The sequence below is a fragment of the Coregonus lavaretus genome (assembly GCF_964263955.1).
Source record: "Coregonus lavaretus genome assembly, chromosome: 17".
In the NCBI taxonomy this organism is placed as follows: domain Eukaryota; kingdom Metazoa; phylum Chordata; class Actinopteri; order Salmoniformes; family Salmonidae; genus Coregonus; species Coregonus lavaretus.
Window position 1 is genome coordinate 12315526 of NC_140004.1, and position 72089 is coordinate 12387614.

The 72089-nt window shown below is 42.9% G+C and overlaps 3 protein-coding genes across 5 annotated transcripts; 1 reads left to right on the plus strand and 2 right to left on the minus strand.

Moving 5' to 3' along the window:
* Positions 1-24367: 24367 nt before the first annotated feature.
* LOC311144795 (AN1-type zinc finger protein 5-like) lies at positions 24368-32192 on the plus strand. Of its 2 annotated transcripts, none has more exons than XM_084180929.1 (6): positions 24368-24611; positions 28849-29007; positions 29441-29543; positions 29649-29734; positions 30005-30124; positions 30523-32192. In XM_084180929.1, the coding sequence occupies exons 1-6, from the start codon at positions 24602-24604 to the stop codon at positions 30669-30671; spliced, it is 627 nt and encodes a 208-aa protein (XP_084037055.1). In that variant the 5' UTR covers positions 24368-24601; the 3' UTR covers positions 30672-32192. The 2 variants fall into 2 exon arrangements, with proteins under 2 accessions (XP_084037055.1, XP_084037056.1); XM_084180930.1 differs by having other exon boundaries at positions 24368-24513.
* A 3301-nt stretch (positions 32193-35493) lies between these two features.
* LOC311144921 (uncharacterized protein) lies at positions 35494-41801 on the minus strand. 2 transcript variants are annotated; one of them, XM_084181100.1, is made up of 5 exons: positions 41411-41801; positions 40920-41233; positions 40598-40764; positions 37060-38204; positions 35494-36766 (listed from the first exon to the last, which is right to left on the minus strand). In XM_084181100.1, exons 2-5 carry the CDS (start codon positions 41152-41154, stop codon positions 36388-36390), a joined length of 1926 nt encoding a protein of 641 aa, XP_084037226.1. In that variant the 5' UTR covers positions 41155-41233; positions 41411-41801; the 3' UTR covers positions 35494-36387. The 2 variants fall into 2 exon arrangements, with proteins under 2 accessions (XP_084037226.1, XP_084037227.1); XM_084181101.1 differs by having other exon boundaries at positions 40920-41267; positions 41411-41794.
* Positions 41802-44882: 3081 nt separating this feature from the next.
* On the minus strand, positions 44883-57355 carry gda (guanine deaminase). Its single transcript, XM_084181102.1, has 14 exons — positions 57081-57355; positions 54815-54903; positions 54511-54682; positions 53794-53881; positions 51425-51530; positions 48960-48987; positions 48653-48760; positions 48350-48457; positions 48035-48132; positions 47722-47789; positions 47024-47170; positions 46481-46602; positions 45867-45894; positions 44883-45627 (listed from the first exon to the last, which is right to left on the minus strand). Exons 1-14 carry the CDS (start codon positions 57207-57209, stop codon positions 45557-45559), a joined length of 1362 nt encoding a protein of 453 aa, XP_084037228.1. The 5' UTR covers positions 57210-57355; the 3' UTR covers positions 44883-45556.
* Positions 57356-72089: the final 14734 nt, after the last annotated feature.

Consider the following 72089-nt stretch of genomic DNA (forward strand, 5'->3'; position numbering starts at 1 on the left):
AAAGATGAACGGAGCAAAGTACAGAGGGATCCTTGATGAAAACCTGCTCCAGAGCGCTCAGGACCTCAGACTGGGGCAAAGGTTCACCATCCAACAGGACAATGACCCTAAACACACAGCCAAGACAACACAGGAGTGGCTTTGGGACAAGTCTCTGAATGTCCTTGAGTGGCCCAGCCAGAGCCCGGACTTGAATCCGATCGAACATCTCTGGAGAGACATGAAAATACCAATGCAGCGACGCTCCCCATCCAACCAGACAGAGCTTGAGAGGATCTGCAGAGAAGAATGGGAGAAACTCCCCAAATACAGGTGTGCCAAGCTTGTAGGGTCATACCCAAGAAGACTCGAGGCTGTAATCGCTGTCAAAGGTGCTTCAACAAAGTAATGATTAAAGGGTCTGAATACTTATGTAAATGTGATATTTCCTGTTTTTATACATACAGTACCAGTCAAATGTTTGGACACACCTACTTATTCAAGGGTTTTTCTTTAATTTTACATTGTAGAATACATTTTTACATTTTAATCATTTAGCAAACGCTCTTATCCAGAGCGACTTACAGTTAGTGAGTGCATACATTTTTTCATACTGGCCCCCCGTGGGAAATGAACCCACAATCCTGGCGTTGCAAACATTGATTTTTGTTTTTGTTGTTTTTAGGGGGGAATAATATGAGGTCTTTAGACCCTTTCCCTATTTCCTCGTGTTTTTCTGCATTAAAGTTCCCCAGTTTTCACCCCACACAGTAGGTGGCTGCATGCACCTTTAACGTATGTTTGCAGAACCGGCAACAGTTTACATTTTTTGTAAAGACATCATAAGGTGCTCTACCTGAGAGTTCTCAAGAGGCTGCTGGGCCAGCCAGCCTTTGATCAGTATCAGCCAGTATTCTAGTTGCACAAGCATATAAGCTACTGTATTATAAAAATAACGTGTGTTTGTATATCTTCCCTCTATTTCTTCCTCTCTCATCTTACCATCTGTCCTCTTTTTTACCTTACCTCCTCCTTCTTATTTGCTCTGGCAATATGTTGTTGATCATGAAATCCCTCTAGGAGTACTCTTGCCTTTGGTTGTTCTGTAGGGTTCCTCTGTTAGATTATTGTACACGAGTGGTGGGGATGGAGAGGAGAGAGGTATTGTGAAGGAGAGACCTCTTCTTCTTCTTCTTCTTCTTCTTCTTCTTCTTCTTCTTCTTCTTCTTCTGTATTATGGCCATAGAAGAAGAAGAGCACAGACACGATAAGAAATACAACTCTTACGACTTTTAGATCGCGAAAACGTCTATCATACACTTCAGATTTCAATACTGGCCAGTGTCATAACGCGGGAGGTTGTCTTCTCTCGAATGAGCAACTGATAATATTTTAGCGATATTCCTACCTCGAGAAATGTGTAATTTAACAGAGGGTCCACCACATTTCTCCTATTTGTCTGCCTCTTCAGTCCAGGTTGCTTTGCATGGTGCCATTGCAAATGTCATACTCCACTCTGCAAGGCACATCGATCTGGTGAGATTGTAGAGTCCTAAATTGATAGTGCAATTTCTTTAGGCGATTTTACAGCAAACAGGCTACTTCACATGCTGATATTGACTTTGGTATTATTGCGTGTAGTTACGTTTGCTAGCTAGTTAGCCAGCCAGCCCATAGGGAGAGCATTGCATTGTGGGTTTGTAGTCGACTTGAGCTGCAACAGATTTGCACAAAGATTTTCACATATTGCTACCCACTTTATTATAATGACAAAATGAAACATTTGTTCACAAAAAATATTGTTCTCACATATTAGTGTTATTTAACACTGAAAAATATAGGAATTAGTGGTTTTGGGTGGATTTTTCCTTTAAGGCTAAATTCATTGTTAGATCCATTGAGCTCATTGGTTCTAACGATGAACTTAGCCTTAAAATGCTTGTGGAAAACCGGGTACAGATCTGTTATAGGCATTTTCCCAAACAGACACTTACAGAGGAAGCTCTTGGTTGAATTACAACCAGTCTAGTTTTTCTGAAAAAGTAATATCAATTCCATGGTGTGGGGGAGAAAATGTTCCCATGTGCACAACTTAGAACTATCTTACTGACTTTCTCTTTGATTTGGGTTGAATAAACGTCAACAGAAAAAGGAGGTGTGTGTGGTGTCACCAGATTACAAGAAAACTATGCCGCGTTCATTAGGGCACACAATGGAAAACTTTGGAAACATTTTGCCAATGAAAACGAAAATGAGCATCTTCTTGGATACGTTCAGATAGTACCTCCCTGTTTCAGTCCATTTTCTTCTGTTTGGTGCCTTTACAGCAAAGTAGTGGGGCTGCTGTTGGGCTGAAACGCAAATTAAGGATTGTGGCTTTAAGTGGAAATATAGAAGTTAAAGCCCAGGGATAAAACCATGTGCATTTATGTCTGTTTCTCTGTATGTGCGTGTTGGTCTGTGTGTGTGCCTGTGTTTCTTTGTGTGTAGGGAGTTCATAACCAGTGACCTTTTACTGTGGAATAGTGCTGAAGAGTTGTTGACACTAAACATGAAGAAGCAGGGAGGGTTTCAGCCCGGGGAAAAACAAACTCTGCTGTTTGTTTCTGGAGAGACAAGTTCAGTGAACGGTAGAGGTATCTCAGGTGGGGGAAGGGGGTTGGGTGGGGTTTGAGTTTCAGGCATGGCGCACATTCTTCCCTGGAGCTCCACACATTTTTACATTTGAGTCATTTAGCAGACCCTCTTATCCAGAGCGACTTACAGAGTGAGTGCATAAATCTTTTCATACTTGTAAGAAGTCCGAACAATTGATGTGTAGTTTCAGCATGACATCATTTATTTTCAGTTTCAAATAGTCATTGTGGCTATTATGGGCTTGGCAATACATACAGTGAATACATACAGACATTAACGGTGGCTTTCAGTAAGTTCTGTTGTCTATTGTTAATAATTAATTAGTAGCGCAGTTGTTTTGGAATTTCAGTCTCTCCAGGATTTCACAGGATTTTTTTGTGATATTTGTGGGGGGAAATGCTTGATTGTGCTGCAGCAATTCTGGCATTTTGCATGGCAATAAGCAATGATTTTGTCCAATTTGTCGCAGAAATGCACTAACAAGGGAAAAAGTTGGTAAATGTGGTAAATGTGGTAAATGTGGTAAATGTGCGGCGATTGTTTGAAAGTGCGAGCCCTCTTTTTGTACTGCAGTGATGCTCAATTACAAAATGACATTGGTTTCCTTACCCTGTAAGAAGTCTATGGACAAGGTATGACAGCAACCCATGCTTTGGTTTTGTTTACCTGGCCACTGTTTCAAATGCTAACTTTTTAGTATTTGTGGCACAAATCCAATGCAAGTCAATGGTACCTATATTAGCATTTTCGTTATTTTATATGCAAATCATCTATTTGTAACATCATTACACAATACATGTTTTAATACTTTAGGATGATTTGAACACGAAGCATGAAAATGCTAGGTACTATTAACTTGCATTGGATTTGTGCCACAAATGCAAAAAAAGTTTGCATTTCAAACAGTGGTCAATAACCAAAGCATGGTTGCTTTCATACATGGTCAATAGCAAGGAATCCAATGTCATTTTGTAATTTGGGTGAACTATCGTTTTAACCTGGTAATATCAGGATGTAGGATGGGACATAAACCTAACAACTTCACTAAGTAATTTCTCTGAATGGGGGGAATCATCAAATTCACTGGGAATACGTTACACAGGATGAAGAAACAATACTCAGCCGCAGCTCCATACTACTAGATACTGATACTACACACTCGTTGTTGGGGTGGGATTGGCATGGGGTGTGGGGTCCGTGGGTGGCTTTCATAATTCCTTTGGATTCCTCATGTCTAACTCATTGTTAGAAAAAAGTTTGGTCCAAATTGGATGTTAGTTACCATATTTATTGAATATTATATGAATCCCATAAATTAAATTGGCCGATTTTAATGCAATCAATTATCTTAATTTCTCAGATCAAATTATATTTCAACAAAATAATGTTCCATGAATGTTAGTCTTATGTTTCTAACAACAGAAACAATTTCAGAACAATCTGAGATTGTGGGTTTCAAAATCCTCTTTCTTGTGCTTTTTGAGGTGGAACGACCCTGAAGTTATGATTGACTAGAGAGAGCGAGAGAGAGAATTTGGCAGGTACAGAAAGAGGTGGGTGCAAATTATTCTAAGCTTCCTCTTCTTGGTAGACATATGCATAATAGAAGTTCCCAGTCTGGAAGAGCAGGGGGGAACTTAGTGGGAGCAGAGACTATTATGTTTCACTGGAGAACTAAGAAACATAAAAACATAATGACAGGTCCCCTAAGACAGAGGGATTTGTTTACAGAGAGCTAGAGAAGGGGGAAGGGCAGGCCTGCAGAAGAGAGAGAGGGTTTGTGTGAGCATGTGATTGTAAGTCCACCTGGTCTGTGTGTGTGTGTGTGTGTGTGTGTGTGTGTGTGTGTGTGTGTGTGTGTGTGTGTGTGTGTGTGTGTGTGTGTGTGTGTGTGTGTGTGTGTGTGTGTGTGTGTGTGTGTGTGTGTGTGTGTGTGTGTGTGTGTGTGTGCGAGAGAGGTAACAAGACATGTATATAGGGAAAGGAACAGATAGTAAGAGGGCGGGATTAGGGGTGGAGATTGACAGCTCACACACCGATGGAGGCGGAGCAGTACTCAGCAGACACAGATGCACGTGGCCAGCCCCGTCTGCATGAGGGAGCAGCAACAAAGACCAGCCAGTCTGGAGAACAGAGGACATCTGCTGCCCTCACAGATGCACATATGTACACACACACACACATACATACACTCATATTGTGCACAATACCACGCACAAAAAAGAAACAGTATAAAACTGACACTTCATTTCATTACTTATATTATATTTCACTGAAATATACCTCATGATACCAACTTTAAGTACACATAAATAGTAAACACATTCTGGTGAACAAGTACACTCATACCCAGTGCTGCTCTGTCACTGGTTTTCCCCAAACTTGCCCCAGTCCTGGTGGTGAGTGTATGGGAGGGATGTGAGGAGGGACAGCAGGCAAAAGGCATAAAGAGGCTTTGGACTCCTCCCTTTATGAAAATATCAGATAAACAAATGCATGAGACACACAACACCAGACCAGCCAAGAGATAAGCTTTCAAGGCTGATCGGGTGGTGCTGAGTCAGCAATTCACATTCAGATCTTTTTTATTTCTCTCTGCTCCTCTCTCACAAGCACACTGGCTCCATCTCACTCTTACAGTAAAGAGCTTATCATGCACAACACAGTTTATGTAAATGGCTAAGCTGCCATTTCACCAACACTATCAACAGTGTTACTAAACTGACTGTAGACAGACAAGCTGTGTGTGTCTTCCTCTATATGTGTCTGTCAGTGGCTGATGTGGATGTGGTGTAGGAGTCAAGCGCAGGACACAGAAGCTACTTCCAACAGACTTTACTAGAAGACACGACAATACAAAGAAAAGGGCCTCAACAAAACAAGGAGGCGAGCGATTACGCAACAGTGCGCAAAAATACTCCAAATGCACAAGAATACGCAAAAGTGCGTCTGTACTCTAAAACCCAATAGAGCAAAATACCAGCACCTACGGACAGGCGGAACAATTACACACAACTCACTACAAACAAAACGAGACACTTATAGGGAACATAATTAACACTAAAAGGAAACAGGTGTACAAGGAAGACAAAACCAAACAAACATCGATAACATACAATGGTGGCAGCTAGTACTCCGGGGACGACGAACGCCGAAGCCAGCCCGAGCAAGGAGGAGGAGCAGCCTCGGCCGAAACCGTGACAGTGTCTCTCTTTCTCTCCCTCTGTTTGTTTCTCTCTCTCCCCCTTTGTGTGTGTGTGAATAGAATAGAGCTTGAATGTGTATTTTTAACATACACATTAAAAACAGCAGGTCTAGTACACTGTATACATAAACAGAGGACATTGACAAGCTCACTCATAACTGACCACTGCCCTGTGTCTCTCCCTTTCTCTCCATCTGTGTGTAGGCTGGACACATTACATTTTTAACAACGCTTTTTTCTGATAAAAAACTAGTTCATTGCATCCGCTGTGGAGTCCAGTTTCATAATAATACCATATTTCCCAGCTGCTTGCCGTAGTTTTGAAGTAATCACGAAGAAACAGGCCTTATTATAGGGCATTTTTCACCCTGCCAGCTCCTATTATTTCTATTGAGCACCATGGAACCAACTCGCCTTCCGAACATTCTATTCCCAGCCTATTGTTCTACGTCACAATGCCTGCTTTGCTATTGTTGGCAATGAGACCTGCCCACGTTGAACCAATTGCTGGTAATTAAAATGTCAACAACAACAAAAAATTACTCATGGAAATCTGAGGTCATCCCATTGTTTTCTATAGGGGAAATATAGGTATGTCTGTCTATTTCGCCAAATATCTCGCAATGTGTATATTCAGATTTTTTCAAGTCGGACACCATTTTAATCACGAGAATCTCCTCTTTCTAATTATGTAAATCTGGGCAGCGAGCTTGGTTGTCATCAAATGCTAGCCCCAAAATACTTTTTGCCCTTGGAACGCTGAGCTCCCCCCATTGTTTTCCAATGGAGAGGCATGCCGGTTTAATTTGCCAAATATCTCACAATGTGTATATTTAGATTTTTTTCAAGTCGGACACCATTTTAATCAGGAGAATCTCCTCTTTGTAATTATGTAAGTCTGGGCAGCGAGCTCGGTTGTCATCGATCACTAGACCAGAAATAATCCGAAGTTTTCGTTTCTTCCCAAATTTCTCATTATGCAGACATAAGCACAGTTGACACCATCGAGGTGCGGATGTTTACATTCTACACAAGTCGTTTTTTTCCAGTTTCGTACTAAGAACAGATTGTAGTGGTAAAATAAAAAGGGATACATTTGTTTGTGCCATTTAGGCGAAATGGAATTCTAAGCATCACTCCAGTACATTATTAGCTCAGAAAATGTTTTACATCATTACATACAGCCGGGAAAAACTATTGGATATCAGAGCGGCGGTAACTCACCAGCATTACGACCAGGAATACGACTTTCCCGAAGCAGATCCTTTGTTTGCTCTCCCCAGGGCAACTGAACTGATTCCAGCGGCTGACCCAAAACATCACCGGTGGAGGAGAGGCACTCGGAGCGGCCTGCTGGTCCGACTTAGGAGGCGCGCACACCACCCACCGCTTCCAAGTATTCTACTCGCTAATCTTCAATCTTTGGTTAACAAGGTCGACGAACTACGGGCAAGGATTTCTTTCCAGAGAGACATCAAGGCCTGTAACATACTCTGTTTCACGGAAACATGGCTCTCTTGGGATATTCTGTTGAAATCGGTCCAGCCAGATGGGTTCTCAGTTCATCGCGCAGACAGGAATAAATATCTCTCCGGGAAGCAGAAGGGCGGAGGTGTGTTTCATGATTAATGACTCATGGTGAAATTGTAGGAACAGAGCAACTTGAGTCCTTCTTTTCACCCGACCTAGAATTTCTCACAATCAAATGCCGACCGTATTTTCTCCCAAGAGAATTCTCTTCGGTTATAGTCACGGCCGTGTATCTCCCCCCTCAAGCCGATACCACGACGGCCCTCAAAGAACTTAACTGGACCTTATGCAAACTGGAAACCACATATCCTGAGGCTGCATTTATTGTAGCCGGGGATTTTAACACAGCAAATTTGAGGACTAGGCTGCCGAAGTTCTATCAACATATCGACTGTTGTACTCGCGCTGCTAAAATCCTCGACCATTGCTATTCAAACTTCTGGGATGGTTATAAGGCCCTCCCCCGCCCTCCTTTCGGCAAATCTGACCACGACTCCATTTTGCTTCTCCCTTCCTATAGGCAGAAACTCAAAAAGGAAGTATCCGTGCTAAGGACTATTCAACGCTGGTCTGACCAATCGGAATCCACGCTTCAAGATTGTTTTGATCACACGGACTCGGATATGTTCCGGGTAGCTTCCGAAAATAATTTAGACATATACACTGAAGCGGTGACAGAGTTTATCAGGAAGGGTATAGGTGATGTTGTGCCCACTGTGACTATTAAAACCTACCCTAACCAGAAACCATGGATAGACGGCAGCATTCGCGCAAATCTGAAAGCGCGAACCACCGCATTCAACCATGGCAAGGTGACTGGGAAAATGGCAAACAGTGTAGCTACTCACTCCGCAAGGCAATTAAACGGGCAAAACATCAGTATAGAGACAAAGTGGAGTCGCAATTCAATGGCTCAGACACGAGACGTACAGTGGGGAAAAAAAGTATTTAGTCAGCCACCAATTGTGCAAGTTCTCCCACTTAAAAAGATGAGAGAGGCCTGTAATTTTCTTCATAGGTACACGTCAACTATGACAGACAAAATGAGAAAAAAAATCCAGAAAATCACATTGTAGGATTTTTAATGAATTTATTTGCAAATTATGGTGGAAAATAAGTATTTGGTCACCTACAAACAAGCAAGATTTCTGGCTCTCACAGACCTGTAACTTCTTCTTTAAGAGGCTCCTCTGTCCTCCACTCGTTACCTGTATTAATGGCACCTGTTTGAACTTGTTATCAGTATAAAAGACACCTGTCCACAACCTCAAACAGTCACACTCCAAACTCCACTATGGCCAAGACCAAAGAGCTGTCAAAGGACACCAGAAACAAAATTGTAGTCCTGCACCAGGCTGGGAAGACTGAATCTGCAATAGGTGTTGAGCTGAATCTCAGGAGTGAGTCAAAGAACTACACTTCCCAGAGTGCACCAGCAGCAGCAAACCGGCTGCTTGTCACCTGATCAGTCATTTTCACTGATTTGGAGCACCTGTGAAGGCATGGAGGGGCTCAGTCATTCAGAAGAACAAACTTCAGAGAGAAGACTCCAAGTTCACTCACAGGTTCAGTCCAAAGACGCCAATGGTAAATGGTTAATTCATTTAAGTTATTTAGAATGTTTATTTAAAGGTTTAAACTAATTTAAGTTCATTAAAATGTTTAATTAAAATGGTAACTTTTTATTCTGTCTTTAAAGGTTAACAACCTAATTTACTGGCTAATTTACTGGCTAATTTACTGGACAGACCAATCAACTGAAAGCAAACTAAAAATAAAAAAGATTGAGTCAGAAATTTGAGTTGTCCCCGTGTCCTTTGGATGGTGAACAAGAGGAGGACTTGACAGTTGTAAACCACGCGGAGCGGCCTGGCCCTGAGGATAAACGGCTTCAGATCCAGAAATAAGCTGTTGACGCAGAGGAAGTCAAGATGGCGGAAGATGTCCTGGGGAAGTCGGTCCAGCAGCTCAAAAAGGAGAGGACCACTGCAAAAAGCAGCTTCACCAGACAAGCCAACTTCATTTCAAGAGGAGCAAGCAGCATGCTTCAAGTGGAGTTAAAGGAGGAATTCGCTAAGCTTTCAGATTGTTTCAGAAAGATGCTCGATGCCAACGATGACTACAGGATTGGACTGGAGGCTGACATGACTGAGGATAAGGAACCAGGTCTTAATAAACAGCAAGAGGCTGACATTGATAGATCTGTAAATGAAGGTGAAACTAAGTTGGCGGAGATAAGAGACATTGTTCAAACAAACCTGTGGTCGAGGTATGGAAGGAGCGAACTTCTGGTGGCAATCCTGGAAGCAGAAAAAGCCAATGATAAAGCGGCTGATGTACCTGTGGAAAGTGCCAATTTAGAGGGCTATGAAGTGCACCTCGCTCTCTTGGACAAGAGAATAAAAGAGGCCATCTCAGCAATGTCAACATGGGAGCGATGTTTCCCTGTAGGATTAAAGGATGAATTAGATGGAAGAGTCAAGGACGTAAGAGCATTCTACTACAGGCTTGAGTTAAGGAGACCTGAATTTGCCACTGCACGGACGATCAATGAGCAAGGCACAGGAGTGAAACTACTACCCCAACCGGCAACATCCACACCAATAGTGAGAATCAAGCCAATCTCTCTACCTATCTTCAATGGAAGCAAGAGAGAATATCACAGATGGAGGAAAGACTGGGAAAGGCTGCAAAAGCAGGGAGAGCCATCCGGATCAACTGAAGTTAAGAAAATTCAACTCCTGGAGAGTGTGTGTGACAAAATCTCAAAAGACCTCAGACTTTCAACCTACACCACTGCCGATGACATGTTCAGAGTCCTGGAGAACAGGTATGGCAACAAGTCAACCATCATAGTGGAAATCCTGGAAGAGCTGGAGAAGATGCCACATGTGAAAGGGAACCAACCAAGAAAGGTCATTGATCTCATACAGTCAGTGGAGAAGGCTCTAGCAGATCTCACAGAGTTAGGAAACTCTGGAGCCATAAATAACCCACTGGTAATTAGATCCATTGAAAGCAAGTTGCCTGACTTAATTAAAAGAGACTGGGTGATGTTCATGGTTGAACCCAGAAACAATGTCACATCAGACAACCACTTTGTCATGCTCTTGAAGTTCCTGAAAAGTCAAGAAGAAATACTAGAGAGACTCGAACAGCTCAGAACTGTGGAGAAAGTGGAAAAATCAGATTGTTTGGACAAGAAGTATGACAGAAAGATTGCCTCAACAAAAACCACAAAGAAAGAAGAGCTTGATGAGGTATGTGGTGTATGTGGTGATAGTGGGCACAACAACAAAATCTTCTTCTGTAGAAAGTTCAAAAGACTTAAGCTACCTGAAAAGAAAACTGTATTGAGAAAGCTGGGAGCATGCAGAAAATGTCTCGGATGCCATGATGAAGATGGATACTGCAGAGACACTTTCCTATGCAGAAACAAAGACTGTAAAAGGGAAGGTGGTGCCCCAGACCACCATTTTTTCCTCTACCCAAAAGGAGAAGTCAAAAGAGGGGAAGAGAGAAAGAGTGGAAAAGACGGCAAAGGTGAAAGCAAGCTAACGGAGGAACAAGAGGAGATCTTGTCTGAACTTTCCCAGGAAATGGCAGATCGATGCAGAAAGGCTTTCACCAACACCAACAAAACCGCAGTGACACTCGATGCTTCAGGCCAGTCTGAGCTACCGCAGAGAAATGGGCTCTCTGAACTTCCTGTCATCATGATGTTGATGCAAGTCACGGCAAACGCAGGGCAGAAGATTGGGACTTTAATTGACCTTGCTTCAGACACAAACTACATTACCCATAAGGCTGCTGAAAGACTGAGGTTAAGACATGAGAAGATAACTTTAGTTGTGCATGGGGTTGGTGGTATGACCATGGAGGTGAACACACAAAGGTATCTCCTCAAAGTCAGAGTCAAGACACCTAAAGGGACAGAGAGAGCTCATGAAATGGTCTACTACGGCTTGGATGAAATCGCCAGAGTGCATCAAGTAATTGAACCTGAGAAGTTGAAAAAATTCTTCCCAGAAGTCAAACTTACAGAATTGGAAAGGCCAGAAGAGGTTGAACTTCTCATTAGCCACCGAGAGGGAAGACTCGCTCCCCAGAGGGTAAACATCATCGGAGACCTTGTCTTGTGGGAGGGTCCATTGGGGAAAACAGCGGGTGGAGCACATCCCGACTTATTTGAAGAAGTGGAGGTTGCAGCATATGAGTCCAAAACACACTTCGCTCGCTCTATGAGGACAGCAGCTGTCAAATATCAAGAAATCACAAGTCCAACAACTGACACAGCCCAGCTACAGCAGGAGGATGTGACTCAGACCAAATTTACAGCTGCCAGTAACCGTGAGTTCCTTGAGTGGTGGCACTGCGACAGCATCGGAGCTGCATGTGAGCCAAGATGTGGAGGATGCCGATGTGGAAACTGTCCACCAGGAGGAAAGGAAATTACCCTGGCAGAGGAAAGGGAACTGGATATCATTAAAGAAGGCCTCACCTACAAGAAGGGGGATGCTCACACACCGGCTCCACATTGGGATGCAAAGTATCCTTGGACGGTAGATCCAGCCTCTCTCCCGAACAACAAAGGTGCAGTCCAGGCTTGTTTCTTAAGGATGGAAAAGCAACTAAGCAGAGAGCCAGACTGGAAAGTCGCATATGCTACCCAGATCCATGAAATGGTCGAGCGAGGCGCAGCCATAAAACTCACCAACAAAATCATGGACGAGTGGAACGGACCAGTGTGGTACGTAAGCCACCTGGTGGCACCAAACCCTCATTCGGTGACTACACCGGTTCGTATTGTATGGAATAGTAGCCAGAAATACAAAGGCGTGGGTATGAATGATCTTATTCTGAAGGGACCAGATGTTCTCAACCCTATAAGAGCTGTCTTGCTGAGGTTCAGAGAAGGGACGTATGCATCTCTAGGAGACATCAAAAAGATGTACAACTCTGTATGGCTGGAGGAGCGTGAGATGCATCTTCACAGGTTCCTCTGGAGGGACAGCCCAGATGAAGAGATAAGTGAATATGCAATAACCAGAGTCAACATTGGGGACAGACCTGCTGGTTGCATTGCTCAATTGGCTATGAGGGAAACAGCACGCCTGCCCAACTTTCTTCACTTGGAGGATGAGCGCAGAGTCATTGAAGAGGACAGTTATGTGGATGACCTCTTAACCTCCCAAAATGACCTGAATAAACTTGACAAGATCACAGCAAATGTCGAAGAGATCTTGAAAGCTGGAGGGTTCTTCCTCAAACCATGGGTCCGGTCAGGGCAAAGTGGGAGGCAAGGAATGGAGATGGAGGTTCTAACAAAGACACAAAGTAAAACCTTAATTCTTCCAAATCAAATGAGGGATGAAGACAACAAAGCCTTGGGTATCGGCTACCAAATGGATGAAGACAAGCTCTACATGTTAACCTCAGTTAACTTTTCCAAAAGGAAAAAGAAGATGAGAGTTGGAAAAAATCTTCTCAAGGAGGAGGTGAGAACTGAGACACCTAACCCACTGACTAGGAGGGCTCTCTTAAGCCAAGTGGCTGGACTTTACGACCCAATTGGCTTAGTTACACCTGCCAAACAGAAGGGAGCAATTCTTGTTCGAAAAGCATTCCAAGAGGGAGGGGGTGGGAAACTAACCCAAGAAACCTGGGACCAACCTCTCTCAGAAAGCCTCAGAGAAGAAGCCATCCAGCTTTTTGAAGAATATGTGCAGCTTGGAGAGGTGAAATTCCACAGGAGCCTCACACCAGCTGGCTGGGAAGGGAAACCTTGGGGCATCACATTCTCTGATGGAAGTGACAAAACCTATGGAGCTGTGATGTACTTAAGATGGGAGACAAGTCAAGGCACTAAAGTTCGATTCGTTGAATCAAAAGCCAAGCTGACACCCCTGGATCAGAAGGGAGAAGCTGTAAGAGCTGAGATCTGTGGTGCTGTCTTCGCAGCCAGGATCAGGAAGTATGTGGAAAAGCATGCTCGAATGAAGATCGAGAGATGGTTCCACCTACTTGACAGTCAAACGGTCTTGGGAGCCATTCAAAGAGTCAGTTATGGGTACAAAACCTTCTTTGCAAATAGAGTGGGTGAAATCCAGAAGGCTGGACAAGTGCAAGACTGGTGGTGGATCCGTGGGGATCTAAACATAGCTGACATCATAACAAGAGGGGGTGCTCCTGAAGATTTGAAGGAGAATTCCACATGGCAAAATGGACCAGAGTTCCTAAAGTGGCCAGTGGAGGAGTGGCCTATAAAATCAGCTGGAGAGGTTGCAGCTCATGCCAGGGAGAGTGTAAACAAGCTCCAGAGGAAGGCATTCTCTGGTGCATTAACAAGAGCTCAAGCAAGAAGTAGTCAGCAGAAAGAAGACCTACAAGGCACTCGGGAAAGTCCAAAGAGTGAAACTCAAGAGGGAATACCTGTGGTAAACCCAACTCTTCTTAGAAGGAAGCCCACTGGCTGGGTTAAAGATCTTGTGGAAGTAAGAAGATTCAGTAGCCTGTCCAAACTGGTGAGAGTCGTTGCCTGGGTTTGTCTAGCAGCCAAGCAGTGGCTGAAGAGGAAGGGCCAGGCCCCTAAACAGGCAAAGAGGGAGGTAAGATCACCCAAGCAAGCTGTGCTGACTGTCAAAGAACATGAAGATGCACTCAAATACCTTTTCCTTGCAGCTCAAGAAGGTACAGATTTTTCAGACACAACTCTAAGCAGACTGACAGTGTACAAAGATGTGAACTCTGGGCTGCTAGTTTGTGGAGGCAGAATTCAGACATTCAACGAAGATAAGACAGCAGTGCCAGTTTTACCCTTTGAAGCATGGGTGTCTACACTGCTGGCACAAGAATCCCACAAAGCAAACCACGAGGGAGTGGCGGGAACCCTTCTCCGGATGAGGAAGAAAGCCTGGGTAATAAAAGGCCGTAGACTTGCCAAGAAAATGGTTGACAGCTGTGTGGTCTGCAGGAAAAACAAGGCAAAACAGTGTCAACAAATCATGGCTGACCTGCCTCTAGAGCGAACAGGCCCAGCTGTACCTTTTGAATTCACCACCATGGACCTGTTCGGCCCTTATGAAGTGAAAGATGAGGTCAAGAAGAGAACTAGACTCAAAATATGGGGAATAGTCTTCTGCTGCATGGCTTCCCGAGCCATACACACTGAAGTGGTGAGTGACATGTCATCTGAAGGATTCCTGCTAGCCTATCAAAGGTTCACTTCACTGAGAGGACACCCCAGGAAACTCTGGTCAGACCCTGGCACTAACTTTGTGGGAGCCAAACCCGCACTTCAAAAATTCCTTAACCAACTAAACAAGACTGAACTTGAAGACACAGCTGCCAAGCATGGTACAGAATGGTCATGGAAGATCCACCCTGCAGACTCTCCCCATAGGAATGGTGCCGCAGAGGCAGCTGTCAAAGTAGTGAAGCGGGCGTTGAGCAACCTTGGTGGAGATGGTGTTTTCACGTGGGGAAAATTCCAAACTTTTCTCTTCATGGCAGCCAACCTTGCTAATGAGAGACCCATCGATGCAAGAACTCAAAGCAGAGAAGACTGTGTAGAGTACATCACCCCGAATTCTCTGCTTTTAGGACGTACCAGTCCAAAGGGAGACCCTGGAGATTTCCAGTTTGATGGCTACCCTTACAAAAGACTTAAACATATTCAAGCAGAGTTAAGCCATTTCTGGAAGAAGTGGAGCCAATTGGCTGGACCTAATCTGTTCATAAGGAACAAATGGCACACCAAAGAGCGAAATGTTGCTGTTGGAGATGTGGTCTGGTTGGCTGACCAAAACGCCCTAAGAGTACAGTACAAGCTGGCTAGAGTGGTCGGTGTCAATACTGACAGCAAAGGCATCGTAAGAGATGTGCTTGTGAAGACTTTTCCCAGCTATCCTGTTCACATCACAAAGTCAAACAGCAAAAAAGGGCCCACAAGAGCAAACGGTGAAAGAACAAAGAGGCTTCAAACCAAAATCCCAGCCACAATTCTTCATAGAGATGTCAGACGCCTTGTCATTCTACTTCCCATTGAAGAACAAACAGAGGTGGGAAGGGCTTGTGTGACCTCTCTGGATTTGAAAAAAACAGGAGCTCAAGTGGGAGGTGTTGAGCTGAATCTCAGGAGTGAGTCAAAGAACTACACTTCCCAGAGTGCACCAGCAGCAGCAAACCGGCTGCTTGTCACCTGATCAGTCATTTTCACTGATTTGGAGCACCTGTGAAGGCATGGAGGGGCTCAGTCATTCAGAAGAACAAACTTCAGAGAGAAGACTCCAAGTTCACTCACAGGTTCAGTCCAAAGACGCCAATGGTAAATGGTTAATTCATTTAAGTTATTTAGAATGTTTATTTAAAGGTTTAAACTAATTTAAGTTCATTAAAATGTTTAATTAAAATGGTAACTTTTTATTCTGTCTTTAAAGGTTAACAACCTAATTTACTGGCTAATTTACTGGCTAATTTACTGGACAGACCAATCAACTGAAAGCAAACTAAAAATAAAAAAGATTGAGTCAGAAATTTGAGTTGTCCCTGTGTCCTTTGGATGGTGAACAAGAGGAGGACTTGACAATAGGTAAGCAGCTTGGTTTGAAGAAATCAACTGTGGGAGCAATTATTAGGAAATGGAAGACATACAAGACCACTGATAATCTCCCTCGATCTGGGGCTCCACGCAAGATCTCACCCCGTGGGGTCAAAATGATCACAAGAACGGTGAGCAAAAATCCCAGAACCACACGGGGGGACCTAGTGAATGACCTGCAGAGAGCTGGGACCAAAGTAACAAAGCCTACCATCAGTAACACACTACGCCGCCAGGGACTCAAATCCTGCAGTGCCAGACGTGTCCCCCTGCTTAAGCCAGTACATGTCCAGGCCCGTCTGAAGTTTGCTAGAGTGCATTTGGATGATCCAGAAGAGGATTGGGAGAATGTCATATGGTCAGATGAAACCAAAATAGAACTTTTTGGTAAAAACTCAACTCGTCATGTTTGGAGGACAAAGAATGCTGAGTTGCATCCAAAGAACACCATACCTACTGTGAAGCATGGGGGTGGAAACATCATGCTTTGGGGCTGTTTTTCTGCAAAGGGACCAGGACGACTGATCCGTGTAAAGGAAAGAATGAATGGGGCCATGTATCGTGAGATTTTGAGTGAAAACCTCCTTCCATCAGCAAGGGCATTGAAGATGAAACGTGGCTGGGTCTTTCAGCATGACAATGATCCCAAACACACCGCCCGGGCAACGAAGGAGTGGCTTCGTAAGAAGCATTTCAAGGTCCTGGAGTGGCCTAGCCAGTCTCCAGATCTCAACCCCATAGAAAATCTTTGGAGGGAGTTGAAAGTCCATGTTGCCCAGCGACAGCCCCAAAACATCACTGCTCTAGAGGAGATCTGCATGGAGGAATGGGCCAAAATACCAGCAACAGTGTGTGAAAACCTTGTGAAGACTTACAGTAAACGTTTGACCTGTGTCATTGCCAACAAAGGGTATATAACAAAGTATTGAGAAACTTTTGTTATTGACCAAATACTTATTTTCCACCATAATTTGCAAATAAATTCATAAAAAATCCTACAATGTGATTTTCTGGAGAAAAAAAATCTAATTTTGTCTGTCATAGTTGACGTGTACCTATGATGAAAATTACAGGCCTCTCTCATCTTTTTAAGTGGGAGAACTTGCACAATTGGTGGCTGACTAAATACTTTTTTCCCCCACTGTATACCCCACAGATTCTCACATATAGTGGATTCTCCACATGACAGTGTTGGGGGATGGGGTAGGATATTCTATACCTTACCCATGAACCTTCACATACAAAAACCCTCAAAAATCACTTCTGAGGCTGAAAATGCTTCTACCCTCTCAGGACTGAGCAAACGCAGATCTTACACATATGCCCCAGGCACACACATAAACAGGGCTTAAGCATAAACATATTTTGTTTCATTGTCAGGGAATGGGAGACTGTGTATGGCACACAACACCACATTCATACGATAAAGGCACATTATCAGTCTCCGTATTGGACCCAGTGGCCCCTGAAAGGCTCTGTTGTGCCAAAAGCAAAAGCTTGAGTGGCACAATTTCAAGAGAGAGAGAGAGAGAGAGAGAGAAAGAGAGAGAGAGAGAGAGAGAGAGATCCTCTTCACACTATAGTCAGTGTTCACAGAACCATGGGTACAAGCAAGCAGGAAGACTACAAATCAATTTTTATTTGTAGACTAACAGTGAAATGCTTACGGGTCCTTTTCCAACAATGCAGAGTTAAAAATAAAAAATATATACATATACTGAACAAAAATATAAATGCAACATGTAAAGTGTTGGTCCCTGTTTCATGAGCTGAAATAAAAGATACATATGCACAAAAAGCTTATTTTGCTCAAATTTTGCACACAAATTTATTTACATCCCTGTTAGTGAGCATTTCTATTTTGCCAAGATAATCCTTCCACCTGACAGGTGTGGCATATCAAGAAGCTGATTAAACAGCACGATCATTACATAGGTGCACCTTGTGCTGGGGACAATAAAAGGCCACTCTTAAATGTGCAGTTTTGTCACACAACACAATGCCACAGAGGGAGCATGCAATTGGCATGCTGACTGCAGCAAAGTCCACGAGAGCTGTTGCCAGAAAACTAAATGTTAATTTCTCTACCATAAGCGGCCTCCAACATTGTTTTAGAGAATTTGGCAGTTCATCCAACCAGCCTTACAACTGCAGACCACGTGTAACCACGCCAGCCCATGACCTCCACATCCAGCTTCTTCACCTGCGGGATCGTCTGAGACCAGCCATCCGGACAGCTGATGAAACTGTGGGTTTGCACAACCAAATAATTTCTGCACAAACTCTCAGAAACCGGCTCAGGGAAGCTCATCTGCATGCTCATCGTCCTCACCAGGGTCTTGACCTGACCGCAGTTTGGCGTCGTAACCGGCTTCAGTGGGCAAATGCTCACATTTGATGGCCACTGGGACGCTGGAGAAGTGTGCTCTTCACGAATTAATCCCGGTTTCAACTGTACCGGGCAGATGGCAGACAGCGCGTATATGGGCAAACAGTGTTCTGATGTCAACGTTGTGAACAGAGTGCCCCATGGTGGCGGTTGGGTTATGGTATGGGCAGGCATAAGCTACGGACAACGAACACAATTGCATTTTATTGATGGCAACTTGAATGCACAGAGATAGTGGCGAGATCCTGAGGCCCATTGTCGTGCCATTCATCCGCCGCCATCACCTCATGTTTCAGCATGATAATACACGGCCCCATGTCGCAAGGATCTGTAGACAATTCCTGGAAGCTGAAAATGTCCCAGTTTGGCCTGCATATATCACCAGACATGTCACCCATTGAGCATGTTTGGGATGCTCTGGATCGACGTGTACGACATAGTGTTCCAGTTCCTGCAACTTCACACAGCCATGGAAGAGTGGGACAACATTCCACAGGCCACAATCAACAGCCTGATTAACTCTATGCGAAGGAGATGTGTCGTGCTGCATGAGGCAAATGGTAGTCACACCAGATACTGACTGGTTTTCTGAACCACACCCCTACCTTTTGTTTAAAGGTATCTGTGACCAACAGATGCATATCTGTATTCCATGTCATGTGAAATCCATAGATTAGGGCCTAATTAATTTATTTCAATTGACTGATTTCCTTATATGAACTAACTCAGTAAAATCTTTGAAATTGTTGCATGTTGCGTTTATATTTTTGTTCAGTGTATGTACATATAGGTAGGGGTTAGGTAAGTGAGTAGGCAAAAGGATAGTCAAGACAGTAGCAGCAGCGTACAGTGCCTTCGGAAAGTATTCACACCACTTGACTTTTTCCAAATGTTGTTGTGTTACAAGGTGGGTTTAAATTGATTTAATTGTCTTCTTTTTTGTCAATGATCTACACAAAATACTTTATCGTCAAAGTGGAAGCAAAATTCAAACATTTGTCCAAATAAAATTGGAAAAATAAAACACTAATATATCTTGATTACATAAGTATTCAACACCCTGGGTCAATCCATGTTAGAATCACCTTTGGCAGCGAGTTACAGCTGTGAGTCTTTCTGGGTAAGTCGCTAAGAGCTTTGCACACCTGGATTGTACGATATTTGCAGATTATTCTTAAAAAAATTGTTCTAACTCTGTCAAGTTGGTTGTCATTGCTAGACAGACTTTTTCAAGTAGATATATTTTCAAGCCTATTCAAGTAAAAACAAGCCCTTCAGGAACATTCAATGTCGTTTTGGTAAGCAACTCCAGTGTATATTTGACCTTGTCTTTTAGGTTATTGTCCTGCTGAAAGGTGAATTTGTCTCCCAGTGTCTGCTGGAAAGCAGACTGAACCAGGTTTTCCTCTAGGATTTCTGTCTGTGCTTAACTCTATTATGTTTCTTTTTATCCCCCCAAAAAGTATATAACAAGATGCAGCCACCACCATGCTTGAAAATATGAAGTGGTACTCAGTGATGTGTCCTGAATACGCTTTGTATTCAGGACATAAAGTTCATTTCTTTGCCACATTTTTTGCAACTTGACTTTAGTGCCTAAATGCAAACAGGATGCATGTTTTGGAATATTTGTATTCTGTACAGGCTTCCTTCTTTTCACTCTGTCATTTAGTTTAGTACTGTAGAGTAACTACAATGTTGTTGAACCATCCTCAGTTTTCTCCTACTACAGCCATTAAACTCTGTAACTGATTTAAAGTCACCATATCCTTGAGCATATCACGACTCAGGATAAGACCCAGATGCAGACAGCGCGAAACAGCAAAAGTTTATTTACAAAAACAAGGGGCAGGCAATCAACAGGTCAAGGGCAGGCAGAGGTCAGTAATCCAGAGCAGAGTCCGAAAGGTACAGAAACAGCAGGCAGGCTCAGGGTCGGGGCAGGCAGAGGTCGGTAATCCAGAACAGTGTCACAAGGTACAGAACGGCAGGCAGGGTCAGGGTCAGGGTCAGGGTCAGGGTCAGGGTCAGGGTCAGGACAGGCAGAATGGTTAAAACAGGGGCTAGAGCAAAACAGGAGTACGGGAAAACCACTGGTAGGCTTGACGAGACAAGACAAACTGGCAACAGACAAACAGAGAACACAGGTATAAATACACTGGGGATAATGGGGAAGATGGGCGACACCTGGAGGGGGTGGAGACAAGCACAAAGACAGGTGAAACAGATCAGGGTGTGACAGAGCAGTTCCCTTCCTCTCCGGTAACTGAGTTAGGAAGGGCACCTGTATCTTTGTAGTGACTGGGTGTATTGATACACCATGTAAAGTGTAATTAATAACGTCACCATGCTCAAAGGGATCAATGTCTGCTTTTTTTTTTCCATTTTACCCATCTACCAATAGGTGCCCTTCTTTGCAAGGCATTGGAAAACCTCCCTGGTCTTTGTGGTTGAATCTGTGTTTGAAATTCACTGCTTGACTGAGGGACCTTACCGATAATTGTATGTGTGGGGTAGAGATGAGGTAGTCATTCAAAAATCATGTTAAACAATATTATTGCACACAGAGTGAGTCCATGCAACTTATTATGTGAATTGTTAAGCAAATGTTTGACTCCTGAACGTATGGCTTGCCATAACAAAGGGGTTGAATACTTATTGACTCAAGGCATTTTAGCTTTTACCATTTTTTATTAATTTCTAAAAATTCCACTTTGACATTATGGGTATTGTGTGTAGCCCAGTGACACAAAATCTCAATTTCATCAATTTTAAATTCAGGCTGTAACACAACAAAATGTGGAAAAATTCCAGGGGTGTGAATACTTTCTGAAGGCACTGTATGTGGTGTGTGTGTGTGTGTGTGGCATCAGTATGCATGTGTGTGTGTGTGTGTGTGTGTGGCATCAGTATGCATGTGTGTGCGTGTTTTGTGTGTGGGCGTATGTAGTGTATGTGTGTGTTGGGGTATCAAATCAAATCAAATGTTATTTGTCACATGCGCCGAATACAACAGGTGTAGTCCTTACAGTGAAATGCTTACTTACAAGCCCTTAACCAACAATGCAGTTTTACGAAAAATAAGTGTTAAGTAAACAATAGATAAGTAAAAAATAAAAGCAGTAAAATAACAGTGTAAGTATGTGTGAGTGTGTGGGTAGAGTCCAGTGTTTGTACATAGTCCGTGCAGGAGAGTTAGTGCAAAAGTGTATGTGTGTTGGGGTATGTATGTGTGTGTTGGGGTGTCAGTGTAAGTATATGTGAGTGTGTGGGTATAGAGTCAGTGCAAGAGAGTTAGTGCAAAAAAGGGTCAATGCAGGTAGTCCAGGTAGCCAGTGATGTACTGGGCCATACTCACCACCCTCTGTAGCGGCTTGCGTCGGGTGCCTTGCAGTTGCCCTAACAAGCGGTGATGCAGCCAGTCAAGTTGCCCTCAATGGTGCAGCTGTATAACTTTTTGAGGATCTGACGGCCCATGCCAAATCTTTTGAGCCTCCTGAGGGGGAAGAGGCGCTGTCGTACCCTTTTCACAACTGTGTGGGTGTGTGTGGACCATGTTAATTCCTTAGTGCTGTGGACACCAAGAAACTAAGCTCTTGACCCGCTCCACTACAGCCCCATCAATGTGGATGGGGGCGTGCTCGCCCCTCCATTCCCTGTAGTCCATGATCAGCTCCTTTTTTTTGGTGATGTTGAGGGAGAGGAGGTTGACCTGGCACCACACTGCCAGGTCTCTGCTCCAATGAGTTTGCTGCAGTGGATAGTGGCCGTCTTATGGGCTCCCGACCAATTCTGCTATACCCTACAATAACACCTCCCACTTCCTCATTGTGATTCATGTCTTGGGGGAACACTCACCTTTCCACCAATTTATGCCACAATCTAGGGGTCCCAGCAAAGAGCACCTAACACACACACACTATACCCCACCCCAATGTTTATTTTTAGCCCAGGACGTCCTGTATGGTGAAAGGAGTGACGTTATGGTTGAGGGGGGCGTGTAGGGACTTTTATGTATACCCACAGGGCAAACACCCTGAATGTTCAATGTTTATTCCCCATGTTCAAACACACATCCACTGAAACAACAAAACTGTTTTCAACATAGGGAGCAAAGTGGTACATGTAGTGTGTCAATGTGGGAAGATACTTGGGGGTCTAATGCTGTTTTTGGTGTACAATGGTCTACAATTTATTTTTAAAGTTGCATAAAGGCAGAGCACTGCTGACATGGGCTAATTGAGTGACTGTCAATAACCAGGCTTCCATCCAACCTTTTTATGCGAGTAAAGTACATGTCAGATAAATGTCACAACAGGCCTGATGGAAATAGCAAATTTGTCACTAAACTCTCCAATCAACAAAACAAAATACGCTAGACAAGGTGGAATATTTTACTGTCTGTAAAATTAACTGTTACAAGCCGGCTACCACCTGGTACTCTACCTTAGAGATTGCACCTTAGAGACTTCTGCCCTATGTAGATAGAGTAATTGAACACTGGTCACTTTACTAATGTTTACATCATATTTTTTGTTCTGAAATCATTTCTGTAGTTAGATACATAGCTCACCCTATATCTATGCTGTATACATCATTCTTAGTATCTTGTGTAAATTCACCCGGTGTATACGTATATACTGCATTTGGATCACTGAGTGCTATTTGGGTTATTAATTACATGCGTTCCGAAATTTGATATTTTTCTTCTTTTTTTTCTTCTTCTTATTTACATTTTACTGCATTGTTAGGAGCTAGTTCCATAACCATTTCCCTGCACCTGCTATAACATCTGCTAAACTGTGTGCGTGTCCAATTAACTTTAATTTATGTTTATATAAACCATCATATCAAAGTAAACTTGCAGTCACGCGATTATATGTTGTGTGGTCCTCCCACTACGACTTGAGAAAGCATGCAGTTTATTAGGCTACGGATTAAATAAGTTATGATGAACTTCACAGGGTGAAGAAAGTTCATGGTGATGAGCTTGATGCTCCTTTCCAATAAATATTGAGGGTCTTATAATGGTGACATGATGATCGATGTGTGGCTGCCGTTTGACAAATAAAAATGATCTCGCTCTTTTTGTCCTTAATAATCTCATCATGTACACTATACCCACACTGTATATGCTAGCTGTTGACTAGAAAGCATTTATCAAAGACCAGAGTGGGAACATTCACTATATAACGCAAACATTTTTGTGAGGAAAAAAAGTAGAGTTGAAAATGCAATGGAAAACCATTTAACTTGAATATTTTGTATTCCTTACATGGGTTTTTTTTATTATTATTTATGTGCACAACACTATGTCATCACGTACAGCCTTTTATTCCACAAAAAGTCAATTTGATGGAAACACATTTCTGGTGGGAAAATGCACATATTGTTTTTATACAGATTTGTGAATATTTGCCTGAAAATCTGTCAGCAATTGGATGGAAACCTAGCTAGTGGCTGACATAACAAGTTGAAAACTGCTGATGCACTACCAAATTCCGAAATTACACCTTGAGACGCCGACTGATTTCCTATATGTGGTCAGCGGCCCCCTAGCGTCCGCTAGTCTGATCTCTGATGTCACCCCTAAACTTGTTTTGCTGTTCTTTGTTACAGAAAATAACATATTGATTCTTGACAGGGGGTGGGCAGAGGAAACAATCTCATATTGCAACAACCACACACCTGTCTGTGGACACAAATCTGTGATATTCTCACAGAATAAACACTCATATGTTACCACAAGCCTGTCAGTGTTATTTGAAAGACTCATTTAGACACATTGACTTATTAAGAATCATGGTATGGCTCAATACTCATAAACTGTGGGTGGATGGATGACAAATGAACATGCAATAAATACGGTATACTCACCTCACCTTCCCCAATGCTGATAGCCAGGACCCACCCCTTGTTGTGAGACACGCGCGCCAGGGCTTCTCGGGTAGCCAATCACTGTACGTTATTTTCCCCGTGACATCATCTGCCACTCCTCTTACTAAAGTAGGAAACAAACACCGCTCGAGAGAGCAGAGGGGGGAGGGAGAGAAAGAGAAGACATATTTACATCTCTCACACAGCCTCCGTCAGAGAAAACAGCGAGAAAATACATTTGGTGGACAGTACTCAACCAGACCATACATCTTGTGTGATTTCGATCAAATTGTGCAGGTGAGAATCGACATTTGAAACGGTTGGTTGTCGTGGTGTATGGTTGAAGACAGAAAAAGGACACCGAAAATTGGATCATCAACTTAATATGGAATTTCGTAAGGAAACATTTTTATCCGAACATCAATTAACTTTAGAAATATGTGTTGTCTTGTGGAGGGAAGGTCATATTTATACTTGGTCGTTAGCCTCTATGTCTGGTAAACAAGGTCTAGCGAGCTAAAGCTGTCACCACCACCTCACTGAAAATATCACAAGCCTTCGAACGTGACCAGTCTGGCTGGGCAAGGAAAAAAAGCAAGTCAGGGAGGGAGAGTCGCTAGCTAGCCATATATGCTATAGTATCGTTTTTCTAGACTAAGGGTAAAATAGCGATATATAAGGTAATTCTCCGTGGTTGTGCTTTAACTGAACATCATTTAAAAACAATACCAGTTAACAGCTAGTTGCAATTGCTAAACAATTTTTGAGAATTGATCGAATATTACTTGATGCTGGTTGATTTCAATTAGTTTCATTTTAACAGCGCATAAGGAAATGTTAACATTTGAATTGCTAATTAACCTGATAGCTAGCTATGGCCCCTGTTCAAAAGTATTGCACAAATAGGGAATAGGGTGTCAGCCTATATGTGCACATATTCATTTTAGTATTCGCGCTAACGTTATCAGAAGACGTCCAAACAACAGGAAGATATGGTTAGTAGACAAAGAAAGCCCAAAAGAACAAGGGTCAAAACGTGGCTTATATCTAATTCACAAATCTATTTACTAAACAATTATTGCCTTTGTTCTCGACAATGTTGCTTGTCAAGCTAATCTACGTTAGCTGGCTAGCTCTTGTTTCGTACTTAGCACTATTTAGCTGTAGCGTGACTCAGTGGTTTTGGGCCATATCAATGTATTTAATTGTGTTCTTTGTCTGACCATAACCATATAGCCAGCAATGTTCCAACATCTAGTGGAAAGCCTTCCCAGAAGAGTGGAGGCTGTTAAAAGGGGGGCCAACTCTATATTAACGCCCATGATTTTGGAATTAGATGTTCAACGAGCGGTTGTCCACACACTGTTGGCAGTGTAGTGTAATCTGGAGGCTAGCGTTTTTGTTGTTACATTTATGTTATATCTAGGCAAGTGTGCCGTGAATAAGCACATTGTGCCCATGAATACGCCATTTCCCCCCCAAGGGTGTGATTAGGCTACATTCAGACAGATTAATGCGTGTTTTGTTTCGGGTTGATTGCATTAATTGGTTGAAACAAATTTGCCTATCTGATAGTCGCTATAGGCTCTGGAGGGATGGACGCATGTGGAGCACATTGATTGACGTGGCCTCATTGACATCTGTCGGGGAGCATCAGGGTGAAGCAAAAATACAAACTATTTTTGTGTGTCCAGTAAAAAGTATGATGGCTTGCAAATACTATTTATTTCTCTTTGAGAAGGCGATGTGTGAGAGCATTTGTGTTCCATGCATGCCCAGGTGGCAAACAGGTTGTCGGGCATCAAGCAGGCCACGAGCATCCAAGTACTGCTCGTAACAATCTGAACATTTCAGGCCAGGCAACCTGGTCGTCACCACAAAGTCATAAGCCCCACCTGTTTCTACAATTTCTCTTTGAAAACATCTTGCCTTTTCGGCTGTGGTAACTAGTGGAAACCAGACAACGTCAACAATCGTGGTGCTTGCAGGGGACTTTGCTTTGCAGTCAGCAGGCAGACACGTGATACGGTAGAAGAGGCTTTTCAAAGGAAATCCTTGCCTGACAGGCCACCTTGGTGGGGGTTGGGGACTACACTCTGTGGTTGGAGAGTGCAAAGGGCTGTCAGAATTTTTTGTTTGTCCTTCGCATCCTCGCAGGGCCATAACACGGACATCTCTGAATGTTCTGAGCAGGCTGCTGTGGCCCCTTCTTGGCAGAGCATTTTTTATGTTTTGGTCATAACCTGTAATATAAATCTGTTTATTTCCCTTGCAAAGTTACCTGTTGTTCATTAGCTGGAACTTAAAGACATGCTTGGGAACTTTGGCGTCTATAGGGCTCCCCCCAGCAATGTTCCAACATCCCGGTTCGGGTTATTTTTTTAACCTCCAACTTTGGGCTGGATGTGTCTGTGTAGTTCATACATGGATAATCTATGAGCAGAATTACTGTTTTACCTCAAATAGCTACATAATCCCTAGTTTGAAAGCGACTGTTTTTCAATCTACACACAATAACCCATAATGACAAAAAAATACCTTATTTACATAAGTATTCAGACCCTTTGCTATGAGACTCTAAATTGAGCTCAGGTGCATCCTTTTTCCATTGATCATCCTTGAGATGTTTGTACAACTTGATTGGAGTCCACCTGTGGTAAATTCAATTGATTGGACATGATTTGGAAAGGCTAACATCTATCTATATAAGGTCCCACAGTTGACAGTGCATGTCAGAGCAAAAACCAAGCCATGAGGTCGAAGGAATTGACCGTAGAGCTCCGAGACAGGATTGTGTCGAGGCACAGATCTGGGGAAGGGTACCAAAACATTTCTGCAGCATTGAAGGTCCCCAAGAACACAGTGGCCTCCATCATTCTTAAATGGAAGAAGTTTGGAACCACCAAGACTCTTCCTGGAGCTGGCCCCCCGGCCAAACTGAGCAATTGGGGGAGAAGGGCCTTGGTCAGGGAGGTGACCAAGAACCCGATGGTAACTCTGACAGAGCTCCAGAGTTCCTCTGTGGCGATGGGAGAACCTTCCAGAAGGACAACCATCTCTGCAGCACTCCACCAATCAGGCTTTTATGGTAGAGTGGCCAGACGGAAGCCACACCTCAGTAAAAGGCACATGACAGAGTTTGCCAAAAGGCACCTAAAGGACTTTCAGACCATGAGAAACAAGATTTTGTGGTATGATGAAACAAGATTGAACTCTTTGGCCTGAATGCCAAGCGTCACTTCTGGAGGAAACCTGGCATCATCCCTACGGTGAAGCATGGTGGTGGCAGCATCATGCTGTGGGGATGTTTTTCAGCGGCAGGGACTGGGAGACTAGTCAGGATCGAGGGAAAGATGAACGGAGCAAAGTACAGAGATCCTTGATGAAACCTTCTCCAGGGCGCTCAGGACCTCAGACTGGGGCGACGGTTCACCTTCCAACAGGACAACGACCCTAAGCACACAGCCAAGACCACGCAGGCGTGGCTTTGGGACAAGTCTCAATGTTGTTGAGTGGCCCAGCCAGAGATCGAAAATCTCTGGAGAGACCTGAAAATAGCTGTGCAGCGACGCTCTCCATCCAACCTGCCAGAGCTTGAGAGGATCTGCAGAGAAGAATGGGAGAAACTCCCCAAATACAGGATTGCCAAGCTTGTAGCGTCATACCCAAGAAGATTCAGGGCTGTAATCGCTGCCAACGGTGCGTCAACAATGTACTGAGTAAAGGGTATGAATACTTATGTAAATGTGATATTTCAGTTTTGTACAAATATATTATTTGAAAATGTGCAGACATTTCTAAAAACCTCTTTTAGCTTTGTCATTATGGGGTATTGTGTTTAGATTGATGAGGGGGAAAAAACAATTTAATCAATTTTTGAATAAGGCTGTAACGTAACAATTTGGAAAAAGTCAAGGAGTCTGAATACTTTCCGAATGCACTGTATGTGACATTGTATGCAATTTTCTGTGACCACTTTTGGCTCATGAGCGCTACTTTGACAACTACTGGCTAAATAGTATACAAAAGTACCAGATAATCTCTAAGTGTCTTGCTATAGCACCTTCGGGGTTAATCACAATCCAAGGCGGAATGTTGTTTGAAAAAAACTGATCAGCAAATGTGACTCATTGGTCTATTCTCCCCCTATTGGCACTATTCTGTCCTTGTCACACAGAGGTGGTGAATAGTGTAAATAAATATCCATCAAGATGTGCTTCATCGTGATAAGCTGGAGGAGGACCAGCTGACATTGTTATAGGCCTAGTCATTTATGGTAATGACACTTTGACACATCCTAGTCCTGACTCCTGTTGATGTGCTCAGCTCCTGCCAAGGAGGGGAGCTGAAAAAGTGTTGGGCCTAATTGTTCTTCTCACCGTTCATTCCCTGTTTTCTTGTGCGCAATGAGGAATTTCAACTCTCTTTAACTTTGGTGGTAGAATCCTTGCCTCCCCCCCCCGTTTCTTCATTAGTTTTAATGTTCCTTCCTGGTATGTTATTTTCAAATGTATGTGCCCAACCACCACAACTACATTTGGCCACCTGAGTTACACACAAACTGTTATGCATGCAGACACACGCATACATACTCCCACATTAACAATACACCTTGCTCCCGTTTGTCAACAGCGATGGCCCAAGAGACGAGCCTGACGCCTGTGCTTTGTGCCACTGGCTGTGGTTTCTATGGCAACCCCAGGAACAATGGCATGTGCTCGGTCTGCTACAAGGAGCATCTGAACCGACAGCAGAGTAGTGACTGCGGCTTGAGCCAACTTAGCCCAATGGGTAAGTTCCCCCTCCACCCTCTCACTGACCACACACAACACAAATCTACTTCAAACAGTGCGTCTCCCTCCCCCGCTAAAATTCACTATTTGCATTAGGGTTGTCACAATACCAGTATTGCGATACTACGATACTCTTTGGTCCTTTAAAAAACCTACTGTATGATCCATATTGTGTGCTATAGCTTGGAAAGGAAGCATGTGATTCTGGGTGACAACATAAGGCTGCTTGTTTCCAACATTAGGACTGTTTTCCTCAGGAAATTTAGTCCGCTTCATGTTTTGTTTCCTTGTCACGATACCTCGGAGTATCGTGATAACCCTAATTTACATACACGTTATGGACCAGCTGCGCTCTTGAGCGGAAACCGTTGAACCAAAATTGAGTCTCATCTCCCATCTGAGATTGATGTTTTGCTTTTGCTGTATCACAGGAGCAGTCGGTAGTTCTACCTCTGATGCCTCAGCCATCCAGAGACTGGAGGCCAGTCTAGCCAAAGTAGACACGTCATCTGGCTCTGCTGCAGACATGGCTAGGTAAGGTGTGAGTGTGTGTCCGCATGTGATACAATGGATGTCTTATTGCTTTATGCTCTCTCATATCTGTAACTTATCATTTTCTTTCATTCACCCCCTCTGCAGAACCATTCAAGGCTCTCTTCCAGTGACTCAACAAATGACAGAGATGAGCATCTCAAGAGAGGATAACCCAGATTCCCTAGAGCCTGGTAAAACACACACTTCTAGAGGGAAACATTGCTCTGTTCGACCCACTTTACCATTGGCTAATTCTATGCACACTGACTTGTATACCTCAGACCCAACTGTGGTTTTATAAACAGCCTGCCTAAAATAAACCAGTTTTAAAAATACCCTTGTATGTGAGTGCTAAAACTGCCTCAGAAAAAAGAACACAGGAACCCTGTTTTATTTTAATCCTAAGACTGAAAGAAGTGAATATTTAACAAAGTGCCTTTCTCCTCTGTTTTCTCCTTCAGTTGTGAGTCAGCCTACTGCCTCTAGCCCTGTCACTGCCAGCAGTGATGAAGTCAAGGAAGACACCCCCAAGCCCAAGAAGAATAAGTGCTTCATGTGCCGCAAGAGGGTGGGCCTCACAGGTGAGCACGCCATAGCAGGATGTGGTGCTTCTTCAATGAAATGGGATGACAGGTTTGAGCAATGTATACGATGTCATGCCGTTCTTGCAAAAGAGATTGGCCATGTTCCAGGCCACCTACTCTACAGTTGCACAAATAGTGAAGTCATATTTATGGGATTCCTGCAATGTAAAACACTACTTCTGCATTTGTGATTGGTCTCATATCTACTATGTATAAATATTGTCTAAACACAGCAGGAACCCCATGCAACGCGGCTGCAACGTAGGTGGTTTGGAAAGTAACCGTAGTCTTTCTGTGTCTTTGGTCTTATTAGCAGAGGTTAATTGTTATTGAGTTGGAGTTTGGTTCATGCTGTGGTTCCCCTCTAATCTCTGACCTTTTGAACTCTACTCCAGGGTTCGACTGTCGCTGTGGGAACCTGTTCTGCGGTGTCCATCGGTACTCCGACAAGCACAACTGTCCTTACGACTACAAGGCGGAGGCAGCTGCCAAGATCCGCAAGGAGAACCCTGTTGTGGTCGCTGACAAGATCCAGAGAATATAGGGTTAAGAACCATCCACACACAGACTGGAGTATGATTGTGAACCCTTGACATGAACACTGGCACGAGTGGCAAAAGGATAGGAGTCATTTTTAAAATCACAACCTTGAGAAAATAAAGAGTTCCTGCCCAAGGGGGAGATGCATGAACGGTCACTTTTTTTGTTTTCCCTCTTTACTGTGTGTCTTTGCCGATATTCTGGAGAAAAAAAAATACATGTATTATCTTTTAAAAGAGCAGCCCAGGGTAACCTTCCAGGAGAGGCATGTCTATTCTGCAGAACCTATTTCTATCTGGACGTTCCATCACAACTGAATACAGCCCCAGAGCTGTTTGGCCACTTTGTTGCCAAATAGTCGACAAGCCATTTTTTCTAAAGTTGTGTGCACATGCAGTATCCCGACGAGTTCAGTTGAATCTCCATTTCTACTTTCCGTTCCCATTAGTGTCAGTCGGGTCAGTTGTCCAATAGGTATGACCACTCCAGAACTGCAACACTCTCCCAAAAAGCAGTTGGGCCTTTTTTCAGACCATCTCTCCTACCTGCCTACCTCACAGCAGCAGGTCATGTTTCTCATCACATTGTCCGTGTGAAGCCTTTTTCCTAATCGTCTGTTACAATCACTTCATTATTGCCAGAGGAAGGCACCATTTCTGTTTCATCACTTGAACGCCACGGTCAGTCTTTACGTTCATTGGAAGAGGCGTGAGAAGGAGGACAAACCCATTTTTACCAACTCATGTGGAACAGGACTTTTAGTCAAGGAGGTCCTAGACTAATCTAAGGTCAGAATCTCCCAACTGTGGTCTCAGGCAGAGGGTTGCGTGCAGTTCTCTGGGTGTGGCTTGGGCACTACCTATCTGTTTTTTTTGGCTATATGGGGGGTATGAATGGGATAACTGCATGGGTTGCTCTATCTTAAATCATGTAAAATATCTGAATGAATTGCTAGGTCATTATTTTATCCGCTGAGACATGTTTAATCCCTGTTTTTTTAATATATTAATATAGTACTGATATTAGCACATGTATTCAGTGCAGTTGTGAAGTGAGACAGCCATGCTATGTGTTGTTTTTGTGTGTGTGTGTTAAGTGAGATTGAGTGAACACGTGGGTGTCAGATTGTGCGTTCCCCCATCTCCTTATTTTGTTAAGCAATATCCTGTAGCCTTGCACATGTTTACAAGGCTACAGGAGCATGCCAGAATTGCGATTTGAAAAATAGATTCCATAGTTGGATTCCAACTTATCTTTTCAGCTTTCTTTCTGCTATTGGTCTGTGTGTGAGACTTTCCTTGGCTGTGTGAGACATTGACAGTATGTGTCCTATGTTGATCTTTCTTTTTCTCCCATAGGGACGAGGTTTTTACTTTTTAAAAGAAAGGTATCCGTTTCAGTTTTTTCCTTTGTTAGTTATATGCAAATTTGTACAAAAAAACTAACTATTTATGTATTACATAATCTTGCTACCCAGCATTACAGCATAATTGTATCATGTAAATAAAGACTGTGTACAGAGACATTACAAGGCCTGGTTGTATTGGTTGTTTACGTTATAGGAGTAAATATGTGGGCCAGTCAGACTGCTTGGAAGCACACTGTTTTCAAACGCAGTGTTTTATCGCACACCTGTCACAGGCTTGGGGGAGTGCGTCGGCAGATAGTCACGCTGGCAGCTGCTCAGACAGCGGAGGCCGGGAGAGTGCACAAGAGGAAGACGGCAAAGGCGACTACTCGGCTCAACTCCCCCAGTACCTCAATGTCATTCCTCCCTGCCTCAGGGCATGGAGAGAAAAAAAGAGGACGGCTGATGTGGCACATGTGCTGGGGGATTAGAGAACCAACGTGTTCCGTTCAACCTGACCCATGAACAGCTGGGGAGGTCCCGTAGCCTACCTCTAGGGGTTGGGACAGACACTCCCACCCCCTAATCTCTTTATCTTATGGGTGTCTGTGTTTCACTTGCCATTTGTGTGTGTGCATGTGTCTGGAAAGCTGGCTCAGTGTTTGACATCAGTGACAGATGTGTGTATGACATGAATGCACCTCCGTCTACTGTGGGGAGTTAGGGGAACTAAGGAGATTGTTTCTGAATTCCGAATCAACCACTAGCCCCTACACCCGAGCCACTGCTGCAGATCTGAGAGGATTGGATAAGCGTTATGGTAATGACTTCTTCTTGCCTTTAGATTGACAACATTTCCACCCAGCCAAACAGGAGGGGCTTGGGGTTGGTTTTGGATTCAGGGAATGAGAGCACGCTCACAAGGAGGGCCATAGGGGAAAGTGGGAGTGTTTTTGAGAGGTCAGGGCGAGCTCACAGTGAACGTGGGAAATGGACAGGCTTGAGATTATGAAGGGGTGACCCGAGGTAGCGTCACTAAACTCTCGGCGCATAACCAGATTAGACCAGTCTGAGCCCGGTCCCTACGATGAGACACTTCCTCACCATACAGAACACTCTAAACACTAGAAATACACACTCACCTTTCCCTTTTTCATTATGTTTAATCTGTTCTCTGCTTCTCCATCCTTATCTACCATCCGACGTGTTCCTCGCTTTTGCCCAGACTAAATGGATAAAGAGAAAAGGAGAGGGAGACACGGCTTCGCAGGTGTGCCCTTGCTCTAGGTGTAACATTAAGTGTCAGTAGCGATCTAGGAAGCTCCTTTGAGTCACTGAGATTACAGGAGTGGGGCATCACAAGATATTTGAATCATTGAGAGGGAACAGGGGTAGTGGGAGAAAAAGGGGGACATTGATAGAGGGTGTGTGTGTAGGTGAGTCAGTTGATTAATGATGGAGTGGGTGAGCAGGGATGGGAAAAAGTAACTCATTGTGAAAGTTAAATGTTTCATTAACATGACTAAAAGGCCAATCATAGGTCCAGAGGTCACAACTTTGGAGTGATTGGGACAAAGGAAACGTGCTATTTGTCTTGACCTAGTTTTACATTACTGCGTTTGAAACTGCTAACCACCTGCTGGAGACAAGCATTAGAGGATATTGTGACAAAGGACCTGCTTGGGGACACCTTAGGCATTCCAGAAATGCTTTGAGTCATTGCAGCAGCCAGAGTCAGGTAAACCACAAAGTCGCCAACTTTGTAGGTGAAGAATACATTTGAATATATTGTAAAGATGGATCTATATCATTTTATAATTACATTTCATACAATACAAATGACTCATTAAAAAGCTATAACAAAGGTATTCTTGTCATAAGAATTATATGGTTTTTGTCTTCTATAAGTCACTATAGTGATAAGTGGATATAATATACACTGCTCAAAAAAATAAAGGGAACACTTAAACAACACATCCTAGATCTGAATGAATGAAATAATCTTATGAAATACTTTTTTCTTTACATAGTTGAATGTGCTGACAACAAAATCACACAAAAATTATCAATGGAAATCAAATGTATCAACCCATGGAGGTCTGGATTTGGAGTCACCCTCAAAATTAAAGTGGAAAACCACACTACAGGCTGATCCAACTTTGATGTAATGTCCTTAAAACAAGTCAAAATGAGGCTCAGTAGTGTGTGTGGCCTCCACGTGCCTGTATGACCTCCCTACAACGCCTGGGCATGCTCCTGATGAGGTGGCGGATGGTCTCCTGAGGGATCTCCTCCCAGACCTGGACTAAAGCATCCGCCAACTCCTGGACAGTCTGTGGTGCAACGTGGCGTTGGTGGATGGAGCGAGACATGATGTCCCAGATGTGCTCAATTGGATTCAGGTCTGGGGAACGGGCGGGCCAGTCCATAGCATCAATGTCTTCCTCTTGCAGGTACTGCTGACACACTCCAGCCACATGAGGTCTAGCATTGTCTTGCATTAGGAGGAACCCAGGGCCAACCGCACCAGCATATGGTCTCACAAGGGGTCTGAGGATCACATCTCGGTACCTAATGGCAGTCAGGCTACCTCTGGCGAGCACATGGAGGGCTGTGCGGCCCCCCAAAGAAATGCCACCCCACACCATGACTGACCCACCGCCAAACCGGTCATGCTGGAGGATGTTGCAGGCAGCAGAATGTTCTCCACGTCTCCAGAATCTGCCACGTCTGTCACATGTGCTCAGTGTGAACATGCTTTCATCTGTGAAGAGCACAGGGTGCCAGTGGTGAATTTGCCAATCTTGGTGTTCTCTGGCAAATGCCAAACGTCCTGCACGGTGTTGGGCTGTAAGCACAACCCCCACCTGTGAACGTCGGGCCCTCATACCACCCTCATGGAGTCTGTTTCTGACAGTTTGAGCAGACACATGCACATTTGTGGCCTGCTGGAGGTCATTTTGCAGGGCTCTGGCAGTGCTCCTCCTGCTCCTCCTTGCACAAAGGCGGAGGTAGCGGTCCTGCTGCTGGGTTGTTGCCCTCCTACGGCCTCCTCCACGTCTCCTGATGTACTGGCCTGTCTCCTGGTAGCGCCTACATGCTCTGGACACTACGCTGACAGACACAGCAAACATTCTTGCCACAGCTCACATTGATGTGCCATCCTGGATGAGCTGCACTACCTGAGCCACTTGTGTGGGTTGTAGACTCCGTCTCATGCTACCACTAGAGTGAAAGCACCGCCAGCATTCAAAAGTGACCAAAACATCAGCCAGGAAGCATAGGAACTGAGAAGTGGTCTGTGGTCAACACCTGCAGAACCACTTCTTTATTGGGGGTGTCTTGCTAATTGCCTATAATTTCCACCAGTTGTCTATTCCATTTGCACAACAGCATGTGAAATTTATTGTCAATCAGTGTTGCTTCCTAAGTGGACAGTTTGATTTCACAGAAGTGTGATTGACTTGGAGTTACATTGTGTTGTTTAAGTGTTTCCTTTATTTTTTTGAGCAGTGTATATTCTACAACAGGGGTAGGCAATCAGCCTCGGCCAATTCTTGTCGGAGTGGATGGTCGGAGGGCCGGAACATAATTATAATAATTTGTACACTGCAAATTGACCACAACTAAGGCTCATACTTTCATTACATTGAGACACGATCACATACAGTGCCTTCAGAAAGTATTCATACTCCTTGACTTATTCCACATTTTGTTGTTACAGCCTGAATTCAAAATGTATATATATTTTTTATCTCGCCCATCTACACACAATACCCCATAATGACAAAGTGAATGTTTTTAGAAATGTTTGCAAATGTATTGAAAATTAAATACAGAACTCTCATTTACATAAGTATTCACACCCCTGAGTCAATTCATGTTAGAATCACCTTTGGCAGTGATTACAGCTGTGAGTCTTTCTGGGTAGATCTCTAGAAGCTTTGCACAATATTTGCACATTATTCTTTAAATCATTCTTCAAACTCTGTCAAGTTGGTTGTTGATCATTGCTAGACAGCCATTTTCAAGCTGATTTAAGTCAAAACTCTAGGCCACTGTGTATATTTGGCCTTATGTTTTAGGTTATTGTCCTGCTTAAAGGTGAATTTGTCTCCCAGTGTTTGTTGGAAAGCAGACTGAACCAGGTTTTCCTCTAGGATTTTGCCTGTGCTTAGCTCTATTCTGTTTATTTTTATCCTATAAAACTCCCTAGTACTTGCCAATGACAAGCATACAAATAACATGATGCAGCCACCACCATGTTTGAAAATATCAAGAGTGGGACTCTGTGTTGGATTTGCCCCAAACATCCAGTATGTGTGAATGCGGGTGCCCCGGCCTGGTAGCCTGTTGTCAGATGTAAAGCACATCATGTCCAGGTGATAGTGATATGTCGTCTCCTGGTGGCTGTCCTCTGTAACTGCCTCATGTTGTCCAGGCTCACTGCCCAGCAGCCGCTCAGGTCCAGGCTGCTCAGACGCCTGTTGGCGGTCATCAGGCCCAACGCCGTCTCGATGGAAATGTCACTGCGGACAAGGCTGAGGTGGCATAGTTGTTGTAGTGGAGGACTGTGGGGTCGGGTGGCGGGGCGCTTCAGAAGCTTCTGGAACACAGGCTCCAGCGGACAGGGCACTGCCACCAGAGAGACCCTCTCCAGGAGGGGAGAGCCGGACAGTAGGCACCATAGCGCCCCCCTCAGAGACCTCCAGGACATGACGGTCTTCATCTGGCGCTGGTCAAAGGAGAAGCTGGAGGAGACAGAGACAGAGACAGATGAGCACTGAACAGGATATCACACAACTTCAACGGGAAGGGATATACAGAAACTTACACAATGGTGCAGTCAACACCATGGTGTGTGTATGTGTGTGGGGGGGGGGGCTTACATCCTGGTGCAACACTAAATACAGATACCCAGAAGGTACAGGGGATCACATGACCCACTCTCAAAGACAGGACCTGCATAGAAAATGACTGGGGATTCCCAGTTGGCATGTGACCCTTTGAGTCATACCTCTTGACAGTGCAGCAGTTTACCTACTTTAGAGAGAGAGAGCACAATTGGGGTAGGCAGGGTAGATCCCTGTCCTCTTCCTCATCCTCTTCTTCCTCCTGGGGGGCTAAAGGAGGCTCAGCGTGGACGACGAGGCTCCTCAGCCTGGGACAGGCATGGAGGAGCTCCAGCACGGGTGTGTGAGAGCTGGTTCTGACCCCCTCCAGGGTGAGAGAAACCAGGAAGCCCTTCATAGCACGCAGGGCAGGCAGCAGCTCATCCAGGGGCCCCGGGAAGCGCACAGAGAGTACCCTCAGCTGGCCCGCCCACCTGGCTAGGCCTGCAGCCAGACAAGACCCCTGGCTAGGCCCGTCCTCCTCACAGTCCAGTGATATAGAGCGCAGCTCGGGGCAAAGCTGACTTACAGCCTCCAGAGTCCCACCAGACATGCCCTGCGCCTCCCTTAGACGTAAGGTAAAGCCCTCACCCCCTGCCCCCCCCACTCCCTCTTCTCTTCCTTTCTCAACACTGTCTTCTTCTATTTCCTTCCTTGTCCTCATCTGGGCATCACTTCTTCCACCTCCATCTCCCATTGTCTCCTCACCTGTACCCTCATCCTCACTCTCACTCTCACTCGCCCATGAGAAACGGTTGTCGTTTTCCTCCTCTTCAATTTCCTCCACATCTGCTCCTGATATCTGGCCTGTGTCTGTGGCCCTCCCACTCTGCCTCCTCTCCCTCCACACCTCCCAGAGACTGGGCAGCCCCTCTCTGGTCGTGAGCTCCTCAGTCCCTCCGAACTCCCTGCTGTGTATGAGGCCACAGGCCTCCCCCAGGCCCTCCATTGCCACTCTCTCCAGCCAGGGCAGGGAGAGCAGGAGGAAGGCCACGGCAGCCACCCCGTCCCCCTCCCCAAAGCCCCCATCCAGAGCCAACAGGCTGCCGAGGGGGGGTGGAGGGGCGTAGGAGGAACCCCCCAGGCAGAGAAGGCCCTCGGGGGGCAGGAAGCGGCAGCGGGACACGTCGAGGTGGCGCAGCGCGGGGCAGTGGCGGGCGACCACCGCCACAACCTGTCTGTCACAAGGGGTGCCAGCTAGAGAGAGGGAGCGCAGGGAAGGCAGACAACCCAGCAGGTCACACTGGACATGGGCAGACACCTGCTGGGCTCCAGAGAGGTCCATGGAGTGCAGGCTCTGAGGGAGATAGTGAGAACCCATACATACAGTGAGCTCCAAAAATTATTGGGACAGTGACACATTTATTGTTGTTTTGGCTCTGTACTCCAGCACTGAGTAACGATGAGTGAGAAAGTTAGAGGCATAAATGTCATACCCCCCCAGAAATGCTAACCTCCCCTGTTACTGTAATGGTGAGAGGTTATCATATTTGTGCATCTAACTTTCTCACTCATCATTCTTTACAATTCATTCAGGATTATCCATAATCATGGTAGCATCCACATTAATGTAGAAGTGTTGCTACATATTCTATTCTTATTTACAATAAAAGTGACTCCAAAATAACACAATAGATTATTTACAATGAATTTGTATTGAGCACAAATTATTCTGAAACACAACTAAAACAAACAGCAAATGCATCCAACAAGTTTCTAGTCACAAGCTTGATGTAATCATTGCGTTCTAGGAATATGGGACCAAATACTAAACTTTTGACTACTTTAATACACACAAGTTAATTTGTTCCAATACTTTTGGTCACCTAAAATGGGGGGACTATGTTCAAAAAGTGCTGTCGTTTCTAAACGGTTCACACGATATGGATGAAAATACCCTCAAATTATAGCTGTCAGTCTGTACTTTAACTTCATAGTCATTATATCATTTCAAATCCAAAGTGCTGGAGTACAGAGCCAAAATAACAAGAAATGTGTCACTGTCCCAATACTTTTGGAGCTCACTGTAACACATACATAACACATTCAGTGAGGGAAAAAAGTTTTTGATCCCCTGCTGATTTTGTACGTTTACCCACTGACAAAGAAATGATCAGTCTATAATTTTTATGGTAGGTTTATTTGAACAGTGAGAGACAGAAAAACAACAAAAAAATCATGAAAAACGCATGTAAAAATGTTTATAAATTGATTTGCATTTTAATGAGGGAAATAAGTATTTGACCCCCTCTCAATCAGAAAGATTTCTGGCTCACAGGTGTCTTTTATACAGGTAACGAGCTGAGATTAGGAGCACACTCTTAAAGGGAGTGCTCCTAATCTCAGCTTGTTACCTGTATAAAAGGCACCTGTCCACAGAAGCAATCAATCAATCAGATTCCAAACTCTCCACCAGGCCAAGACCAAAGAGCTCTCCAAGGATGTCAGGGACAAGATTGTAGACCTACACAACGCTGGAATGGGCTACAAGACCATCGCCAAGCAGCTTGGTGAGAAGGTGACAACAGTTGGTGCGATTATTCGCAAATGGAAGAAACACAACAGAACTGTCAATCTCCCTCGGCCTGGGGCTCCATGCAAGATCTCACCTGGTGGAGTTGCAATGATCATGAGAACGGTGAGGAATCAGCCCAGAACTACACAGGAGGATCTTGTCAATGATCTTAAGGCAGCTGGGACCATAGTCACCAAGAAAACAATTGGTAACACACTACGCCGTGAAGGACTGAAATCCTGCAGCGCCCGCAAGGTCCCCCTGCTCAAGAAAGCACATATACAGGCCCATCTGAAGTTTTCCAATGAACATCTGAATGATTCAGAGGAGAACTGGGTGAAAGTGTTGTGGTCAGATGAGACCAAAATGGAGCTCTTTGGCATCAACTCAACTCGCCGTGTTTGGAGGAGGAGGAATGCTGCCTATGACCCCAAGAACACCATCCCCACTGTCAAACATGGAGGTGGAAACATTATGCTTTGGGGGTGTTTTTCTGCTAAGGGGACAGGACAACTTCACTGTATCAAAGGGACGATGGACGGGGCCATGTACCGTCAAATCTTGGGTGAGAACCTCCTTCCCTCAGCCAGGGCATTGAAAATGGGTCGTGGATGGGTATTCCAGCATGACAATGACCCAAAACACACGGCCAAGGCAACAAAGGAGTGGCTCAAGAAGAAGCACATTAAGGTCCTGGAGTGGCCTAGCCAGTCTCCAGACCTTAATCCCATAGAAAAACTGTGGAGGGAGCTGAAGGTTCGAGTTGCCAAACGTCAGCCTCGAAACCTTAATGACTTGGAGAAGATCTGCAAAGAGGAGTGGGACAAAATCCCCCCTGAGATGTGTGCAAACCTGGTGGCCAACTACAAGAAACGTCTGACCTCTGTGATTGCCAACAAGGGTTTTGCCACCAAGTACTAAGTCATGTTTTGCAGAGAGGTCAAATACTTATTTCCCTCATTAAAATGCAAATCAATTTATAACATTTTTGACATGCGTTTTTCTGGATGTTTTTGTTGTTATTCTGTCTCTCACTGTTCAAATAAACCTACCATTAAAATTATAGACTGATCATGTCTTTGTCAGTGGGCAAATGTACAAAATCAGCAGGGGATCAAATACTTTTTTCCCTCACTGTACTATAGATTATAAGGGGGACCAAAGCCTGTCCTAACCTGGCAGCGAGTCCCGATGAGGGTGCAGAGGCTGGGGGTGACCAGGGCAGAGTAGCCCCCAAGAGATAGGGTTCTGAGCTGAGGGATCAACAGGAGGTGCAGCGCTGCACGGGACAACTCACGCATGGAGGACAGGACAGACAGGAGCTCCTCTACCAGCTCAGACGCTAGAGAAAGAAACAGACAGAGAGAGGGGACACACAGACACACACACTTTTACCAGTAACAAGTGGACTAATCATGTGCACATTTACAAATGACCAGAAATGGCGGCATATACATACACATACACATTCCCTTCCAGTTCCTGTGACAGACTCACGCAGCAGGTTGAAGGGGCCCATTACATATCTGAAGGAGTACTGATCCATGTAGTTGTCAGTGTAGTCTTTGACCCACACTTCCTTCATGTTCTCTGCCAAGTTCCGCAGACAAAGCTGGGTCAGTCGGGGAGGGTGACCATCATCCTCCTCCCATCTTCCTCGTCCTCTAATCTTCCTCTTCCTCACTACCTGTTTCTCAGCCCTGGGCTCCATCATGGCACGGAATAGAGGCATCTCCAACTCTCAGCTGACTCAGGTGGCCTCTCGCTGGTTCAAGGTTCAATGTTGTCTACAATAGTGGCACCATTGTGTCCTTGCAGGTATGGAAAATATATGCAGTTGAAGGGCTGCAGTTTAAGTAATTAGATTGTAGTAATGAGAGTAATAACATTGTAATAAAGCTACAGTCTACAGTTCTCACACACAGTGAAAATAAAGATGAAATACAAAAACTACATTTTTCACATATTTAAAATAGAATAAAACTTACGAGATCGGCTGACAAATGTTTCGCAGCAACCCTTGAGCCAGAGGGAGGCGAAGGGGGACGTCCGTATTGTTGAAAGTACCAAGTATGTCGGTCCTACTGTATAATTTACCGTAAAAGGTTTATCAGCTGTACCTTCAAATAACAACCTTTGATTTAGGGATATCGTTGCCAACAACAAACAGCACATACATTAACACTACATAGACCAAACGTACTATCGCCAATAACAGTTTATTTGTGGGTGCGAAATTCGATGCAACAGTCAGATCAACGTTATTATTTACTTAGACAACAGTTTAACTGGCAATAAAAACCGTATCTAAAAACAGCCATCGGTTTACAATATCCTTTCCAATCTACCGTTTACTTCCTGGTGTTACAATCCGACTGTAGGGTGTTCGGGTCCGGGGCGTTGACATCGGGTGTGGAATTATGGGGAATGTTCAAGAACCCCAACCGTTACAAAGTGTTTAAAACGGATATCGATGCGTCTAGCTCAGTCTAGAATCTGTCATAAGTCTGTATGTTTCATAAGCAGAAAATATATTTGAAGTGATGACAAATTCAACACATAAATAGGTATAGAGGCTACATTCATACATAGCTCCTAAGTAAGCTTCATACCGCTTCCATTCATTTGATTTACCTTAAGGAATTGGTATAAAAGCAATTAAATATAAATAGTATAACATCCAATGTTGATAGGTATTAGGATGTTGAAAACTCAATAATGTATATTTAAAAATACTGTGTGTAGGCCTATAGAATATGGAATTTTAATTGGAATAATCAAACTAGTCCCAGCAGTTTAATCAAAATGTTATAAGGTTGATTTCCTCTATGGATCAATGAGCTCAGTCCCTTGATCAGCAGAACAGAGCGGTATCATGTGTAACGGGGGTTAGGTTAACCTCCACTGTACGACTGCCCCATACTGGTCTCAACCAGTGATCCTCTGCTTTGCACTGATAACATGTACAGCATGTGCTAAAACATTTTTTTCCAAATGTACATGTTTAATGGAGTTAAGAACATATCGTGACAGCCCTCCTTCACAACTTTCCAACGGGTTGAGCCACCCAAAAGGTACCAATTGAATGGCTCCATCCGCGACATTTCAAGATGGCTGTGGAGTGAGTTCACGATATGTTCTTAACTCCGTTACATGTTTATTTAGTAATTTTTTTTGGCACATATGCTGTAAATGTTATCAGTCACTTAGGGGAAGCTACCTACAGGTAAAGTAATAATAATATGCCATTTAGCAGACGCTTTTATCCAATGCGACTTACAGTCATGCGTGCATACATGTTTTGTTTTTGTGTATGGGGTCCCGGGGATCGAACCCACTACCTTGGCGTTACAAGCGCCGTGCTCTACCAACTGAGCTACAGAGGACCAGATACACTGACAATCAGTGCTTAATTTGTCAATCGGGAGGTGATGGGAACAAAAAGTGAGCGTGAGAGGGGGTGACCTGGTAAGCGCTGAGGTACTGGAACGCATACATTTTAAAATAAAACATTGCATGCATATCATCGCATTTGCGTAGTGGCATAGAGCAGTAGAGTAGAGGCACTTACAAAAGTTGCACACATGGGGAACATTTTTAGTAGCCAAGGGGTCCGGGGAAAATGTGGCCTTTTAAAAACGCATTTCATGCAATTATATGTCATTTTACACAACTGGAGACTTTGGCAGAATCTTTTTTAATGATCCTAATGACAGGCTACTTTGACACTGACAAACTGAGATCAATAAAAACGACCTTGTCTTGAATCCATCAATAGCCTAGGCCTAGGTGTGTGGAGACCAATTGTAGCATACATTATGAGGAGAAAAGTATAGTCCTACATTTTTTTTCCAGTTTCACTGACTCAACCAATGATGTACAGTTATTGTATTTCAATTATTGCGATCCGGCCAAATAGGTTCCAGAACGAAACAGTCCAAAATTAAGCACTGCTGACAATTATGATAAATCATCTTATGGAATTGGATCATCCATTGTTTTGGGACATGTTTGCTGTAGACCAGAAACTTTAATCTCTGTAGTCCTTATAGTGGACCTGTCTGAAAACCTGTCTATGACAGATGTCCCACATTGGCTATGGTAGGCTGTCAAATGGACATGGTCACTTCTAGCTTTTCATCTGTCACACACAGATGGGTCTACAATGCAGTAGATATACGTGTGTGAGTGAGAGACAGGGAAAGTGTATCTGCCATAGAGGAATGTATGCTTTAACAAAATAATGTTTAAGCTATGCTGTTTGTAGTGTTCAGCCTCTATATTTTCATATAACCCTACGTTTTATCCTTTGACAAAGCTAATTATTTGCCTCCAGGCGTGAATACTCTCGTAAAATGTTACAAACAAAGAGACACATTTTCACTTAAAATCATGCAAATACACCTTACTAAAATCTTTCAGAATATTTGTCCCTTTTACTTTGTAGCTTTTTCGGCTAAACTCAGCACTGTAGCGCGGAACAGCAGTGGCACAATAATTACCGGTAAGTGATAATGCCAGAGAAACTGGTATTTGGAGGATATATTGGCACGGGTGTTGCTAGGCCCGAGACGAAGTCGAGGATGCTGAAAAAGCCGGACAAATACAAAGATACAGACATGCCTTGGACATTACACACAGAGAAAAGCCTTGGACCAGTACAACTCCCTTCCCTCCGGGCGCAGATATAGATCCCTGGCATACAAGTCTAAGAGAACAGCTTCTAGTTTTGTGCCAACATCCATCAAACTCCTCAACTCTTGAAGTTCTTATTTTTATATATGTGTATATATAGCCTATGATTGCATAGATTGCTTCTAATCTAATCTATTATATTGTACATGTTCTCGTGTTCTATGTTGCTGTGTTGTTATATATCTTGTTTATATCAACCAGTCACCGTACATGAAGTTCCCTCTCAGGAACACACAGTCTCCTCTGAACAGTTGATGTTGAGATGTGTCTGTTACTTGAACTCTGTGAAGCATTTATTTGGGCTGCAATTTCCAAGGCTGGTAACTCTAATGAACTTATCCTCTGCAGCAGAGGTAACTCTGGGTCTTCCATTCCTGTGGCGGTCCTCATGAGAGCCAGTTTCATCATAGCGCTTGATGGTTTTTACCAAAGTTCTTGAAATTTTCCGTATTGACTGACCTTCATGTCTTAAAGTAATGATGGACTGTCGTTTATTTTTGCTTATTTGAGTTGTTCTTGCCATAATATGGATTTGGTCTTTTACCAAATAGGGCCATATTCTGTATACACCCCCTACCTTGTCACAACACAACTGATTGGCTCAAACTCATTAAGAAGGAAAGAAATTCCACAAATTAACTTTTAACAAGGCACACCTCTTAATTGAAATGCATTCCAGGTGACTACCTCATGAAGCTGGTTGAGAGAATGCCAAGAGTGTGCAAAGCTGTCATCAAAGCAAAGGGTGGCTATTTGAAGAATCTATATTTTGATTTGTTTAACACTTTATTGGTTACTACATGATTCCATATGTGTTATTTCATAGTTTTGATGTCTTCACTATTATTCTGCAATGTAGAAAATACTAAAATAAAGAAAAACCCTTGAACGAGTAGGTGTTCTAAAACTTTTGACTGGAAGTGTACATTCATAAACACACACATTTCCCTTGACTTTGAAATAACAAAAACAACATAGACAATGATGTTCTTTGGGTTACTACCTAAGTATGACAACCAACATAGGATTCACTCTGAACTTCACGATGAGCAGCAATGCCATCTATTGGATTGTACTGTACGTAAGTACACTAGATCAGCGCTTCCCAAACTCGGTCCTCAGGACCCCAAGGGGTGCACGTTTTGGTTTTTGCCCTAGCACTACACAGCTGATTCAAATAATTCACTAATCATCAAGCTTTGATAATTTGAATCAGCTGTGTAGTGTTAGAGCAAAAACCAAAACGTTCACCCCTTGGGGTCCCTAGGATCGACTTTGGGATGATTGAACACACATACTCTATATACAGTAATAATTCTTCTTGTTGAATACATTTTCCTCATCGCCTCCTGTCCTGTTACAACAGCAGTCAAGTAGACTGGTAGAGGGTTCAGACAGATGGTAACAAGATGACAACAAGCCAGCAACCAATCCCAACTCTATGGTCTCTCTACGAATGGGACCACTCTCTTCCCTGCCACGTACACCTCCGCAATGTTCCGATCATCCCCTGAAGGAGGAAGGGAAAGGGGGAACAAAGAAGGAAAAAATAACCTGAACATACTTTAGCGATTTTACAACACCTAGTGACCTCATCAAGAATTTCGGACCTCTTGGCTGACAGCTGCAAGGACCGTGGCTATCCGTGAATTCGCCACAATACTTTCATGGCATGTAAAGGCCCCAGCCAAGACTGAATACATTTAACATATTGTGTGAGAGAGACAGAAACAGAAACGAAACACTTACCCAAATTCAAGAACTTCTCCAGGAGCACCTGAAATCAAATGGAGCCAAGATTAATGTCATGTCATGGGAGTGATTCAGTCACATCCTGAGTTGTGGACTAGATTCCTATAATTTGGTTTCAAGTCTGATTCACGTCACATAGTTGATAAATCAAGACTGGACATAGACTTGGAGTGGTGAGCCTCATGATTTGGTTTAGACAGAATGACTCAACAGGTAACAGCAGTGATATTTCAACACCATTGGAGGCCAACGTAGTCATGGTTCCCCATTTGATTTGGCCCACAAGTTTTCTGAGCATTCTTTTCGGGGGGGTAAAAACACCGACAAATCAGCTCAAAGTTATTTTAATTTTGGAAATCTGTTTCAATGTATTCCCACGCATAATAGAGAGATATACAGGTATGTGATCATATACAAATGAAAGCAATGTTTGAAATTATTATGTTTTAGTCAAATATTTTATCTGTTTGGGCTTCTTGCGATCAATTTGCTATCTACAAATTATTTGTAATTATGTTCCGACCCCCTGACCATCTGCTCAAGAAAGAATTGGCCAGCAGCTGAATCTAGTTGATGATCCCTGCTCTATGTATTGGGAGATTGGTTCCTACCTTAGGCCCCTCTCCGTGGTTGATGAGGTCAATGGGTCCTCCTTCTATGGCCGTGTTTACCCGCAGAGCATCAAAGTCTTTCCCCACCTTAAAGTTTCCTGTATGCGCATCCAGGGACAGGGCTACAAACCAAACAATCAATCCAGATCTCAGAATATCAATAAATTATTCATCAATCAAGGCATCAATAAACAAATACATCGATGTACTGTTGGGTTCATTAAAAGGTTTTTGACTGTAGTGCAGGTCAAAAACATGTGCTGCAAAGTAGCTATACCTGTACCGTCAGTGTAATATATTTCATTGCAGTTTAGGTGATTGCAAATAAACTTGTTCGCTTGGCATCACTCTATGAGAGAGTTTGTCCTATGAGCAATGTATCGATGCTGCAGCACAGGCATTTTGAAAATTAACTTTTGAGCGCATGCATCTGTATCAATTCATAAATCATCATGTATCAAATCATTCATACTGATTGATGTATTGATTTAATAGTGGTGATGATGACTCTAACCCCCCCCCCCCCCCGGCCAGGTCTCCCACCTTGGCTTCCTCCCAGTGTGGCCAGTCTGAAGACCTCCTCGAAGGTGAGCGTTTGGTACTGGGGGTCCTGGATGGTCAAGGCTTTAGAGGTGTCCAACGTTCTCCGCACAGCATCCAGCATAGAGGGAGAGTAGCCTCCTGCCACATCTACAAGGCCGGAAACACAGACAGACACACGCACAAGTGCATACACAGATAAATGTATTAATGCGTTAAACACAGAGCCAATTGCAACAAATAAGCGCTGGTTTTCTAAAAACTATACTAACGGGAGATAACATGCACCTTTGTGCTAAAATAAACCAGCAGATCAGCTTATCTCATGTTGTTACAGTGTCAAGCCAGTTTGATACCAGACAGCGGCAACTTTCGTCTAGGTTCTAGGTTCCCTACTGCCGCCCTCAATGAAAAAACAACCTATTAGGATCATCCAAAATCATAATGAATGTAAAATAATAATTGTTAGAAAAAAATATTATCTGTGCCATTTCAAATAACTTTATTAGACTATAATTTCATTTTATAAAAATATATAGATTATTATATAACTCAATCACGATTGCCTTGATTTAGTTACAAATTAAAAATATGGACATTCAGGGATATTACATTAGACATAGGCTAAAAACAATACAGAACATTGTGCTCTCAGGTAAAAGGAAGATGATCTGCTTTGTAGTGTGTTGTCATGGACTCACCTGTGCCCAGCCCCAGCTTTACTTTGTGGTTCAGAACCCTGCGGGCATCTAGCATACCACTGCACAACCTGGAGAGAGAGAAATGAGAGGGAGATGAGAGAATATGGGTGGGTTCTATCTTCAGTGCTGATATGATATCTAGTATCACTGCTGTGTTCTTAACTGGATAGGGTATGATATAAAAATAAGAATCATGACTTATTTTTAAATCCTGATTCTTTGGTCTTTCATTTCACATCTTCCATCAATGACCCTTGGGTAGACACAGGGGTAGTCAGGGAACGTGAACTGTAGGGTAATGAGAAACACTTACGAGATGTTGGAATTGGGACAGTGAGCGACGGACGCCCCTTTCTCTCTGAACAGCTTCAGCTCTTCATCGGTTAGGTGACAACCGTGAGCCATCACCGTCTGTGAACCATCACACCACCATCATCATCAACAACATCAGTATAATTACTACCATTACCACCGCTATCATTATAATCATCATCACCAATATCATCATCATGATCCTTACAACTATTACCACCACTATCATTATAATCAGCAATATTATGATCTTCATTATCCATAGAATGTCCTTGTAGTGTGTGTGTGTGTGTGTGTGTGTTTGTGTTGGGCTAACCTTGTCAGTGAGAAGGTTGTGTTTGTGGTAGACGTCTGTGTAGGAGTCGTAGTCTGGGAACAGCTCCTTCACCAGCTTCACCTCCTCCTTCGTCTCACTGATGTGACTCTGGGGATCACAGAGACGATCAATTAATTGTTTGAATCTTCAGGTGATTATCAATGTGTATGAATGCAAGAGAGAGATAGTGAGAGGGAGAGAATGGAAGGGAGATAAATACAGATAAATAAATTATCCTCAAAGCAACACTCCCATGGGATCCTCTTGACTTGGTTACTGTGGCGACAGGCTGACAAGGCTCACCTGGATGTGCAGGTTGTTGTTCTGGGCGATCTCTCCCAGGTGACCCAGCAAGGCGGAGGAGCAGGATGGGGCGAAGCGCGGGGTTACCACCGGCCTTACAAGGGGGTACTGCCCCAAACAAGACAGAAAGACACCCAGTGAGCAAAACCCTAAAAAGCTCCTTTCACAGATTCTGATCACAAATGTGTCTGTGATATTATTATTTGGGGAGGGATACAATCCCTACATTGCCACTGTCTTGTACATGTTCCCTTAGATTATATTATACTTAGAAACAGCCTGTGCTATTGGGGCTAAGGAGTCTTACCTTCTTCTTCAAGAGCTCACCAATGAACCTAGAGCAACACAAAACAATAATCAACAACACTTTTTTTTCTTTCTTCAAAAGAAGAATGCTGTATTACCAGACACAACCAACCAAAAAAAACTATTGACTCAGGAGTTGAGACTGCTGAGGTGTATTCTTTAGTTGCACACCATATCAAAATGTTTTGCAACAGAAACTGTTTACTCTAAACGAAAAACGTTTCACATTGAAAACGAATTTCAGGTAGGTCCCTCTCCTTCCAATCGCCTCTGTTTGGTTCCTAATTAATACACCCTAGACGTGTGTTGAGCAATATGTGTGTGTAAGGAACGTCTGAATCCTGTTTTTCAGACTGCAGCAACTGGCTCAGAGCCAATGATTTCATCACTAATTTCTCCTTTCAGATTAGCTGAGGATGAATTTGCTTAATTTTGTTTTCTGAGGGCAATACTTGGAAAGACGGGAGAGATTTTTTTATTCTCCAACATCTTTATTTTATTTTAAATATGACAAATGTTGTGAGATATATTGTGAGGTTAGAGTAGCAGTTCCCAAACTAGGGGTCGAAACTGATATGAGAATGGGGTCGCGGGTGAATTTACAAAATCCTGAGAAGAAAAAAAATATATATAGAAAAATATATATTATATCATCTTTGTATCTCAAAATCATTGTAATGTGGTTAACCTTAAAAATCTAAATGAAAATTATTCTAATCTAAATGATACAATTAAATCTGAGAACGCCCTTAGATCATGGGAAAAGGCTGCACTTGACTGTTGCATTTGAAATCATTCCCATGGTGAATGGCTAGGCCCGCTATGCTATGAAACCATACACTATTGCAGATACTTTGATATTACCGGCCGCAATTGATATGGTGAAAACAATGAGTGGGGAGGCAGAGACACAGAAACTCACATCAATACCCTTGTCAGATAAAACTGTTAAACAAATAATTTACGCTATTGCTAGCAATCAAGAGGAAACTGACTAAACGAGTCAAAAACGCCCCAATTTACGCTCTCCAAATGGACGTTACCTGTGAGGGCCGAGATGCACATGCATTAACTTTTGTTCGCTATACATGTTGGGGGATGCTATTCACGAGGACATATTTTTCTGTCTCATGATTCCCAAGCATGAAACGGCACCAGGGATGTTCAGTGTGGCTATATTGACGAAAAACAGATGAATGTGACCGAATGCATTCACGGGTCACTACGGAGGAGTTTTGGTTCCTGACTTGTCCCTCTGAGCATTAATGCCGCATTCATAACAACTGGGAACTCGGAAATCTACGACTTCCGACTTCAGTGCATTCAAGACAACTGGGAACTCTGAAAAAAAACTATATACAACTGTGAAAAATCGTTTTGAACGGTCTCCCAACTCGGAATTCCAACTCGGGAACTCTGGTCTATTTCTAGAGCTCCGACTTACTGACCTAGTATTTTTCCGAGTTCCCAGTATTGAAAGAACCATAACACTCATGGTACCCTTCGCCAGCTCATGTCTGTGTGAACCTGGATTCAGTGCTCTCGCCTGCATTAAAACCAAATATCGATCCAGGTTGGATGTGGTCCTCTGTAGCTCAATTGGTAGAGCATGGCGTTTGTAACGCCAGGGTAGTGGGTTCGATCCCCGGGACCATCCATACGTAAAAATGTATGTACACATGACTGTAAGTCGCTTTGGATAAAAGCGTCTGCTAAATGGCATATTATTATTATGTGACAGCAGAGATGAGGTGCGCACTGTCGACCACGCCCCCTGACTTTGAGAAGCTCTGACGCGACATGCATCAAGCACACCCCTCTCATTAGTGGTGGTGAGATAAGATACATTCTGTCAAGACTAATTTGCAATTGACTGTCATAGCCCCACATTAAAAGCATGTGATGGTGAGTTGAGAAGACAATCAGAAATACTGTTAGAATGTTTTTCAATTGACTGCCATAGCCCCAAATAAAGAAAGAAACATTGGCTGTAAATTACATAATTTTTTTCACATGGTTGGGGTCCAGATATCAAAATGGGGTGGGCCAAAAAAGTTTGTGAATCCCTGTGCTAGAGGGTCCCATAAACTCATGTAAAGTCTAGAATTAAATTTGTCTGTACCCATTGGTTCTTGCTGCACAAGCTCAATATGATGCTTTTCTTAGTCATTGTTCTTGCTCATTTGGTCATTTTTTTATGCATAAATGTCTTCGAGCTCTCAAGAGAAGTGCACATGATTTAGGCTTCCACCACCTGCTTATACATATAATAGAATAAAATAGAATAGTTTATCTTCTATCCTCCTCCGAGGACATTATTTTCCATGTCACCTTACGGTCTTGAGTCATAAAAGAGTCAAAAAGCCATTGTGAGAGCCCATAAACCCCTCCTGTGCAAAGCTCCTGTTCTAATCATTTAACTCTATTATGTATACAGGCTTGCCCCCTCTCCTATCTATTACCTACCTATTGGTTTCGTCTTGGGACTCTTCTGCCGTCTCTTTGTAATGTGGGACAAAGTTGTTTGTGTCCATACACACCTTGCCCACAAGGGCACGCTGTCCAAAATCGTCTGCAATGACAAGAAGCAATTGCAAAGGTCACCAAACTGGTCAAATCACCCATCAGGGGAGCTGCATTTGGTGTGATTAGAGTAGCACTCTGTCAAACTGTATCAGACTGGAGCCAGAAGTGACATTTGTGATGTTACTCATTAGCCAACGTCAGCATCCTGGAATAAACGAAATAATAAACTAAAGCTAACAGTAATCTCATAAACCAAAAGGCGGGTGCTATCGGTTGTGGTGAAACAATTCTGGTGTCCTCCCAAACTACAAACTCTGGACTGTTTAGGAGGAGTAATGCAACCACCAAAGGACAAACATTCCATGCATACAGTAAGTAGATGAGAAAGTGACAAATTCCACTCACTCCTCTACATACAAAACCCTATGTTCATGTCTTGTTCTGAGCTGGTGTTCGTAAAAATAATTTTCATTATAATGATGGAACGCAGCAAATTCATATTTTAATGCCCAGCCAATCCCTGAATCTGAAACCTGAAATTCAATACTTTAGTTTACCTGCTTGCCCTACCCTTATTTAGCCTCACATTGAATTGTTTTATCATTTTATTGTCAGTACAACCAGGGCTACAAGTAGAACACAAAACAGTTACATTCATGAGTTTTATTGACAAATGTCAATAAAAAAAGGTATGCCAAGCAAAAACCTCTTTAAAAAATGTATTGCATAAATGGTTTCCTTGGTGGTAAATTATTATCCAACTAGTCAGTGACAACTGTGTGGAGTTTGGAGTTTGTGACAGTAACTATGTGATCTTGTTACAATATTATGGACACTAAGTCCTGGGCAGAAATTGAACTTGGTGAAATAAACTTTAATATTCACAAGATAATTCTGAAATGCACCTGAGAGATATAGCAAAGCTCAGGAAAACATCAGGGACGATCACAATGCAATAATTGTGTATGATCTATGTAGAAGAACCCTTACCTTCTAGCAATAATTGTGTATGATCTATGTAGAAGAACCCTTACCTTCTAGCAATAATTGTGTATGATCTATGTAGAAGAACCCTTACCTTCTAGCAATAATTGTGTATGATCTATGTAGAAGAACCCTTACCTTCTAGCGACTCTTGTGCGGCGTGAGTGTCATAGAGCAAAACAGTCTCAGCTTTTCATAGTGGAGTCATAATAGTTTGTAGCTCAAACTTCTTGGACTTTAATGACGTTTTTGTGATAAGAACAGTTTTGGGGATCTGCCCTGGTCTCACAAACACCGCTCTAGATCAGCCCCCATCAATCGCACAGGCTAATGGTCGGCATCAGCAGATGCAGAAGAAATGGAGGAATCCAATGCAAAAAAAAGCTCTAGTGCAAACACACAATGTTTAAGAGGGTTTGGAACAGAACGACAGACCCCTCTCATTGAAGCCACAGAAGTTCAAGGCTGACTGCGGTACCGCAGGCATTGTGAATGGGAAAATGGCCATCTTCATGGTCAATCTTCATGTAAATAAAATACAAATTCGAAGACAATCATGGTACAAATAATTGCTTCTAATACACCATATGCATATCCTTCAACCGATAACTTTTTTAAATCACACACAGATTTGAGTTATTCAATGAGATGGGGCAGCACTGAGCGTTAACAAAACTTTCACACACTAGACTCCCCCAAATGACGGCTCGCACTGTGACATAAGAAATGAAACATTGTCAACATAACCTAACTACATAGAGAGGCTGGCCTAGCGGTCAACACAGCAGCCTCCGGACCACTTGTATTGTACCACCCCGCGGCGAGGTTAGAATCCCCACACCGCCACCTTTAATACTGTCTATCCCCTGCTGTCTGTCTCCCTACTTTCCTGTCTAAATAAATACATAACACATTTGAAAGAGGAGTGGAGTTCCAATCCCCTTTTTTAAAAAAGAGACTGTGATTGACACATTGTTGCATAACAACTTACCAGTGGAGGCATGTGTGTGTGTATTCCAGGTACAGTTGTACATTATGTGACTGAGGTTAATGTTTAGAGCCAGTCAGATAACATCCTGTGCTCTTTTATCATATAGCATGCCTTGTTCTTCCCTTCCTCTCTCTGCCTTTGTCATAAAGTTATAGACTTATGTAATAAACACGAGTTATCCACAGGTGAGAAGACCACTGGGAACAGGTCAAAGTACAACCACTCTGATTATCCCGCACAAACATCTGGGCTATGTTCAATGTTCAGCCATTGTGCAAGTGAGCAGTAGAGTGTGTGTCTGCACATTTGTGTGTTTATGTGTCTGTTTTCTCACTTGCGATTTGGCCCAGCAGGAGAGCAGCATCGGTATGTATTGTGGCAAAGTAACATGCCGTAGTGGTACCATTTCTCAGGGTTCTTTTCTGAAATAGACAGAGATTGTTTTAGTATTCAGGCCAAATAGGGCCTGTTCATACACACCACTCTCTCACTGCAATATCACCTGCCCTAGCCTGCTATGTGTTACATTGTATCCAGATTTCATCAGAATTTCTATGCTACTGTCTCACTCTGTGAGCTTTCCTTATGTAGCCAAGGAAGCAACCTAAATAGTTAACTTTTTTATATTTTTTGCTTCACTGCAGGTTGTTTAAAATAAGCTAAAGCTTCACAAATGTAAACTCTCTTTAACCTTTAATAAAAGGCCATAGCAGCTTGTTATTGGCCCTCCTTTGGCCCAACATTGGCATTCCTATCCCTGCACAGCAGTGAATTCCGAAAAACACGGGAAAATAGACACACAGGAGCAAAGACGGCATCCAAAGTTTCTGCTCCTGAGTGTCCATTATCACTGCAATATTAACCCCTGCAACACAAGGCTTCAAAAGTATAACAGACATTTAAAATAGGAAATAAGGATACGAATGGTCTATAATCCTCTATGCTAAATCCAGGTCTGTTTCAGTCCGTTTTCTAACATTTGGTGCCTAATGAACACGACCCTGATGACTTATATAGGCTGAGGTGTGTTAGTTTGGCCCAGAACGCTCACCACGACATGGGTGTAGACGTTGCGGGCGAACCCCATGTCTTTGTAGCGGGCCTCCACTGGGAAGGTGTACGTGTTGAGCCACTGTAGCAGGGGCAGGTCCAGGGCTGTGCCTGCATAGCTGTACTGAGACGCGTGGATGTGGGTGTCCACCATCCCTGGCATGAAGAACTCACTACAGACAACGATGACAACCAAATGGACTTTAGGATAATAACTAGGTTGTGTTCAGTCAGAAACAGATGAAGTGAAGTAGGAGTTACATTTGGAATCAGTGTTACTCTCATAGGATGGACTCTTTACTCACTGCTGTCCAAGCTGTGTAACAGCCAAGGCCTCAAACCTCCACTTCTGTGAAAGACTGTCGACTTCCTGCCCACTCCCAATGAAGGCAATCTGTCAACATGAGAACCAACCAAAGACAATCAGAGCCTGAGAGAGACAATCAGAGCCTGACTCAACAAGGTGTTCATTCATTTAAATATAATTGATCCATACATGAAGTGATCTATTGTAACACATTAAGGCATAGCCGGATTACATATACCCTCAACATACAGTGCATTCGGAAAGTATTCAGACCCCTTGACCTTTTCCACATTTTGTTACGTTACAGCCTTATTCTAAAATGGATTAAATGAAAATATTTCCTCATCAATCTAAACACATTTTTGCAAATGTATTAAATAAAAACTGAAATACCTTATTTAGATAAGTATTCAGACCCTTTGCATGAGACCCGAAATTGAGCTCAGGTGCATCCTGTTTCCATTGATCATCCTTGAGATATTTCTACAACTTGATTGGAGTCCACCTGTGGTAAATTAAATTGATTGGACATGATTTGGAAAGGCACACACCTGTCTATATAGGGTCCCACAGTTGACAGTGCAGGTCAGAGCAAAAACAGAGCAAAAACCAAAGGAATTGTCCGTAGAGCTCCGAGACAGGATTGTGTCGAGGCAAAGATCTGGGGAAGGGTACCGAAAAATGTCTGCAGCATTGATGGTCCCCAAGACCACAGTGGCCTCCATCATTCTTAAATGGAAGAAGTTTGGAACCACCAAGACTCTTCCTAGAGCTGGCCGCCCGGACAAACTGAGCAATTGGGAGAGAAGGGCCTTGGTCAGGGAGGTGACCAAGAACCTGATGGTCACTGACAGATCTCCAGAGTTCTTCTGTGGAGATGGGAGAACCTTCCAGAGGACAACCATCTCTGCAGCACTCCACCAATCAGGCCTTTATGGTAGAGTGGTCAGATGGAAGCCACTCCTCAGTAAAAGGCACATGACAGCCCGCTTGGAGTTTGCCAAAAGGCACCTAAAGGACTCTCAGACCATGAGAAACAAGATTCTCTGGTCTGATGAAACCAAGATTGAACTCTTTGGCCTGATTGCCAAACGTCGCGTCTGGAGGAAACATGGCACCATCCCTACGGTAAAGCATGGTGGTGGCAGCATCATGCTGTGGGATGTTTTTCAGTGGTAGGGACTGGGAGTCTAGTTGAGATCGAGGGAAAGATGAACGGAGCAAAGTACAGCGAGAGTACAGAGAAATCCTTGATGAAAACCTGCTCCAGAGCGCTCAGCACCTCAGAAGGTTCACTTTCCAACAGGACTCTGAATGTCCTTGAGTGGCCCAGACAGAGCCCAGACTTGAACCCGATCGAACATCTCTGAAGAGAGATGAAAATAGCTGTGCAGCGACGCTCCCCATCCAACCTGACAAAGCTTGAGAGGATCTGCAAAGAAGAATGGGAGAAACTCCCCAAATACAGGTGTGCCAAGCTTGTAGTGTCATACCCAAGAAGACTTGAGGCTGTAGTTGCTGCTAAAGGTGTATCAACAAAGTACTGAGTAAAGGGTCTGAATACTTATGTATATGAGATATTTCCGTTTTTTTTTTTTTTTTTATACATTTGCAAAAATGTCTAAAAACCTGTTTTGTCATTATGGGGTATTGTGTATAGATTTATCAGAAGAAAAAAATGCTATTTAATCAATTTTAGAATAAGGCTGTAACGTTACAAAATGTGGAAAAAGTGAAGGGGTCTGAATACTTTCCGAATGCACTGTATATATACTATACAAACAACATGCATCCAATTCCCCAATAGAGTACACCACCTAAACTCATAATTAGGATCTGGGGGGCATATGAGTCAGTTTGGGAAACCTTTGTAATAAAATCCATGTAATAAAAACATCACATGCATGAGAAAGCAAAATAATCGCAAGAAAACGATTTCCATGAAACTACTATTATTACAAAGTCCAGACCACATTTCACAACTTTCGTGACAGCTGTCACAGGTCCTTTGTAGCCTATATATCTACTGCTCATGTGTAGTTTTACTAGAGTTACACGCTGCACAATTATAACGGATTTTGGAAACAGGTTTATCTTCTTTTGAAGAAAATGTTATTTGTATGGGCCAATGGTATCCATACAAAAATGCTAAATCAAATTCTGGCTAATTTCTAAATGAATTAACATAATGTATGCTGTTCATAGATATTAAAATAGACTTTCACAGTTTAATTCTATTTTTATTTTATTTAATTCTGACAGACCTTCCCCTCCATGTCCACTCCCAGAAGCCTATCCTCCAGAATTTCCACGGCTGTGTGATCGGTGGAGTGCACAAACGTCCCCCTGTAGACGTGCGCAATGTCCACAGCGGATTCGTTGGAGCTAGTCATCTCTATAAACGTTAAAAAAGCAGGGTTCGGCAGTTTGATGATAAAAATGAATCTCTTCTCGTTTTTATCCTCGGCAAGGACAGTGGGCGGTTAATCTGTGCGCACCAAGAAGCGACTCCACCTGCGGGCACAGTGCGACTGGCCACAAGCGTAGCGTGCGCCCGCATGGAACAGCCATAGCTGGAATTTTATTAGCCTACAGGGTTAATAAAAATAGGTTGTTATGCTCAGCAATGGCGCATTGTTCATTTTCGTATCGTATGATAGTTTCCACTACTTAGACACAGGCAGAAGTGCTTACACAACATTGCAAGTAATTGTATCTTGAAGGTAAGTATCATACCGCTATAACCACACCAGTGATAAGGATTAGTAACATTTTATTAGAGGGGGTTAAAAGTGACAACTAAGAACAAATTCATGAGAAAAAAGCCATCATTCATAAGTATGTATCTAACATCTTAGCAGAAAATGATCGATTTGCAGTTAGCTAGCTAGCTAGCACATGAGCTGGCATTGCTCAAACCAAAATATTTATGCATTAGGAACTAGTTGGAATTATAAAAAAGGTGGGGGAAAAGGTCATAAAGACTCATAACCAGTAGGGGTTATGATCTAGGCCTAGTAGTACTAGTAACTATTCCACAGCTGAAATTCAAAATAAAACATGATGGGGTGGATATAGGACTCAATCATTTCTGTACAGTGCAGTGACTGACGAGACATGGTCCTCTTTTTTTTTATAACCAGCTCATGTTTAAAACAAATACAATATGCGAAAACACCACTGGCGATAAAACTCACCACTATAACTGCGCCTCTGCTCTAGTTATTTTGTTTGCCTCCCGGTTGTGCTGCGTTTACACAGGCATTCCACTTCTGATCTCTTTCCCCCACTAATTTCTCTTTTGACCAATCACATCAGATCTTTTCTCATCATCTCTTTTTCAGAGCTGATCTGATTGTTCAAAAGGCCAATTAGTGAAAAAAAGAGATCTGAATTGGGCTGCCTGTGTAGAAGGAGCCATATCTGTCTCCTCTTCTCTGCCATCACTCTGTGCTTCCTGTTCTCTGTTTGTGTCTGCCTTATACTTTATAAAAACCAAACTAAGGACTTGGAGGCTATATTGCAAATTAGTGCCCATCAAATGCGTTACGCTGAATCAATACCTACCATAAGTGTTCATTAATATTACAGGGCTAACATTTTCCCCTGGTGTCATTGGTGCCACTAACTTTTACAGGTGGCACCAGCCCCATGATTTGGTCGGACCCAAATCATGAATAATCGAATAAAGTAATTCATAGTGCTTTATTAAGAAGTATAATAGACTGTGGAGTTATTCAATAAATACGTTGTTTCATTTAACACATCCAAACAGGAATGTATGATTAAATATATTTTGATGTGAAACCTAATCCAGGTGATTGTCATACATTTCAGGTTGACAATTAAACAATAGTTGCTATATTTTACTGTCAAAATAGGACACCAGAATTTCATGTTTTTTTATTTGTTCAATAGAGATTAATTGCATAGGCCTACATCTTTATGTGCACTAACTAACAGTGTTGTAGTACTCGAGACCACATAGAGTGTCTCGGTCTTATCTCGGTCTCGGACAGTGAGGACTCTTAACTTCTTCCCGAGACCAGCGGAGTAAAAAAACATAATTATCAGCTTCCATTCAGTCAGCGTTCGCCAGGCCAAATATATACGCTGCTTTCTTGAAACATTAATATCTTAACAGTCGATATATATTTTATAGACATGTTTGCGCAGTGACGAACCTATAGGCCTTCAGTGTGTGACAGGTTCGTCATTCTGAAAGGACAGCAACCGTAATACCAGCGCACTCATGTAGGAGAGTAGGCAGGTATACGCTGTATACCCACTTTTGTTTTTCAGTGGGCATTGCATATAGTCACTTCTTAAGCCCTACTGGTGCGTATCAAAGTAGTGTATTGGAGGTATACGACTTATCAATTATGTAGTACAATAGAGAAACCATGCACAAAGTAGCCTACACAATTGCAAAGCCTGTGAAATATATTCACATACACGCCACACACACATAGCCTAGTTTCAACAGAATATCATCTGCAGGCAGCAAGAGTGTGCAGCTCTCAACTGGTTTTGGCATGGAGCAGCTCACAGAAGAATGACATCGGTAGCCGGTAGGGTAGGAAAGACGTTTCAACCTATATCTACCAGTTTAATGCTAACTAAGGCAACAATGTGTAGGCAAACCAGGTATTGAAAAAGTTTAGTCCGAAGTGTTGGTTAGTAGGCTATTTGCAGTGCTTAATTTATAAATCGGGAGGTGCCGGAACAAAAAGTGAGCGCGAGAGGGGGGTGACCTGGTGGAGTTCTGAGGTACCTGAACACATTAATTTTTTTTATCTAAATCACCTTTATAATAAAGCATTGCATGCATATCATCGCATTTGCGTCTTGGCATAGAGAAGTAGAGTAGATACACTTAAAGAAGTTGCACACATGGGGAACATTTTTAGTAGTCTAGGGTCCAGGAAAAAAATTGTCCTTTTAAAAACGCATTTCATGCAATTCTATGTCATTTCATATGACTGGAGACTTTGGCAGAATCTTTAAATACCTCATAAAAGATAAATTAAAAACAACCTTGTCTTGAATCCATCAATAGCCTAGGCTTGTGGAGACATACAGTACTGTAGGCTACAATATGTGGAGGAAATGAACACCCGCTGAATATGACCAGTGTCAGTAAACGTAGGCAAAAATAGTAATAGTCAAGAATACTTGAGATAACATGTAAACAGCCTAACCAGCTCTGCTACGGCGAGTAAAAGGGTCACAGTGAGGTGTCTGGATGTAGCTAGCTAGCTAGCTAGCAAGTTAGCCAACTTTAGCCAGTTAGCTTGGGTGCTTGGTTGGGACAAGCATGCATTGGCAGAGAAGCTGCAGAAGGACGAGGAGACTACAATTCCCCATCGTTTATCAGTGCAATTTTGACGGCCAACTAGTTGAAAAAGTTTGAGAGAGTTTGTCTGATGTTCCTTCGTTTTGAGCTCATCTTGCTCTGGCTAGCATTAGTTGTTGGTCTTGTTGTTGTTGTGCATACCTGAGGGAGAGAGAGCCTATCTTTTCATGGTTGTTTGATCAATAGGAATGTAAAGTTCCCAAATGTGGTGTTTATATATTTGTAGAAATCCATTCAGGTGTATTTTGTGGCTTTTGGCGAATGCGTTCTAATGATCTAAAGTCGCAACTGCCTGTAAACACACAGTCCAGTTCAAAGTGAACGATGGCAGGCCAGTGTGGCAAAGGCCTACTGTAGCTCTGATTGGTTATAGCGCACCTGTCTGTGTAGACTCCGGTCCAGGACGAGACATATGTTTTTATTCGGTTTTATTTACTGCAGTGTCTATTAATTGTCCAAACTCACGGCCGCTTTCCACCTCTATATTGCTATAGAATTTTCACAAATGCCTTAGTATACATAATTCCCAAACATTCTAATAATTTATGATAACTTGAAAATGGCCATATCTAAGTGGTCGCTTGTCAGAAAATGTTTTATGCGTAATATTCTTCCTGGAGGTGTATATGAACAGATTTTAATCAAATGTAATGTTACTAAAATGCTGTCAGTTCCACTTTAAATGCAACAATGTTTCACACACATCAGCTATTTTCAAAGAGATGGCTAACAACTGCAAGCGACCTGCAATAAAAAACCGTTCCACTCACCAGATGATGATCATTTGAAACTTAACTTCTTGTTGAAAGTTATTCTTGAAAAGGGAGAAGCTAACAAATTAGCAACAACATCCTGTTTGATAACACCTGCTGCAGCTGCTGCAAATTAACTGACAACAGAAGCAAGCTAGCTAGACTGTGGGAAAACTACTGCTCGCTATTGCGCAGTGACCTGTTGGCCTTCAAGAAGGCAGAAGTTTCTATACGTTTTTGTAAGAACGGTCCCACCTATTAAATCAAAATGTGATTGGTTGATTCCACTGTCACTCCAAAATGTTGCCCTAATACAGTTGAATGGCAGATGTATTTATCTACTGTAGCTTCTGATGGCCTAGCCAATGAGACCTATAGGCCTATGCCCTTGCAATGGCCAGTGTACATTTCATGCGCGCCATTCCATATCTCAAATATCTTGGTTGTAAAATAGTTGCTATTGAGCTGAAAATTGTGAGTTGATTAATAAAAATACCTACAGAAAGCTGAGACTCTCCTCTCTTTGACAGGGACAAGGGGCTGATTGTATACAATTTCAAAATGCAATTGCGGGACAATCAGAGTGGCTCGCTCATCACAGCAGCAGGCCCCAGCGAGGGCTCAGCTACAGGGCAGACACTTTCATTACAGTAACAGGAATTATGAGGATAATGCACTTTACTGTTTGACCAAATTATGGTTTTAGCCACCCAAAAAATAATGTTTTGAGTGAGGTGACAATGTAGAATGCGCTCTTCCTACGTTTATAAGCACCCTTTACGTTTTGGCTTCCTACCTGATGACAAAGTCGGAGCAGGTCTCTTTGCTAATGCCGCATTTGACTTTGAATGTGAGTTTGCGTGACATCAACTCAGCCTATCAGAAAGCCGGGCCGGCCCATCTTGGCCAAAGGCTCATTATAGATTAGCAGAACAGAGAAACTCTTAACAGGCCCATGGTCCACCGGCCATATCACGTCATTGTTTTGGCCATCTGGTCAATTTCAACCAGCCCCCCCACCCAACTAAAAAATTATCCAGCCTATCTGGCATTTGCTAGAATTGCCAGATGGCGAATCCTCCCCTGTGTATAGGCCTACCCACATCCCTCCCTGGAACTCAGGTTGATTTGTAAATCAATTACACTGAACAAAAACAAATGCAACATGAGACAATTTCAACGATTTTACTGAGTTATATAAGGAAATCAGTCAATTGAAATAAATTCATTACACCCTCATTTATGGATTTCACATGACAGGGAATACAGATTTGCATCGTTTGGTCACAGATACCTTAAAAAAGAAAGGTAGGGGCGTGGATCCGAAAATCAGTCAGTATCTGGTGTGACCACCATTTGCCTTATGCAGTGCGACACATCTCCTTTGCATAGAGTTGTTGATTGTGGCCTGTGGAATCTTGTCCCACTCCTCTTCAATGACTGTGCGAAGTTGCTGGATATTGGCGGGAACTGGAACACACTGTCGTACATGTCGATCCAGAGCATCCTAAACATGTTCAATGGGTGAAATGTCTGGTGAGTATATGCAGGCCATGTAAGAACTGGGACATTCAGCTTCCAGGAATTGTGTATAGATCCTTGCGACATGGGACTGTGCATTATCATGGTGAAATATGAGGTGATGGAGGCGGATGAATGGCACGAAAATGGGCCTCAGGATCTCGTCACGGTATCTCTGTGCGTTCAATTTGCCATTGATAAAATGCAATTTTGTTCATATGCCTGCCCATACCATAACCCCACCATGGGGCACTCTGTTAACAACATTGACATTAACAAATTGCTCGCCCACACAACACCATACACACTGTCTGCCCGTTACAGTTGAATCCAGGATTCATCCGTGAAGAACACACTTCTCCAGCGTGCCAGTGGCCATCGAAGGTGAGCATTTGCCAACTGAAGTCGGTTACGACGCCGAACTGCAGTCAGGTCAAGACCCTGGTGAGGACGACGAACACGCAGATGAGCTTCCCTGAGACGGTTTCTTACAGTTTATGCAGAAATTCTTTGGTTGTGCAAACACACAGTTTCATCAACTGTCCGGGTGGCTGGTCTCAGACGATCCCGCAGGGGACGAAGCCGGATGTGGAGGTCCTGGGCTGGTGTGGTTACACACGGTCTGAGGTTGTGAGGCCGGTTGGAAGTACTGCCAAAATCTTATGGTAGAGAAATTAACATTACATTATCTGGCAACAGCTCTGGTGGACATTGCTGCAGTCAGCATGCCAATTGCACGCTCCCTCAAAACTTGAGACATCTGTGGCATTGTGTAGTGACAAAACTGTACATTTTAGAGTGACCTTTTACTGTCCCCAGCACAAGGTGCACTTGTGTAATGATTATGCTATTTAATCAGCTTCTTGATATGCCACATCTGTCAGGTGGATGGATTATCTTGGCAAAGGAGAAATGTTCACTAACAGGGATGTAAACCCATTTGGGCACAAAATGAGATAAATAAGCTTTTTGTGCGTATGGAAAATATCTGGGATCTTTTATTTCAGCTCATGAAACATGGGACCAACATGTTGTGTTCAAATTTTTGTTCAGTGTAGTTTTCTTAACAAATAACTTGCATAATGGATTCCAGTTGTGTGCAATACTAGGAGTTACATTTTATTAAATTTTTATATACCACAAATGTACCACAAAGGAGCTTTTCCAACGGTTTATAAGGGCATGGAATGGTAAAGGTCAAAAAGACACTGAATACCCCATTGAAAATTGTAAAATTAAAAATTGAAGGACAACGCCTTAATTTTAAAAACAACACAATGGTAGCCACTTGGTTTCAGAAGGATGTCACAATGTTTTACTCCAGTGTTTGTAAAAATAAATAAATAAACTATGCCTAATATATTGCTTCAAAATATGGTTGAAACTATCAAGAGATTGTTAGGATACTTATGATTAATAGTGCTTTATATGTCCCAACAGGCCAAGTAAATTAGCTAACATCTTCAAATGAAATAAACCAGAAGACAATCGTATTAAGCAACTTCTGTCATAATCCACACCAGACAATTTCAAACAGGCGCTGCTTCAGTCCTAAACCACAGATGATCCAGTTGATAGACTGATGCTGATCATCTCACGTAGAAAGGAAATATGATTGACACACTTGTCTTAAACTTTGGCCCAAAGTTTATTATGTTTAGGATCTTCCTGAAATGAAATTAATAGAAAGGTATATGTTTGGCCTACTTTTGAAATCTGCATCTAAATAATGAAGACATTTTTTGAAAGTAGCAGAGCGCTCACTCTGGAAATTTGAGGCACTTGTGGAGTTTCTTTAAAATCATGCATAAATATTAACATTTGTATTCTTAATTTAAAACATATTTCAAAGCACACACTAAGGTTTCAATTGACACCAAGAAAGCCTTTGTAGCATCTACAGACTAATCATTGTAGTATCTTAAAGCAGTCTATGCATGAGAACAGACTGCATTTGAATATCAGACTATGCTTTCAAGGTAAGGAAAAACATTTTGTTATGTTATTTGGGTCAACTATTCCTTTAAGTTAGGAGGGGCACTAAGGAGGTCATTGGACTTTCGATCATGTGTTTGAATAAGCATAACAAAACTGGCACGTGATCATTATCAAAGGCACTAAATAAAACCCACTGAAACAATGAATGATGTTAATAGTGTGGTAACAAATTAGTGTGACTCACCATAAAGACTAAGGTCCACTTTGCCTTGTAGCTCAAAAAGGGAGAAATCTGAGAGAAGATGTCCCACCAGAGGGAAGCATTGAGCTAAAATAATCTCTAACAGAACTATGCCAATGCATATTACTCAAAATACATCGTCAGAGTCAGAATAAAACATTTAAAAAACTATTTTCTCAAAATGTATATATATATTTTTTACATATGTGTACATTCGTGTGCATTTCTATATTTATACTCAGGAAAAGTTAAAAAATAGCTGCTGGGGCACTATAATGACTTCAATCCAGTAGTGTTTGTGAATTATCCTTCACATACACAACAAGATAATGCTTCCTTAAACCCATTAAAGCATGACAAATTGCTGTCTCATAGGATTTACTACAAAACAGTTAATTGAAAGTGAGGTTTGTCCATTTAATGTCCCAACCCCAAATACAAATAGGCTATTGTATTTTAGAGTGAAGAAATCTACAGTGATGAGGCTTCTAAGCAAAATTATGTACAGTGAGGGAAAAAAGTATTTGATCCCCTGCTGATTTTGTACGTTTGCCCACTGACAAATAAATGATCAGTCTATAATTTTAATGGTAGGTTTATTTGAACAGTGAGAGACAGAATAACAACAAAAAAATCCAGAAAAACGCATGTCAAAAATTTTATATATTGATTTGCATTTTAATGAGGGAAATAAGTATTTGACCCCCTCTCAATCAGAAAGATTTCTGGCTCCCAGTTGTCTTTTATACAGTTAACGAGCTGAGATTAGGAGCACACTCTTAAAGGGAGTGCTCCTAATCTCAGCGTGTTACCTGTATAAAAGACAGCTGTCCACAGAAGCAATCAATCAATCAGATTCCAAACTCTCCACCATGGCCAAGACCAAAGAGCTCTCCAATGATGTCAGGGACAAGATTGTAGACCTACACAAGGGTTACAAGACCATCGCCAAGCAGCTTGGTGAGAAGGTGACAACAGTTGGTGCGATTATTCGCAAATGGAAGAAACAAAAAATAACTGTCAATCTCCCTCGGCCTGGGGCTCCATGCAAGATCTCACCTCGTGGAGTTGCAATGATCATGAGAACGGTGAGGAATCAGCCCAGAACTACACGGGAGGATCTTTTCAATGATCTCAAGGCAGCTGGGACCATAGTCACCAAGAAAACAATTGGTAACACACTACGCCGTGAAGGACTTAAATCCTGCAGCGCCCGTAAGGGCCCCCTGCTCAAGAAAGCACATATACAGGCCCGTCTGAAGTTTGCCAATGCACATCTGAATGATTCAGAGGAGAACTGGGTGAAAGTGTTGTGGTCAGATGAGACCAAAATCGAGCTCTTTGGCATCAACTCAACTCGCCGTGTTTGGAGGAGGAGGAATGCTGCCTACTGTTTCGATAAAAGCGTCTGCTAAATGGAATATTATTATTATTATTTATGACCCCAAGAACACCATCCCCACCGTCAAACATGGAGGTGGAAACATTATACTTTGGGGGTGTTTTTCTGGAATGCAGTGGCTGTACAGTAACATGCTATACATGATGTCGGAGCTCTGGCTCTGCACTTCACAGCTCTGTATGGGTTTTGACGGACAGCCATTCTGAACTTGAGCACCTGACGCGACAAAACTCTCACTGTGCACACTTTGGAGAGGTGTGTGGTAGAGCTGGGACGATAAACCGAGAATTATCGATACCGACCACTTATCGCAGGCATTTTTCTGATATCATTCATTGCGATAAGTAGCCTATACTAGAGAAATTTGAAATGAAATAAGTTTGCTAATATGGGTGATTGTTAATGGGATAATTGATGGCTACAACCATCAAACTAGTATTAGTAGTAGTAGTAGTTTAAAGGATAATTTAAAAAAGAAACTGTGGTGCACATTGGAGACACAAGTTAGTCCGCTCACTCAAACCCTTGTAATTTTTTTGACTTATGTTGCACCTACCTCACATTTTCCAGAAATATTCTTATCGTGTTACTGAATGTATCCAGAGGATTTTCAGATTTCGTTATCAACAAATGTGGCAAAAAGTACAGTAAATGTAAAATACACATAAAATCAACAGTGTAATGTTTGGATTCAGTCGTGTCAGATGAACTGTTGTGTCGTCACCTTTGGTCTTAAAATGTTCCCATAATCTCCAAACTGTTCCCTTTCAATTGCTACCATTTCTTCTGTAAGAAACATTTCAATTTAGCCCTATCCATATATCCCAATTCCCACAAATGTAAAGGGTTAAGAAATGCAATTCAAGAACAAAAGCATTTTTATTGAACGTAACACAATTTAGTCAATCAAATCTGCTGAGTGTGGCATAGTGACTTGCCTATTCACATGAGACTTTGGAACTAAACTGCTTTTGCACAGTGAATCACATGATTCTAGCTTGTTCCTTATTGGCGATATTGAAAATGTTACAACTGACCAGTGTTGCAATTATCCCCGGTCCCCCCTACACACTCATGTTATTATAAGACGTGCAGGAGTACACTCGACTCAATTCAAGGTTTGTATTCCATTTCTAATAGGTTAAATGTATAAACACTGACCAAATGTTAAACTCTAAGATGAGTTTATTGTTTGTGGAGTATGTCAAGTGCAGTGAAAATATGTTGTTGTGTATCAATACAATCAGTAATTGTTAGGCTAGGTGGGGACTCAGGCGCAGAGACGGACACACGGACAAAGAGGGTGAATTTAAGATGTTGTTTATTCAGCGTGTTTTGGCAGAGAGAAGCAGTTCAGGGTGGAGCAGCTTCAGACCGGGGTAGGAGCTGAGTGGGGTGGAGAGCCAGTAGCACTGAGAGCTGGATGACGAGGATATCAGACAACAGATGAGCAGGTTGCGGCGTGGGAGTGGCAGGCAGGCAGGCAGCAGGAACAGACGGGATCTGGTCGAAGGAGAGACAGGTTACAAACGTGGCAGAGACAACTATAATGCTGAGAGGGTAACAACTAAACTGAGATTGCTGTACGGAGCCAAGTTACCACAGGTGGTGTAGGAACGAACTGGCGCTGGAGAGGTGGCCAGCCCGGGTAGATAACTGCTGGTTGATTGGTGACAATGAGCTGCAGCTGGATGTAACTGAGCAGGAGAGAGAATGGCCACGCCCCCTGACCTAGATCCTCTGACTGGGCTGCACAGCGGGAGGAGACAGACACAGACAACACACACAGGGAAAAAAGGAAAAGGAAAACAAGCGGGGACAGGAACAACAGTGCCGGACCGTAACAGTAATTGGAACAACTGATATATTAGAATACCAGAAATTTTTTTGCCCAGTTTCAGATTTAAAACGCTAAAGAGAGTACTAAATATTTTTTATGAGAGTACTCGAACAGACATTCTTTCGAATATCCATCCCTACAGTGCATTCGAAAAGTATTCAGACCGCTTGACTTTTTCCACATTTTGTTACATTACAGCCTGATTCTAAAATGAACGTTTTTTAAAAAAAATCAACCTACACACAATACCCCATAATGACAAAGCTAAAACAGGGTTAGACATTTTTTTGAAATATCACATTTACATAAGTATTCAGACCTTTTACTCAGTCCTTTGTGGAAGCACCTTTGGCAGAAATTACAGCCTTGAGTCTTCTTGGGTATGACGCTACAAGCTTGGCACACCTGTATTTGGGGAGTTTCTCCCATTCTTCTCCTCAGGTCTCTCCAGAGATGTTCAATTGGGTTCAAGTCCTGGCTCTGGCTGGGCCACTCAAGGACATTCAGAGACTTGTCCCGAAGCCAATCTACACACAATACCCCATAATGACAAAGCAAAAACAGGTTTGTAGAATTTTTTGCAAATTTATAACAAATAAAACACTGAAATATCACATTTACATAAGTATTCAGACCCTTTAATCAGTACTTTGTTGAAGCACCTTTAGCAGTGATTACAGCCTTGAGTCTTCTTGGTTAGGATGCTACAAGCTTGACACACCTGTATTTGGGGAGTTTCTCCCATTCTTCTTTGCAGATCCTCTCAAGCTCTGTCAGGTTGGATGGGGAGTGTCGCTGCACAGCTATTTTCAAGTCTCTCCAGAGATGTTCGATCGGGTTCTGGCTGGGCCACTCAAGGACATTCAGAGACTTGTCCCGAAGCCACTCCTGCGTTGTCTTGGCTGTGTGCTTAGGGTTGTTGTCCAGTTGGAAGGTGAACCGTCGCCACAGTCTGAGGTCCTGAGTGCTCTGGAGCAGGTTTTCATCAAGGATCTCTCTGTACTTTGCTCCATTCATCTTTTCCTCGATCCTGACTAGTCTCCCAGTCCCTGCCGCTGAAAAACATCCCCACAGGATGATGCTGCCACCACCATGCTTCACTGTAGGGATGGTGCCAGGTTTCCTCCAGATGTGACACTTGGCATTCAGGCCAAAGAGTTCAATCTTGGTTTCATCAGACCAGAGAATGTTGTTTCTCATGGTATGAGAGTCCTTTAAGTGCCTCTTGGCAAACTCGAAGTGGGCTGTCATGTGCCTTTTATTGAGGAGTGGCTTCCGTCTGGCCACTCTACCATAAAGGCCTCTTTGGTGGAGTGCTGCAGAGATGGTTGTCCTTCTGGAAGTTTCTTCCATCTCAACAGAGGAACTCTGGATCTCTGTCAGAGTGACCATTGGGTTCTTGGTCACCTCCCTGACCAAGGCCCTTCTCCCCAGATTGCTCAGTTTGGCCGGGCGGCCAGCTCTAGGAAGAGTCTTGGTGGTTCCAAACTTCTTCCATTTAAGAATGATGGAGGCCACTGTGTTCTTGGGGACCTTCAATGCTGCAGAAATGTTTTGGTACCCTTCCCCAGATCTGTGCATGACACAATCCTGTCTCGGAGCTCTATGGATAATTCCTTTGATCTCATGGCTTGGTTTTTGCTCTGACATGCACCGTCAACTGTGGGACCTTATATAGACAGGTGTGTGCGTTTCCAAATCATGTCCAATCAATTGAATTTACCACAGGTGGACTCCAATCAAGTTGTAGAAACATCAAGGATGATCAATGGAAACAGGATGCAACTGATAAGTTGCGTCAATTCAAATCTGGTATTGGAACAAAAAGAGGTCAATACACGTCTTATAAAATAGACTAGTATTTTAATTAATGCAAAACACTTCAATGGTAAATATGATGTTCGTATATATGGGTCCACTGAAATACCACGCAGGGCAGACAGAGAACTGGTCCATTGTTATAAGTTCTTCTTTAAATACTCTGACAGAGATAGTTCCCGCTCCCTGCTGGCCTATCAGAGTAGAGACTGAGCTTGGTTTAGACTTACTCAGCCTATCGTTGGCGCACAGGCTGGTCCCAGCCCCTTGGCGCTTCACTGTTGCCAGGTGTTTTCTCCACAACTTGTCCCGAGTCAGCAACCTCAGACATCTTTGTAGCAGAACACTATGTCCTTGAGCGGTCTAACAAAGAGGCAGTGTGTGTGTATGTGAGAATCACAAGTCTTATCTCACCCTACTCCCTAACAGCTCCTCACATTAATCACAGCTTGTTATGTTGACCAATTTATATCAGTACAGTACAAACCTATTATGTTTAATCATTAATGCTTTCTTATTAAGCTAACAGCACATCTAAAATATAAGAGAATAATTTCCCACACAACTAAGCTCAATTTCGAGTCTCATAGCAAAGGGTCTGAATACTGAAGGTATTTCTGTTTTCTGTTTTATAAAAACCTGTTTCGCTTTGTCATTATGGGGTAGTGTGTAAATTGATGTTTTTTTTTAATTCAAGACATTTTAGAAAAAGGCTGTAACGTTACAAAATGTGTAAAAAGGGAAGAGGGCTGAATACTTTCCGAATGCACTTTATACTGTATATCACAATGTTATGGGTACATAATCACGATAAGACAAAAGGTTGACGTCACCTAACCCTAGTTCACAATGAACAAAGTCCCGAAGCTTCTGCACATGTGCGGATCACGTTCTGCGCATGCGTTTCTTTACCTCTACTTTACGCAAAGAAATGTGTTGTCTCCCTCCCTTCACATTTCTCACTGTCAATCGTGAATGATAATTCTCTCAAGTTTTACCTGTAAAATGTCTATGCAGCATCTGCATACCAACCATTTGATCTCAGTCAGTTTCATGGCGATGTGCATTTAGATCTTCTTGAGTTAATTATACAGTGTTATTTCAAAGTAGTGTTGTTTTGAATCATGTACAGTGAGCGAATGTTAGAGCAGATGGTGTTAAACTGTAGCATTGGTGTTAAACTGTAGCATAGCTTACCTGTGTATTTTGCCTAGTGGCGCGCACGGTTGAGATTTGGCCACATGAGAGAAAAATGTGACCATTAGCACAATCATCCTTAAATCCCTGAAATTAGGTGGTGTTTTTGTCTTACAGTAACATACTATTATATTCAGTTATTCTATGTAGAATACTATCATTATGTTATCTTGCACATTGATTCAGCTTTGATCTAACTTTATTAAATGAGCACCATACGCCAGAGTAACCTGTTTTATACCGCAAATGCGCAGAAGCGTCGGAAATGTTAGTGCTCGGGAAGAAAGGTCCAGAAAAGTTGGATCCGCAGACACTGTGTATTTGTTTTCCCCCAGTAGATAGCGGTCTTTGAAACGCTGTGATTATCTTACAGGAATGTTTTCTGGACTTTGATTGACAAGCTGCATTCTGAACACCCCCCTCCCCTCCCCTCTCCTTTCCCCTGAAACAGACAACACAGTTCCCAAGCAAAACCTCTGCCAGCTTAGCCCACTGTGTGTGGGCTTTAGACTCACCCACACACCATAGCGTAGGAAGTAGGAACACTCACGGAATTACAATGTCCTCTTTCTTCCCACACTTGGCACAAAGCTCCAGCTTCAGGGCACAGGTTTTACAAATGACGTGATATGCATCCTTCACCATCTTCTGAAAACATTTCACACTGAAACACACAAAAACACTCTGAATACCCATGTCCTCCTCTCACACCCTTTCTCTAGCCAACATTACACACATACAAATCCAAAGCTTCCCTCGGTCTTCCACATTTAAAACAAGTATAGAGAAAAACATGTCCTCCACGAATGATGTAGCGCTCCTACTTGTGTCAATTATTCCAATGTACACTACCGGTCAAACGTTTTAGAACACCTATTCATTCAAGGGTTTTTCTTTAGTTTTTACTATATTCTACATCGTAGAATAATAGTGAAGACATCAAAACTATGAAATAACACATATGGAATCATGTAGTAACCAAAGAAGTGTTAAACAAATCAAAATATATTTTATATTTGAGGTTCTTCAAATAGCCACCCTTTGCCTTGATGACAGCTTTGCACACTCTTGGCATTCTCTCAACCACCTTCACCTGGAATGCTTTTCCAACAGTCTTGAAGGAGTTCGCACATATGCTGAGCACCTGTTAGCTGCTTTTCCTTCACCCTGTGGTCCGACTCATCCCAAACCATCTCAATTTGGTTGAG

Bases quoted from the DNA above. Each gene is read 5' to 3' on its own strand.
- LOC311144795 (XM_084180929.1), top strand. The intron at 29,008-29,440 runs GTAAGTTCCCCC...GCTGTATCACAG, and splicing joins GAGCCAACTTAGCCCAATGG to GAGCAGTCGGTAGTTCTACC. The intron at 29,735-30,004 runs GTAAAACACACA...TTTCTCCTTCAG, and splicing joins CCCAGATTCCCTAGAGCCTG to TTGTGAGTCAGCCTACTGCC.
- LOC311144921 (XM_084181100.1), bottom strand. From the start codon at position 41,154: ATGCCTCTATTCCGTGCCATGATGGAGCCCAGGGCTGAGAAACAGGTA. The intron at 40,765-40,919 runs GTGAGTCTGTCA...TTCTTTCTCTAG, and splicing joins GGGCCCCTTCAACCTGCTGC to CGTCTGAGCTGGTAGAGGAG. The intron at 38,205-40,597 runs GTTAGGACAGGC...TATCTCCCTCAG, and splicing joins TCATCGGGACTCGCTGCCAG to AGCCTGCACTCCATGGACCT.
- gda (XM_084181102.1), bottom strand. From the start codon at position 57,209: ATGACTAGCTCCAACGAATCCGCTGTGGACATTGCGCACGTCTACAGG. The intron at 48,458-48,652 runs GTGAGCCTTGTC...TGTGATCCCCAG, and splicing joins ACAACAACCTGCACATCCAG to AGTCACATCAGTGAGACGAA. The intron at 48,133-48,349 runs GTTAGCCCAACA...GATGGTTCACAG, and splicing joins ACAACCTTCTCACTGACAAG to ACGGTGATGGCTCACGGTTG.